The 72089-nt window shown below is 37.9% G+C and overlaps 2 long non-coding RNA genes across 2 annotated transcripts; both read left to right on the top strand.

The window, feature by feature from the left end:
* The first annotated feature begins 20103 nt into the window (after positions 1–20103).
* On the top strand, positions 20104–42326 carry LOC105495159 (uncharacterized). Its single transcript, XR_011609260.1, has 4 exons — positions 20104–20129; positions 26589–26658; positions 37868–38019; positions 42018–42326. It is a non-coding gene; the product is annotated as an uncharacterized lncRNA (long non-coding RNA).
* A 152-nt stretch (positions 42327–42478) lies between these two features.
* Positions 42479–50580, top strand: LOC105495158 (uncharacterized). The gene is made up of 4 exons (XR_011609259.1): positions 42479–43536; positions 47742–47864; positions 48031–48212; positions 50300–50580. It is a non-coding gene; the product is annotated as an uncharacterized lncRNA (long non-coding RNA).
* The last annotated feature ends 21509 nt before the right edge of the window (positions 50581–72089 follow it).

Here is a 72089-nt window from a genome sequence, read left to right as displayed (position 1 = left end):
CATTCATCATCTCATTTAGAACTCAACTATCCCATCGACCAGTTTTGTCCCTTGTTTCCTCATCTCTATACTTTATTCTATAGATCAGCTCCAAGCTGTTATCTTCCTGGCTACAGCATTAGCTCTTCTCTACAAATAATTTCTGACTTTCTACCAGCAATGCTGCTAGATTTTGCCATATCTGATAATTCCAAGTCTTCAATATGGCCTCAGGGATCCTTCTTCCTGGTACTGCCTTTTTAGACAATCTTTTAATCATCTACATTATATTCGTGGTTGGGACTCAACACTTTGACTCAAAACTACAGAAATCAAGAGTAAAGATTCCTTTCATATTCAAATCAAATGAGAGCCAGAGAATGAAACAACATTCTAGTTTCACTAATGTGGGAAGGTGAAAGCATTTTGGAGGCCTTGCCCAAGTGTACAAGTAAAAATAATATTATATTTGTTAACAATTAGAGTTCAGTTGCAGATAACAGAGACCACTCCATTTTAAACAGAAAGTTATTCAATTCTTAAAAGTAGGAGCTTAAGACATTGTTGAAAAGGAATGATTCTCCAAAATTACTATAAAATTGGCCTTCCATGAGAACTGTTACCTCTTCCATTATCAGGAAGTTGGAACATGAGGAATGCACTAGGCCAACTACTGGTACCAAGATCTCACTACATTATCCTTCATGCAGGATCTGAGAGCTTCCATAGCAACGTTAACACTAAACACACATCACTTAAGCTGTAATTTGGTGATAAGGGAGATGCTGCCAGAACTTCTGGCTCCTAAGTCACACTGTACTTCCATACCTTGGAACACATGGAAATATTGTTTTACATCTCTAAGCCTCCATTTCTCAATTTGTAAATATGTAGATGATAATAATTCATAGATTTGTTGTGAAAATGAATGAGCTCCTGAGCACAGCATGTGATATATAATTGACACACCAAAAATACTAGTGACTTTTCTAAATTTGGCTATGCCTTTAGCTTGTTCTGTGACCCTGAGTGAATTAGTCTACATGTGCACATATTAACTGCCTCATCCACAAAATGTATTTGATATTTTCTTACTTTTTCCACTGAATTATTGTGAGAATCTGGTGAGATGCTATATAGAAAAAGTACAAAGAACTAGGGAGTGTTAGGTAATATTATTTTTTATAGGCTGTTGTAATGAAATTGACCAACCAGGTCAGTCAGGATATAGTAATATCCTTTATAAAATAATTTCCTATATTTTCTCTCATTGATATTATAAAAAATATAAAGCCAGTCAAAAAATATAAAGTCAGTCAAAATTGTTAATGAATTTATTATATATGTGGGTTTGCACCTAGAAAAACAGATGACAAAATAGTAAGAAAATCATATCTGTGAAGAAAGCTTAAAGAAATGAGAATTATTTATCCTGTAAAGATGATTTACAGTAAGTTTTCAAGCACAGAAACAGGGATTTGCTTTCAGAATACCCAATATATGAAAACTGATGTTTACAAACCCAAATGAAGGGATAATCAATCACTCCACAAGAAGATTCCTCACCCCTCAAACAGATTCTCTTTTATGCAGAGAAGATTCCAAATAGAAATCAATTAAATTTATAAAATTTAATTTGTCCAAAACGTTTCAGAAAAAGGAGATCCATCTGTCTAAATGTCTCTTACACTATGGATGATCACCATCTGCTTTCTAATCCCCACAGGGCAGCAAAGAAGAAATTGAATTCTAAAATGTGAGACTTAAATTGATCAAAGGAAGAATTTCATATCTATGTAGGCTTTTTAATCATAAGCATCCATTAATAAAGGCAAGTTACGTACTTTACCATATGTCTTCAAAACAAGATGACCTCAGTTTTGTCCAGGATGGTGGATTAAGAGTGTGCCTATCTGAAGATTGAGGTGGATGAGATGACCTTTAAGGCTTTGCAAGCCCTAAGAGGCCATGACTTTTTGGAGTGCAGATAATATTCGGAGCTGTTTGTGAAAAGCATTAGGAGAGATCTTGCCATATGGAATAGATTCACAATTTGAATTGCATGTAGAAGACAGAGTAAATATAGAGGCAGCTGAAGGGCTAGAAGACATCTCTTCAGCAATATGCTTTCTGAAATCCAGAACACCTGTTTTGCCAAGTTGGGTCAGAAACCTGGAAAGAATATACTTTCCTGTGAAGATTTTCCTGGAGATTTTCATGACTTCTTGTGTTGATGTTTAGCGCAGCCTAACAAGCATACAAAGGTAGAGAGCCACAAGGGCAGAAATGAAAAGTCTAAAGAACATTTTATGAGGGTCTCAAGTGAATAGTTCAACTAAAATTTGATTTGGTTTATTTGTTTGTTTGGTAATTTGGTTTAGCTTGATGGGAAGATATGTTTAAGACAATTGAGCTTTCCCTCCTGAAAAACATGCTCTTAGCACTATATTTATACTTCTAGTAGAATGCTGGTAAATATTTAGTGACTGACTCTCTGAAAGAAAACACACTCTTTAAAGCTCTGATTTGTAGCATTTGCCAATTTCTATGGTGTAAATTCTTCGACCATGGGCAGTTTCAGACTAGCAAAGATAGCAGTTAGGGCAAAGGTGTGAAGAGTTAGACATTATCAGTCTTCAAGATCTGACTCCAGGACACATATTCATCTTCCTTATGACATTTGCAACTCTCGTTGTTGGATTGTAGATTCATAAATCCCTTACCATGTCTGTTTCATTGTAAACATAGTCCCTGGTTCTTAGGTGCTTTGTTTGATTTCTCCAGTACTCCTACCACAATGCCTGGCACTTGTCTAGTGCTTAACTAATGACTATGGAGAGAATGACTGACTGACTGAATGAGCTTTTAAATTCTTAATTAGACCGAAGTCTAATGACAAATAGTAAAATCTTATTTTATTAGCATTTTTTGAATTTCAGTTGTGTTGAACTATGGCTAAGGGGTCTTAGCCAATTCTTCTCTTCTTTCTTGTTATCCAAACCCCAATATGTTTTAGGAGTTGCGCAGCAGTATAACCCAGAAATGTCATTCCTCCCCAGGTCAATAGCTAATAACAATATTTTTGAGGGTTTTTTTTGTTTGTTTGCTTTTGTTTGTTTTTTTACAGAGGGCATGTGATCTAATTTTGTCGACAATATGCAAGGAAGAATCTGTTGGAAGGCTCCTGCACAGGTTCTCTTCCATAATATAAAGAGATGCACTACCAGAAAGCCTCTCGTCTTTTCATAGCACCATGTTGGCATGTGATGTTTGGATCTGAGCAGACTCATGGTATTCTTTAGTAAAATCTGAGAGTCACAGAGGACCTGACCCAGAACTTTGATGCTCTTGATCTGCTGAATTATCCAACCCCAGCTTCCTGCCCTCTGACTTCTTGTTATATAAGATAATAAATTCATATTGTTTAAGCCATTTTTGTTTGGTTATTCCACTACACACTATCTGAAAACCTCCTAACTAGTCCACTGTATTATAAATTCTGCAGTCTCCTCTAATGTTCTCATCATAAACAAGTTCTTCACTGGCTGATAATTACCCAGTATTGCTTCTCTCCACTTTGTCATACTCCAGACCACTTATGGTCCTTTAAATATGGATGCAGCTTCGTGTCTTTGCTCAAGCATTTTCTTATTTATGAACATACACCCTATCTTATATCAAACCTCTACTCCCCCAATTACACTTTGATTCCTCAGAAAATTCTGGTCACCTTTTTAAGACACATATTCTCAATCTACTTTATCAAAAAGACTTCCTTTATCTACATTAATTAGTTGCATCGTAATCTGTGTTCCATACTATACCCTATATGTACTGCGGTCATATTTAAGTTATTCTTTTTTTGTTTACTACTTTACTATTCTCTCTCTCTCTCTGTTTGTCTCTCTTTATCTCTCTCTCACTCACTCTGTGTGTGTGTATATATGTTTGCATGCTTATTTTCTTGACTTTATTAGTTTGGTGCCTGGCACATAGAAAATACCCTATCAATGTATTTAATAATATTAGGAATTTCAATATCAAACATCCTGAACCTTGACTTTAGGAACATTTATAAGGGCTTCATGTCATCTTTCATTCTGTGACACTTAAAAGGCCGTCTTTGCAATATATATAAAGAGGTTCTCCCAAATCTTGCCACCATTCACATGAAGCTGAGTAGTTATTAAACCTCACATTTTTGTTATTTTCTACCTTCCGTAGAAGCATCAGAAACACTCAGCAATGAGCCACCGCCATTCCTCCCAGCCTGATCCAGCAGGGTTTTGATTCCTGAAGAGGTAGCACTTTACCAGCCTTCAGCATTAAGACACTTTATTATTATTATTTTAACTAAAGCCTGGGATCTTGAGTTTAAAAACATGGTTGGTGCAAAGTGAGGAGGTGCACAATTTTGGAGTTCCAAAGGCCAAAGCTGTTGGATGAGGACAAGTTTAGTTTTGGGTTCTCCAGGAAGCAATGAACCAGGATTCTGCCTTACTCTCTCATGACACCCTGGGGAGGTGGTAGATCTCCAAAGGGAAATAGGCACTAGACTCCTTGGCATCTACCACCAGCCAAGAATCCCTAGGACCAACTTTGAGATGGGAACAACAGAGGTCCAAGAGTGGAAAGGACCATACTGTCTCAGGCAATTAGCGTTTCAAGGTGAATAGCGTGGACTAAAGACGAGGATGCTTGTCCTGAATATTCCAGATGGTGTCAGGCTCTCAAGGTTTGGGTATCACCTTGGGTAAGAAGAGACCTCCAATAATGAGTGTAATTGAGGCAGGATAAAGGACTAACATAGATTAAATGATTATATAGAAATTTACATTGTGGTATTTTTTTTTTTTTTTTTTTTTTTTTTTTTTTTTTTTTTTTTTTTTGAGACGGAGTCTCGCTCTGTCGCCCAGGCTGGAGTGCAGTGGCCGGATCTCAGCTCACTGCAAGCTCTGCCTCCCGGGTTCACGCCATTCTCCTGCCTCAGCCTCCCGAGTAGCTGGGACTACAGGCGCCCGCCACCGCGCCCGGCTAGTTTTTTGTATTTTTTAGTAGAGACGGGGTTTCACCGTGTTAGCCAGGATGGTCTCGATCTCCTGACCTCGTGATCCACCCGTCTCGGCCTCCCAAAGTGCTGGGATTACAGGCTTGAGCCACCGCGCCCGGCCCATTGTGGTATTTTTTATACCCCAAGTTGCCTAGTACACTGGTTGTGCAGGAGAAAAATCGAGTTGATTGCAATATATACAAGCTCATATTGTCTTTCTGCTGCAAGTTTGCTTCAACTTACTGGTTTAATTGTAGCCCTGAAGGAATATATCCAAGATGTCTTGATTCTCACCTTGAAGAGGTGAAGGATGAGTTCCCTTTTCCTGGAAAGTTTGTCATTCCTATTTGTATTTTCTGATCCATCAGAAAATGTAAGCACAAAAAATTGTTTAAAAGCATCAGTAAAATGTGAGTGGTGGGATAGAGAAAATTTGTATTTATGGTACACCAACTATATACCTGACACTTGAAATGCATTATCTTACTTAATTCTCAAAAAATTCTGCAATGTAGCTATTCATCATCACACCCACAGATGAAAAACCTGGGGCTAAGATTAAAGAGCTTGTCAAAGGTCATTCACCTAGAAGGTGGTAGCAACAAATTTCTATCAGAGGCTGATGGATATATTCTTCTTCCATTACAAAAAGAAAAATGGAAACGAAAACAAAAAGAAGAAAAAAACTCTCTTGTGTGTAGAGTCTGACATTCAGAGAAAGGGCTTAGCAGTATGTCCTTTGGAATGAAAGGAGGGAAGTTTGCGGTTTGTCAAACTTGACTCAATATACTAAATCTTACATCGTTCCTGGGATGTCATTTCTGATGGATTCACCATACACGGGTCATAGAATTCTCCAAATCTATTGTGTATTGATTCTTCAAAAAAGCTGTTACTAATTGCTTCTTCTGCAAATTGTGATGCATGCACTTCTCATGTGTAGTGTTAACAGAGAAGATAAAAATCAGTTTGTGGGTCAGGCACGGTGGCTCACGCCTGTAATCCTAGCACTTTGGGAGGCCGAGGCAGGTGGGATCATGAGGTCAGCAGCTTGAGACCAGCCTGTGCAACATGGTGAAACCCTGTCTCTACTAAAAATACAAAAATATATATATATATATATTAGCTGGGTGTGGTGGCAGGCACCTGTAATCTCAGCTACTCGGGAGGCTGAGGCAGGAGAATCACTTGAAACTGGAAGACGGAGGTTGCAGTGAGCCAAGATTGTGCCACTGCACTCCAGCCTGGGCAAGAAGAGCAAAACTCCATCTCAGAAAAAAAAAAAAATTCAGTATACCTCAAACATTTAATCCTAACTAACTCAGCCTAGGTGTAAACCAATTCAATTGAATTAAAACTAATTCAACAATCTGTCTAAAAGATGCCCTTAAAGACCCGATACAATAACCTACTTAAAAACAATTTGAAAAAATTAAGGAAATCTACATGTAGGATAGTAATAACCTTCCTTGCCAAGCCATTTCAATAATTTTTAAAAAGCAGACAGCTCTCAACTCAATAGGCCCATATATAAAATGGTGAACCCTTCCCAAGTGTCTAGCAAATGTACAAGTAAAAGAATTTTATGCAATTATGTTCAGGAAATATTAAACCTTAATTAATGTATTGGTGATTTCAATAATAAAATGCCCTCTGTTGTCTAAGAACAAATGGAAAGCATTAAACCAATGGCTAGATTTATGGCTGAATAAATTAAGCACATTGTCAAATTTGTCAGAGAAATCTTTCCACCTATACGTGCCCTTGGTTCTAGAGACCTCCCTCCCCGAACGCCAGACATTCTGTCAATGATGCTCTGCATTCATGCATCGTGATGATTGCAATACATTTAAATTATACATAGGGCATTTTCCGGTGAGATGTGCATCTGTAAAGTGACCAGAGGTACAGAATCCCCTAGTTTGCTTAATCTACTCACTTGTGTACATCTGTGCATGTGCTTCAGGGATATTAGACTGGAGATAGGGTGGGAATATGGATGCCAGGGATGCTGAGTTTAGTGGAGGAGAGAAGCAGCTGCATTGAAACATAGAAATAACAAAGAGCCAAAAAAAAAAAAAAAGATTTTTTTTCTTATGAATATATTTAACGTGTTAAACAGATTCTGGCAATTTCCTGATGGCTCCAAAAGAAGCCTGAGCTGAGATTTTCACAGACAGTGTTCCAGGCCCTGAATACTGTACCTCGTGTATTGAATCACATCTGCTACAGAGAGGAAGCAATGAATAATTAACTCGGCCTCCACATTACTGCCATAGATTACAGTCATCTTGACTGCTGGACTGCCTTGCACAACATAAACCATTTAGAAAACTCGGTTACTCTCTTTCCTTTTAAATTTGTCTTGCTAACACTTACTGTTTAAAAGGGTAAATCTTTCTCTAGTTTTAATTAAAGCATTTAAAATAATTTACATTGAAATCATATGTGCTCGGGTCTGTCAGAATTGATGCTTTAATAACATGCCATCCCTTTCTCCATTGCCCTGAAATCTGTTAAAATTACCACTAATCTAATTGGGAACAAAGTTGTCAAATGCATGCAGCTCTGACAGTTTGTCTTTCTGCAAACTGCCGACAGATTGCAAGTTACGCATGTGTTGAGCAGATGGGTAAGTTAAAAGGAACACCAAAAAAAAAAAAAAGCAATTTATTAAATCACCTGGAACCAGCAGCTTCGGTCCAAAAATAGTGAGAATGAAATATAGCAGGAGCCGGGAGTGCTGGCACTAGAATATACCAGAAGGTACCGGTTACAAAACAAGATAAACATTTGGAGATGCCTCAGCTGTGTTACAGAATAATGAGGAGTTATTTAACCCGATATAGATTACCAGCCAAAATTAATTTAGGGTGCAGCTTTTTTGGAAAATGGTTTGCAAAGTGATTGCTTTAACCCTTTCCTGTCTTCTTGTTATCACAGGAAGACAGGCATATTTTTCTCCTTCTTTCATTCTCAAATGCATCAATACATATTCACATACATATATGAACCCATACATTTGCACACAGAACACACTAGCATACACATGCACACATATTCATATTCATATACACATGAACACATGCACATCTGTGATACTAATATGTATGTGCACACATGTATGTAAATACACATTATCTCATATATATGTAAACAAACATAAGATATATATGTACATAAATATTCATATCTGTTTATCCATCTACCTATTTACCTATCTATGACTATATTCATGAGAGATTGTTTTGTTTTTCATCATCTGAAGCAAGGTTTTGAGTAAGCCATGCATGCATGGGCTATCCAGCCTATAGCTGCAGTTGTCATAATCGCTCTCTCGTGTTCCATTAGTAAACAGTCCAGGCAGGAGGTAGGCAAAAGCCAAGGTAAGCATGGGGTAGGAGGAGAGTGAGAAGAACAGGAGCTGAAGCCTGACAGCCTCTCTCATGGGTCTCCACTGCTACGCCATGTGATCAGAACTTTTTATTTTTGACACAAAATCTTTCTCTCTGTCACCCACACTGGAGTGCAGTGGCACGATCATAGCTCACAGCAACCTCTAACCCCTGGACTCAAGCTGATCGGAACTTTTGAGAGGTGTTCTTTAAAAACTTACTTGCAAGAAGTCAATAAACCTTAAGACCCAAGAAATAAGAACAAAGAAGACATGTTTTAACTACTATTTGTCTCACTTAGGTGACATGGGTCTGTAAGAAATCATCAGTTTAAGTTTTAAAGTGCAGTAAGTCTAAAATAAAGATATTTTCTGTCTCTACTAGGAGCCAGAGGCCCAGCAAATTAACTCTCTTTCCCTTCCTGGAACAGGCCAACACAATTACTTCAAGGAGAATCTCTTGCTGGAAATTTAGGTGATCAGCAATGAAGAGCCAAGAACTGAGTGTGTTCCCATGTCCCTGAGAGGAATGCAGTGGAATTCAGATATTAAATACTGGTGTTTTTGGCTCACTCCCCTTATCACTGTACTTGCATCTCCTGGGGATGTCATCCACTTTCATAGTTTTGGCTGCCTTATATTCTGATGGCTTGCAAATCTGTATCTCTTGCCTTGGATTTTCTTACTTGGAGTCAGAGTCCAATATCCAAATACCTGTGACAAATCACCACGTAAACATTCCTCAGGCCTCTCAAGTTCCATGGGTTCAAAACGGAATTCCTCAATTCTTTCATAAACTTGCTTCTATTCCTGTGTTCACCATGTTACTTGTTCATATTGTGTGGCACTTTATCATTCACACTAGAAAAATAATCTATGAAATCAGAGAATAAGCCTTAAATCACCTCTCTTATCCAGTAGCCATAGCCATTCACCAAATTCCACCAGTTTTGACATCCAAATGTTCCCATAAATCTGTTATTTCCACTCTTTCTCTAATAGAATATCACTGGCTTAGGCTTTCTTCATCTCTTGTGTGGCTATCAGGTTAGGTCTTCCTTTCCAGAGTTTTCTATCTCCTCTGATCAATTTCCACATAGCTGCAAGTGTGGCTTATATAAATTCAAATCAGACTATGTTCCTTTCCTGCTGGACTTTCTATGTTGCCCCAGCCTATCTGCTTTCTACCTTTCTCCTCTGTCACCCGAGGCTGAGAGATAAGTAATTTTATTTCTCCCATCCTGTCCTTGCCAGGCCACAAATGGACACTGACTGCATTTTTCTCCTGAAGGCCACAGCTCCTGTTGTGTTACTTTCTTCATCTATAGCTTTGGCTGGAGCTGTCTCCAGATTCTAGTAAGTTCTTTATCCCTTTGTCTTTTAAAGCCCAGGGAGGTATTATCTCTCCTTTGTTGCTCGCCCTAGGATGCTTTCCTAGGCCTTGTTAGTTTCCCTTTAGCCCTGCCCCTTCCTTTGTAAACAGTCCCTTCATTACAATTTCCTCAATTACATTTTTGTAGGTGCCATCTGTTTCCTCCCAAGGTCCCAACTGATGCATCCCCCCATTGCCAAAAGGATGAAAATTTTAAATTCATTACATGGAAAACTAGGCTCTTAAAAACCTAGCCCTTGCCAGCTTCTCCGGTCTCTTGGCCCTTGCCCTCACAGGCTCACGTATTTAGGCTCCCCACATACACCATTACTGTCTCACACCACTCTGGTTTTCCCTCTGCCCTTTGCATGAAATGTCTTCTCAGTCCCGGGTCCCTGCCCCACTCTCAGCTTCATACTCTCTCTGGCTCTTACATCTTTTCCTTTAATTAAAAATGCAACTTAGGCATCACTTTCTCCAGAAATTCTTGTATTCCCACCTTCATCCACAGACAAAGTGTTAATAGACTCACAATGAACATTACATATTCAAGGCTCTGGGAGGTTGCTTGGTAAGGTATCTGACCTCTTAATTTTCAGTTTCTTTCTTTCTTTCTTTCTTTCTTTCTTTCTTTCTTTCTTTCTTTCTTTCTCTTTCTTTCTTTCTTTCTTTTCTTTTCTTTTCTTTCTTTCTTTCTTTCTTTCTTTCTTTCTTTCTTTCTTTCTTTCTTCCTTCCTTCCTTCCTTCCTTCCTTCTTTCTTTCTTTTCTTTCTTTTTCTTTCTTTCTTTCTTCTTTCCTTCCTTCCTTCCTTTTTCTTTCTTTCTCTTTCTTTCTTCTTTCTCTTTCGTCTTTCTTTCTTTCTCTTTCTTCTCTTCTTTCTTGCTTTCTTTCCTTTTTCCTTCCTTCCTTCCTTCCTTCCTTCCTTCCTTCCTTCCTTCCTTCCTTCCTTCCTTCCTTCCTTCCTTCCTTCCTTCCTTCCTTCTTTCCTTCCTTCCTTCCTTCCTTCCTTTTCTCTTTCCTCCCATTCTTCTTTCCTTTCTTCCTTTCTGCCTCCCTACCTCACTCTCTTTCTTTCTTTGTTAAATTTACTGATTATCTAATTTAATCCTGACGGCAATCTTATAAGTTAAATCCTGTTATTACACTGTTTTTAAATTAAAGAAAGAAAAGCTTAAGAAATTCAAATGTCCTGTTGAATGGAAAGCAACTAGCAAGTTAAGGAGCCAAGACTTCAATGCAAAGTTTTACTCTAGAGTCTGTACCATTAATGATAATATTAAAAGCAAAATTTGGTTATGTCTGGGTGTTACTTGTACTTACAGCATATGTGTGAATAAGTATATATAATCCTTGCTTATAAATAGTAGGAACTATATAAGGCTTATCAAAGATAGAGAGCCAGCCAATATATGTTAATTTAATAGATAAATGTAGCATTCTGCTTGCAAGCTAGGGATAATTTTAGGAGCCCTTGGTGTAGTATTTAAGATACCACGAGTTAATAATATTTGCTCGATTGTTTCATTTTCAAGATGGCAGTTTCTCACACACAACTTGGGAGTAAAATAAATATGAAGGCCCCCAAAATAAGTATTAGAGAAAGATAGAAATAGTAACTACACATATTTTAACAAAATTCAAAATATTTTGAACAGTATGTTCCTAGCCAGGGAGTTTCAGTTGTCCACAGAGAGAGAGACAAATTCATAGGCAGAAATATGCAACTATTCTGAGACCTTTGTAGAACAAAGATCTCCCCTTACAGTGATGATTATCATCATCAACTAAGCAGACAGTTTTTGACAGAATGCACAACAGATAATGAGGAAAGAAGGGGGACCAACTTGGCAAGTCAGATTCATGGTTCAAATCCTCAACACTTTGATAGATGTCATGGACGTACATTATAATTTACTAATATTTTAACTACCAAATAAGAGGAGCAGTACAAAAGTGCTTATGTAAGCTGAAACGCAAAATGCAATTGGAAGGCTTCATTGTATTTGTCCATTAGGGTTATATGCAGTTAAAAGACTACATCAAAGCTGTATTATCACTCATGTATTCACTCACAAATGCAGTCTCCAGTGGTTCCTGAGCAAAGTATGCATCAGGATCATGAGAGAGACTTTTTAAAAACATATACATTTCTAACTCAAACCAGAAGATTCTGATTCAAGAGTTCTGAATGAACACTGGCTTTTATATACTGGAAAATCTCTCTAGATGAATCTAATATCTACCCATTTATTACATAGAGTAGGCCAGGTTATGCTGCAGTAACAAAAACAAACCCACCAAAATATCGATGACTTAACACAACACAAGTTTATTTTTCGCTCATGTCACATGGAAAATAAAGGTTAGTGGATAAACTAATCACTCTGGTCACACAGGGATTTTTCATCAAGTTACATCCTACTATGACCATAACAGCAGTGGGAAGAAGTTGGATCAAACACTGCACCGGATCTTATAGCTTCTGCCTGGAAGTGCCACTTCTCTCATTCCATTGGCCAAAGCAAGCTACATGGCACATTTAACTACAAAGTGGTAGGGAATTGTTAATTCCACCATCTGCCTGGAATGAGGGAGACCTGGAAATATCTGTGAACAACACTAATGGATGCTAAAATCTCTAATTAAGAACCATGAGTTATGATCAGTTTCTCAAAGTATTTCAACTAATTTAACCTACTTCTGCTGCCACACATTCTTCTCTTCTTTTTACCCTTTTGTCAGAAATTTTCAAAATACAAAAATGTCTTTCTTTAATAACAACTTAGGGTTTGTGATTTATTTGATGGTAGTTTTTAAAAAGATGTTTTTAACCCTACTTAGAAAGAGTCCACTTTCATGATTTATTACAATTTTCTTTCCCTGGTTAATTAAACTCGTTTCTTAGGAAATGACTCATGGCTAATCACACTAAGAATAAAATTAGTCACATTGCCCTCTTTGTTATAAGATGAGTGTAAATAATCTTTAAGGAAATTTTTCTTAAATCACAAAAGCATGTAATAGTTCCCAGTTCAGCAACATTATGTAAAATAGCAGACTCAGAGAGTAGTAAATCCAGATGCTGTCCTATTATTGCATGAAACAAGGCAGAAATTTATGTTCCTTTATTATTAAACCAAGCTCTATCCGTTGAATTTCTTTATGTAAATACTCTTTTGGAGGGTTAAAGTACCATTAAAAAATTCCTAGACTAAAACCTGTTGTATGGTTTCTTTGCCCACTGGAGAGATATAAAACCATTACATTTAAGTATCATAATAGCTAGCATATGCTATTTCTTAGAAATGACACCACCATCTGGATTAAGGTCTACTGATGATTTCATACAATACTCCAGATTTCTTCGGTTAGAGAGAGGCCAAACTGTTTTGACTTTAACTACCCTGTTGTTCTAATGAAAAATAATAAAAGGTTACACTTATGTCTGACCTACTGGCTGGAGATCACATACTGCTTTATTAATAAATAATGTAATTATTATAGTAGCTGAAAATGCAGAAGGCAAGCCAGATGCTTGTGTTAATAATCTGAGTTGGGGCCCAAATCCATCGTCCAATGTTATCCATTTCTAACCAAACAGATCATGTGATTTCCCTGGTTGCTAGAAGCACGTTCTGTAGTGAAAAGTCCACCTGCCTTGTGTTCAAATCTTGCCCCTCCTGTGTGCTAATTGTGGGACATTGAGCATGTTTCTGAATCTCTCTGAACCTCAATTTCCTCAGCTACAAAGTAAGAATAATTATATCTATGGTAAGTTTGTTAAGAAGCTTAAGGATGATGACTATAAAAATCTCTAGTAAATTACCTCTTTCCCAACATAACAGGTTATAAAAATCATAGTCATATTATTACTAAGTTTTTTTTATCCACATAGTCATCTTTATTTCCGTCAACCTGGGCAAAGAGAAGCAAGACAAGATTAAAAGCAAAAGTGCAGTCAGAATGTGAAAGAAGTCAAATTGAAAATATTATAAGCAAAGACCATATTACACATTATGTATCCATTCCTAGAATAGCTTTCTAACGTGGTGGAATCACTAGACAATAAAAATACACTCCTGTGTATAATGTGATAGCAGTATTTGTTCATTTGCATGTAAGTCACCCTCATGGCTGGCTATCTTTAAAGGTCATTTGGTGAACTCTCACTGAAAAAAAAAGTGTAATCTCTTTGACTCCAGTACTGAAGTCATGAAATACATGGGGGGTTGTGGTGAAAAACGTAGAATAGTGGAGGAAGGGGACCCTCTCACCTGACTGCCTCCTCACCGGCCCCTTGGCTACTGTCACGCACACAGCAAACCCTCTGGGCCAATCCATCTGACTGGCTGTGCAGGGAATGGGGCAGCCTGGATAATTGATGGGCTCAATCTGACCAGGCACAGGTGGCACAGAGACGGCGTACAGCAGCTTCTCGGGTTTGCCAGTGCCATCTGTTGCCATAAAAACATCTGTCGTCAAGGTCACCCTGTCACCCTCTGTTAAAGTTACAGGTTTGGTGAGTAGGATAATGTCACCTAAGAAGAAGGGATATGTATGTTGGGGGCTGGGAGAAAAAAGAGAGGGAGACCAAGATACACAAAGACAATAGGAAACCTTTCTTTTATTTTAATTTTGAAAGATAAATAATAATAATAGAATTACTGAGTTGAAAAAATAGAAAAAGTGCACATTCTTTTAAAGGAGAACCTTATAAAAGGCTTGCCAGATTATTGTCATTGTTCACCCTAGCCAAAACATTAGCTCATTTTAAAGAATAATGGCATTTTTAACAAAGACATGACACGTATTTGTAAAGGAAATATGATATTTACTTGTAAAGACAAGCACTTTCCTTCTGCTTGCTAACTTTAAAAACCATTTTTTGGAATGATCCTTTTGTATAAGTACATTTGACTAAGCATCTCTCTGTGTGTGTGTGTGTGTGTGTGTGTGTGTCTGTGTGTGTGTGCATTCATAGCATGTTCACGGAAGGGGGCATTGCATTTATCAAAGTATTTAACTGGCATTTGAGCTTTGCTCTGCTGCCAGAAAGAATGACCCATTTATTAATAAAGAACAATTAAGTTAATAGACTCAAATGATCTGGTGGACAAAGTACTGTAATGAAGCAAATGCAATATTGGATTTTTATACAGCGAGTATTACATGTGGCCGGACTTCCAGCAGCAATGGTTCATCTTTCCCCGTCTGTGTTTGTTGCTGACGCGTTTTAAAGCAATTTCACCTAGTGGCAAAGAGACATCATTCCCATCTGTTTAGGAAGTGCGGCTTTACTTATTGGACCAATATTGCTGGCACCATGGGCTTTCAGGGACTTACTGATTATCATTGAATGGTGAGATGAGAAGGGGAAGATAATCTGCTGGATTTTATAAAACACACTCACATCTGCCCCCAATCAAACCTAAATAATAAAACTTTAGGACAATACAGTTTCTCAGCAGAAGGGAGGGTCAGGGAAGGAGTAGACAAAACAGCAGATGAATGTGCTTTGTTTCATCTGTACCTGTAGCCTGGTCACTAAACACCATGCAGAACATTAAAGTAGAGCTCTTGGGGGAAAAAAAAGCGAAATATTTATGGCCAACTGCAATTTTAATGTTGTTAAATGTATGGAGGGTATATAGGATTTAGATTGTTCCCTGACTCAGTAGTTTAATGTTTTGGTAGTGGAAATATGATGATTATCTGGCAGCGATTTCCTCTAATTTGGGCCACTATGAGGATCACCTTTTCCTGAACCTCTGGTCCCAGTCTGACAAGACAAGTAATGTAAGTATAGACCAAAAACTTAATTCAAATAAAGGGTTATAAACATTGATTTCTATGCTCTGGATTTCAAATTACTTAGGGACATACATTTAAATCTATATTCCAAATAGAACAAAGGATTATTTCAATTGTTTAGTTTCAAATGGTTCCCAAAAATTAATTTTCCTCATAGTCATCTCTTTTGTATTCCAAGGCATATTAATATTATCACATTAATTTCAAGAGGACTTTCATAATAGTAATGCAATTGATAAACAACTGGACTTTGACTACTGAGTATATGGCCCTAAGAAAGTTACTTAATTTCTCAAAAATTCTGGCACAAACTTCTCATCCAATTCTAGATTCCTTAAGTACAACTTATTTACATGTGTCTTCTTCCTTCTAGTTCATAAAAGCAAGTCACTCTCCTAGTTTTCTCATTCAATTCCAATATCTTAGCTCATTCTCGTCTTGCCAGCTTTATGCACTAGTTCTGTACCCTATGTTTGACATTTGTCTCTGGTCCCTCCAGATTTGTCAGTCTTAGTAATTGAAAGACTCTACACCTTGTTAATATAGCTCATAGGGGAAACAATTAAACATCTTCTTTTGGGACATGGGCTTTGAAGTCACGGTGAGCAGTTGGCCACTTAACCTGAGTGACCTTAGGGAAGTTTATTTAACCTTCTCAAGCCTCAGATTGCTCATCTGTAAAACAGAATTTAAAATGGTAATTATCATATAGAATTCTTGAGGATTAAATGCCCAAAATATAGCAAGTGACATATCAATGATTTATATTAATATTGTCAATCATTAGCTTAAACTATTATCCAAAACTCAGTGCTGTTATTTCTTGAATATAAATATTTTCAACTCCTGGCTTAATCCAGGAAACTTCACCTCATGTGGTTCTTTACCCCAACTGAAAGACAGGCTAAGCTTGGGTCCCTAATACATTGTGAGTGATTTAAATAAATATCTCCTCTCATCTCTAAGCCTGGAAAATGTGGGGAGAATTTTCTATGGGTGTTTCTGGGCCTGTACTAGGGTGCCCAAAGGCCTTCACAGAAGGAACATGCTTCACTGTGAAAGGACAAGACTCCAAAACAGAAACACTTTTCCCACCAAAGCTGCCTTCTCTGAACTGCTTGGCTTCTGTGTAATAAATAGACGATTTGAAATATTGTTCTATAGCTAACACATTTGAAACCTGCTGGATATGATGGTCTCCAAGATCAGCATTAATACTGTAACTCTTAGACTATGATTACATATATTCACACTAATCTATCAGAGGAAGCAATAGAATTAAAACACAATTTATTATTTTCCTTGATGATTTCAGGAGTTCATTGTGAACACAGGAGTTTTGAAGTGCTATGAGAAGATAACTTTAGGTTACCCTGGGCTCTTTTTTTTTCCCCCATAGCAAACAACCTTAGACTGTTTATGTCTTTGAATGCTCATTTCATTCAGATGTGTGTTTCTTTTTTGCCAACTTCCTGGTCTCTTTTAATTTGCTGCTTCTAGTGTGCTGTTAGAAAGACACTAAATAATAAAACTTGTTAGTTCTATGTGAAAACTAAGAGTAATAGTACTATGAGCGAGAATATCAAGATCTATCCTTAGTAAGACACTTACATGGATGTTGTCAATTGGCTTCTCAGTGGCTTTGCTTAATGGTCTCATTTTCCGGATTTTGGCTTTGTTCTCTATAGGAAAGATGAGCTGATAAATGTTTAAAACCAGGGGAGTGGATGAGCCTCAAATTTGTAGCATTTGCTAATTTCCTTGGTGTAAATAATCTCACCAGGTCTGATTTCGCACTACCATTGTGGTGTCACTAAACACAGACTCTGTTAAACACAGAATTAGGAAGAGCTAAGCGTAAATGGCCTGCTCCAGCACACTACTGTATTGAAGATACTGTCGAGTAAGAGACTTACGTAAAGTAACCTGCTATCCTGGTAACATTAACATTCACCTGAATACTTAAAAATACTAGAAATGTGAGATCTCAGAAAGGGTCCACTGTAGAATGTTAACTGTTGGTTATTACTTGTACAGGGATTGAGTTCTTTGTTAATTTAACGTTTATTGATAGCTTATGTGTCCTACATACTGTGCTAAGCACTTGCGATTCAGCTCATCCAATCCCTGTAATAACTCCCTGAAACAAGAACTGGGATTAACTACATTTTTAAAATGATGAAACTGAAGCTTAGAATCATGAAGTAACTTACTCAAAGTCTCACAGTTTGTATGTATAGAATAGGAATATAATTTAGGAAGTCTTGTTGAAAACCCCACATTTTTAACCACTGTGAACCAACTTTGTAAATAATATAGCACATTTGACTTGTAAGTATATTCTAACAGATAAACATGTGTCTAGTTGATGATCATCCATTCGTTTCCTGACATGTTTTTAGCACATACCTTGTAATGATCCTGTTAGTATAGGCCATGAAAAAGGTTATATGTAAATTTGTTATTTAGCAAAGAAAAAAAAAGAGAGATACAAAAAAATCAAAACTTATGGGTTCTATTTTGATTATTTCATCTGTATCCTCTTTCCATATTTCTTTTTCAGTTTTTTATTAACTTTGAAATCTTAATTACTATGTAAGTTATATAGCATCTTAGCCTAAGCTAATGGCTATAAAAATAAAAATAAAAACAAAAGAGCAAATGAAAGTCTGATTTTTCCATCAATGACCATTAATTCATATTGAGTTTGCAAATAATATGCCAGTGACCATAACATAGCCACATAATTTAAGCAACTGTAAGTGCAATGTCACATTATAGAGGACTTCTAATTTAATTGAGTTTAAAGTAGGCCAAAGTCGGTCATTTATACTTCTCTGAATAGATTATACTTATAATTACTTCCCAGAAAAAAAAAACCAAAACATTCAGAAGGATGACCAATCTTTTCTAGAGATTAAAATATTTCCTTCAATGACCTATTTCAATGTGAATCCACTGGCATGAAAAAAACAGTGCAACTGACCATTATTTTTATAATCAGTAGTTATGGATGAATCTAAGTTAATATTGAATGAATCATCTCCCTTTAAAGGTGGCCCAGCAAAATGTTTAGCTTTTGCTTGATGCAACACTTCTCCCTGACAACGAATCTCAATAACCTAGTTTTCCTGTATGTCAAGGAAATAAGCAAAAACTGGATTAGATAGGATCTTATCCTAATGTACTATACCCATTTTCAAATAAATGAACCGTGTGTGTGTACTGACATCCACTTTGCCAAAATGGTATGCCAAAATGGTATAACCTCAGAAGCACACACCAGTTAGCAGGGTCTGCAAAAGTTCAGCTGGTGAGGGAACACACGTTTTCCTTCTTATCCCACATCCTTTCACTGCCAATTAAAAACAGGTAACCCTATAATCTGCTTCTGGTAGTACCAAGCTAATTAGACTTTGACAAGAATGTAGCAACACCCACTTGCAGAAAATTAACACGCATGTTTCTCTACAGGTACTTGGGGAAAAGGGAGAAATAAAGCCACATGCAAAATCCTTCCAAAATCTCAGCGAGACCTCATTTGTATCCACATACTTCATGTCACATTAACTCACCCAGCCTGATGCCCAGAACTACACCCTCCAGCTGACTGGCAAGGTTAGGCTTTAGTTTTTTAATAACCATCTTATACATATAGACCTATATATCTAGGATCTATAAAGCACACAGATGATTATTTAGGATTAATGGATCATTCAAAGTGCCAGTTGGCACATTTTGAGTAAAAAGTGTAACAAATGCAGCTGTTTACTAATAAATAAAGCCTCAGCTGTAAGAGAAATAAATTAGATGCGTTTAATTGGTAGGCTACAAACCTCCCCTTTATTACAATGCAGCTTCTTGTTATTTTATGATGTCAGGGTAGATGGCAGACTGACAGAGTGTTTATGAATCACAGTTTGCAGATGGCACTCTTGGTTTTCAGCAGCTATGAGCACAAGTAGCATGAGGCCTCAATAGTGGATTTTGCCAAAGACGACCCCCTGAGAATTAGCTGTCTCCATTTCTCTTGTGCCGATCTCTCCCTGGCAGAACCCTTACTTCACAAACCCACCTTTAATAAATTGTGGCTGCCTGGCAGGGAATCAAAGAGAGCTCACTCCCACAGAATGCCTTCATCTCGAGGTGATCTCTTTGTTATCGCTGAGGAGGCTGTGCAATGATCCTCAGAGCACGCTTCCTGCAACTTCATATGAAGATGACCAAAGATCAGTCAGGACAGAAACCCTCCCCCTTTCGACTCCTTGGCTTTCTTTGCCCACTCTCCTTGCAGCTGACAGAAGCGATTTCCTATCTCTAGAGCACTGCATAAGGTCCTTGCACTTGGAATTCAGAGCTCGCCTAACTAATGACAGTTTTGTCATCATACAACTGGGGAGGGGTCACCCCAGCCCATGGAGCTGAGGCTTCACAGCATTAGCACTCCTGCATTCCCCTGGTCACCATTCACTTCTATGACTGGGAAGAGCACACAGGAGACATACAGTCAAATTGTCAACAGGTTTGTACATTTTCATCACCAGTTATAATGGATTTTTATTCTAATGGGCTGTTTTTATTTTATTAGAAAAGTGGGAGGATCAAGCACCTTTTCAGGGAACAGAGATTAGTCCGAATATATAGTAATAGGAATTATAAGGTTAATGATAATAGTAGTAATAATATTAATATCAGAAGCTACCATTCGAGTACTTAGTATGGGATAAACTAGAATAACTTCCTATAGGATTATATAAGTTATCTTATACTAGTTTAAAACACATAAGCACCATTCCCTTTCTCTGCTTGCTTCCTTTTCCTACGTTGCTTTGGTTAGACACTTGAGTCCTGGTTATGTGTCCAGGAGAAACTGAGAGAAATTCTGAGAGTGCTTCCTCATTTTCTACTGTGTCTGCTGGAGGCCTGATGGAAGGAATCTATCTCTCCAGCTATCTTATGAAGTTGAAATTAAAATAGCTGCTGGTGGTCATGCTGGATTAGGTAGAGAAAACATACAAACAAAAATGAATTTTGTTGGTTGGTATTAAAAACAGTTCTGAAAACTTTAAATGGGAAAGGAACTAAACTCAGATTTTTTACTTTAGATGAGGAACCCTGTCTCATAATAATAAAATAGGTTTTTTAAATCCTTTTAATTAAATGTCATCTATGTTACGTAAAATATGTGTTCATTTTTCCAGAAATCAAGCAGAAGGCAAAGATGTCCACTCTCATTACTTTGACATAGTTCTAGAGTTTCTAGGCGGCATAATAAGGCAATACATGAATACATACAAACATAATACATAAACAAATATATAAAATTGAAGGCATCCAGATGAAAGGGAAGTCATAAAACTATCTACTTTTTCAAATGACTTAGTCTTGTAACCAAGAAGTCCTAAAGAATCTACAAAAAAAAAAAAATGAATTCAGCACAATCAGGATATAAGATCATAAACTCACAAAATTGTGTTTCTATATACTGGCAATAATGATCCAAAAATGAAATTAAAAACAATTTCATTCACAATGGTATCGCCAAAAACCAAGTACTGGAAATACAGTTTTAAGAAGTTGTGTCAGGCTTGTACAGTGTAAACTACAAAGCATTACTGAGAAAAATTAAAGAGCTCTATAAAATGAGAGATATTCCATGTTCATGGATTGACAGGCTCAATATTGTTAAGACAGTAATTCTCAAATTTATCTACAGACTCAGTGAAATTTCTAGAAAAATTCTGGCTTTTTTTTTTTTAACAGCAATTGACAAGCTGGTTCTAAAATTTATATAAAAATTGAAATGACTCAGAATAACAATAACAATAAACAAAGTTGAGGGACTCACATTTTGCAATTACAAAATACTACAAAGCTACAATAATTAAGAGAGTGTGATACCAAAGTATGATTAGACATACATATTGATGGAACACAATTTAGAGTTCAGAACTATACTCTTACATTTGAGGTTAATTAATATTTGACAAAGATGACAAGGTATTTTTATATTTTCAGCAAACAATGCTGAGATGTTTGGATTGCCACATGCAAAAAAGATGAATTTAGATGCTAACCTCATATCGTATAAAAACATTAATGCAAAGTAGATCATCAACACACCTTTAAGAATTAAACCATAAAACTTTTAGAAGTGGACATAGAAAAACAGTAGAATAACTTGGGAGGAATAGAGTTTTTCTGAGAAGGTGATATTGATCAGAAAACTGATTGAGCTGAACTCTGATTGATTGAAAGCAAAAATCTGTGGAAAAAATATTGCATAATTCAGGCAGATTGAATAGCAGTTGCAGTACCCAAAGCTGAGAGTAAGATAAGCAATTTTTCAAGAAGCACAAAGACCAGTATGGTTGGTTTCATTGTGACATTAGGCTAGACAAACATCTCTTAGACATAAAAATAATTATCTATTTAAAAAAAGAATAATAAGTTGGACTTAATAAAAACTTAAAGTTTTGATCTTAGAAAGCTATCATTAAGAAAATGAAATGTTGCATATCATTCTAAATTTTGTGAAAAAGGATTTTTTTTTTTTTTTTTTTTTTTTTTTTTTTTTTTTTTTGAGACGGAGTCTCGCTGTGTCACCCAGGCTGGAGTGCAGTGGCGCGATCTCGGCTCACTGCAAGCTCCGCCTCCCGGGTTTACGCCATTCTCCTGCCTCAGCCTCCGAGTAGCTGGGACTACAGGCGCCCGCCACCACGCCCGGCTAGTTTTTTGTATTTTTAGTAGAGACGGGGTTTCACCATGTTAGCCAGGATGGTCTCGATCTGCTGACTTCGTGATCCACCCGCCTCGGCCTCCCAAAGTACTGGGATTACAGGCTTGAGCCACCGCGCCCGGCCGAAAAAGGATTTTTTTAAAAAGAAAAAGGAATGTTAAGCTGCAGACCAGAAAAAATATTTACAAATCATATTGACAAGGACCTTGTATCAATAACAGAAAAAGATCTCCTACAAATTAATGATAAAAAGACAAATAGCTCAATTCAAAAATGGGCAGAAGGTCTAAACAGATACATTACAAAAGAAAATGGTGGCCAATGGAAACATGTAAGATGCTCAAGGTCATTAGTTATCAGGGAAATGTAAGTTAAATGCACAAGAAGATATCACTACATATTCACTAAAATGGCCAAAATTAAAAGGAATGACAAAAACTAAGTCTTGCCAAAAAGTGAGAGCATCTGGAATGTTCATGGATTTCCATTGAGAGTATAAAATACTTTATCCACTTTGGGAAAATGTCAGTAGTTTTTAAATAAATTTAACCATACACTACTGCTTGTCCCAGTAATTCTAGCACTAATTAGTTTCTAAACAGAAATCACAATATTTTGTGCATGAAATACTTGTACACAAATGTTCGTTGTAGTTTTGTACATAATAGCTCAAAATTGAAACTATCCCAAATACCATCACCAGGTGAATGGATAAAAATAATTGTGGTCTATTTATACATTGAGTTATTACTCCTTAATTAAATAGAACACACTACTGACTCATGCAACAGCATAAATGATTTTTCCAAAACAGAATGATTCTTCAAAACATGATTCTCTAAGATTTTATACTGATTAGAAGAATACAGAGAAAATACAGTGTGCTTCCATTTATATGAAATTTTAAAATAAGCAAAACTAACGGGCCAAAAAGCAAAATAGTGGTTATCTAGGGCTGAAAGTGAAGAAATTTACCAAAAAATAACTTGAAGACACTTTTTGGAATGGTGTAAATGTTATGTATCTTGATGGGCAAGTGGTTACATAGGGTTTTTTTTTTTTCATGTCATATCTTGTTAACCTGTAAACTTAAAATAATTATAATTTGTTGCATTTAAATTATACCTCTATAAAGCTGAAATAAAAGTAAAATTAAAAATTACCAACATTGGCATAAAAAGGGACAAACTTGAAATGACAAGAAATCTTAAAATAACCTTACTTCTAAGACAAACACTGTCTTAATTTTTTGGGGTTGCTATAACAAAATATCATAAATTGGGTAGTATATAATAAACAGAATTTTTTTCTCACACTCCTAGAAGCTAGGAAGTCCAAGATCAAACCTTTGGCAAGTTCAAGGTCTATTTAGGGCCTGTTTGCTTGTTCATGGATGGTGCCTTCTTACTGTGTCCTCACATGGTAGAAGAGAAGAATGAGCTCTCTGGTTCTCTTTTATAAAGACATTAATTCCATTTTTGAGGGCTCTTCCCTTGTGACCTAATCACCTCCACACCTCACCATCATCTTGGGGGTTAAGATTTCAACATATAAATTTTAGGGATCCACAAACATGCAGACTGTAGTATTTCACCTTGGCCCTCCAAAATTCATGTCCTTCTTACATGCAAAATGCATGTATTCCATCCCTATGACTCCAAAATCTTAATTCAGTTCATCATCATTTTATTAGTCTAATGTCCGGAGTCTCATCTAAATATCTAAATCAATATGAGTGAGTTTCACAGTACAATTCATTCTAAGGCAAATTGCTCTCCAACTGTGAACCTGTGAAATCAAACATGTTTTGTGCTTCCAAAATACTATAGTGCCATAGGTATAGGAATGACATTCCCATTTCAAAATGGAAATATAGAAATAAAAGGGATTATGAGTCTCAAGTAAGTCTAAAACTTTAAGGATGGGGAATAATTTGCTTTGATTTGATGCTCTGCCCTCCATGCTTACTGAGTTAAACATTCGGCCTCCTCAGCTTAGCTGATTAGGAATTGAGCCCCCAAGACTCCAGGCTAAAAGCTTCGAGGAAGCACCAGACAGCAAGCACCAATGTCTTGGCCTCCTTAGAAATCATTATTCCCCCAAGGTCCATGATGAAACAGAGAGAATTAAAGATTCTGAAATGCCTTCAGTATGATTTTTCCGTTATCTTGATGAATAAGCACCTTGCTGATCGACACCAATCTCCTTATCAAATGGTACACACCCTTGGTGTTCTCTCTCAAACACTTCTTATTTTTTATAACCCTGATGAGTTGAGCTGGGCACAATGGCTCACGCCTATAATCCCAGCACTTTGGGAGGCTGAGGCGGGCAGGTCACTTGAGGTCAGGAGTTTGAAATCAGCCTGGCCAACATGGTGAAACCCTGTCTCTACTAAAAATACAAAAATTACCCAGATGTGGTGGCGCATGCCTGTAGTCCCAGCTACTCAGGAGCCTGAGGCAGGAGAATCGCTCAAACCCAGGAGGCAAAGGTTGCAGTGAGCTGAGATCACACCATTGCACTCCAGCCTGGACGACAGAGCAAGACACCACCATAGATAGATAGATAGATAGATAGATAGATAGATAGATAGATAGATAGATAGAGCTGAGAATTTCCAAATTTTCAAGTTCTGTTTCCTTTTGATTAAAAATTCCATCTTCAAATTGTTTATCTCCTCTCACATTTTACTATAAGCATTCAGGAGAAGCCATTCAGCACCTTCAATACTTTGCTTAGGAATTTCTTCAGCTAAGTATTCTATTTCATCACTCAAAAGTTCTACATTCCGTAAAACACTAGGACACAAATACAATTCAATCACATTCTTTACCATTTTATAACAACGATGGCCTTTCCCCCAGTTTCCAATAATGTGTTCCTCATCTTCATCTGAGACCTCATCAGAATGTTCCTTTACCATTTATATTTCTCCCATGAAGAAATTGTTCATGTTCACTTGGATATTCTTTAAGAAGACTGAGGCTTTCTCTATAGATTTTCTCTACTTTTGAGCCCTTACCAGAAGAATTATCCCTTGTTCATAGCAACCTAGGTTTTTACTAGCATGCACATCAAAATTCTTCCAGTCTTTACTCATTAGCTAGTTCCAAAGTCGCTTGTACACTTTTAGGTAACATTACAGCCTATCCTTCTGCTCTTGCCTGGAACAGAATTATTGCTGGAAATGAAGAAATCATTTTTCAACCATGAAGTAATGACATGAGGATGAAACCTACACTAAGGATATTTGAGAAAAATGTTAGAAAACCTCTGTTCCTAATGTCAACAAGGGCCACATCAGCCCTGGACTGTAACTCTCAGCTTCCTCTTACATGAGAATGATAAACTTCTTATTTCATTAAACTACTATAGTTAGTTTTCTGTTACTAGGTTACATAAAGAAGAATGCAATTCCTAACCAATAAAATGCTTCAAAGCTGCTGCCATTAAAATACTGCACATCATCATATTAATGCTAAAATAGGCAAGTACATTAATGAATGGTCCAGAATTTATATTTGTATAAATATACGTATTATATTTATCTCTATGTACGTTAGGTTTTTTTAATAAAGTAAACATCTAAAATCATTACCATGTGTTCAGTAATTCATTTAAAGTAGCCAACAGATGAAGAAGCAAGACAGATCTAACCATCTTTGGAAGTCTTCCTATTCCAACAGCCGGCTCCTTTCTGTCTGCACAGCCCCATAGTGGTGTGCATTTTTGGATCATGGCTACTGTCTGTAGACTCTGCCTCTCATATCACAGAACATCCCCAGTTCATTGTCCTCCATTACTGAATCTGTTCCCCCTTCGTTTTCATCACTGTCTGCCCCATGTGAGTCTTCGTCCTGTCCTTCCTTAAGCTGGTGCCACATGATCCTTAACATTGAACCTTTCACAACTGGTAAATTCTTGCTGCTTGACTCTTTAATTCAAAAGTCAATTTTCTTGATAATATTCAGTACTCCATCCTCTGTACTCTTTTCTGCCATCCATTTATGTTGATTGATTAGGTCAGAAAGCCCAAGCTTTTCATTTAGTTCTTCTTAACACCCTTGTCATTTAAGTCCATTAGTATTTGAATAGTGGATTTTAAAATATTATATTAAATTTTATTGCTTTTTGACAAAGGCAGCTCAAGAATAATTTCTGAATACCTTATAGAAACCATAAAATGTCAGAGCTGCAAGGGCCCTTAGAGATCATCTGCTATTACTTTTTATTTTACAGATGGAGAAACTACAGCCCAGAGAGGGGAGTGATTTTCCCATTGTTGCACATCTCATTAGTGAAGATAAAGGTAAAACCCCAGAACTTTCTTGATTTTCATCTTAATCTCCACTTCTCCAGGTTTTCTTTCTTGCTATTGGAGGGGCCACCCTCCATTTTTTTTTACATGTTTTATAACGTAAATAATCTATTAGGGCAAAACATGCAATTCTAAACATGAACAAATAAACATATATGGGGAGTGAGTTCTTAAAAACATTTATTCACTAGAGTAAGTGATAAAACAAAAGTTTGGAGACCACAGACTTTGAATTTCAAATTCTTAGTGTGAAATATTAGTCTATTTATTATCAGAATTTTTTTTTTTTCGGGGACAGGGTCTCACTCTGTTGCCCAGGCTGGAGTGCAGTGACACAATCTCAGCTCACTGCAGCCTCAACCTCCCAGGTTCAGGTGATCCTCCCACCTTGGCCTCCCAAGTAGCTGAGACAACCAGCTCATGCCACCGCACCCAGGTAATCTTTTGTTTATTTTTTGTAGATACAAGGTCTCACTATGTTGCCCAGGCTGGTCTTGAGCTCCTGAGCTTAAGCAACGAGCCCACCTTGGCCTCCCAAAGTGCTGGGATTACAGGCGTGAGCCATTGCACCCAGTCCCAGTTATTCTTTTGGTCAGTATTTATTGAAGGCTATTCTGTGCCAGGCACAGTGAGAGGCAACAGACAGCATTATTGAACAGAAGCAGAGGCTTGATCCTCACAGAATGCACTTTCTAGCTGGGAATAGAGGAAGATACTGAGCTTGTCTGGAGGCTCAGGGAAAGCCTCCTTTCAACAGTGGTATTTGAGTTTTGAAGTATGAGGAGTTCCTTCTAGTCATAACAAAGTACTGGAAATTTCTGGAATTTCTCAAAGTTTCCCACTAAAAACTTGTAGGAGTTAGTCTTGCTGTCCTGAAAGTTCTCACTTCAGACCCCACGTCCACTATTTCATCAAATTTTTCATTTTCATCTTACATTCTGCTGGAGGCCTGTTCCTTTCTTTTTTCTTTTTTCTTGCTACCTTATATTGTAACACCGACATGTTATAATCTTCACTCTATTCACTGGCCTTTTATACTCCTCTGTTCCTTGCTCTTATTTCCTATTGACAGCACAATAATTGGAGCAGAATATGTTGAATTGAATAGAAGCTCTCTAATGGTCAGTCATATCACACTATTGTTTATGTTATTTATTTGCACAAATGATTCTCTGTTCCTAGAAAATTCTTATTTAGGTGTTTGGTCTGAGTTACCAAAACAAAATTTCACCCTCTTGGGGAGGCCTCTGTTGGGCCACATGAGATATTCTTTACCTTTCTCTAAACATTCTAGATCGCCAGAGTACTAGAACATTCCACAGAACAAGCAACGTGTGGAACTGTAATTGTATATTTAGTGGTTTGTCTCTACCACAAAATCATGAGCCAATTGACGTGAAGGACATTTCTTATTACCTTTAAATTCCAACATCCAATGCTGTATCTAGCGCATAGTATGTCCTCAAAATGACTGTTTGAATTAAAGAATAAAAGGTGATTGTCTGAATTAAAGAATAAAGGAACACACAATACTACTGAGTTCTATCTATGAGGAAGTAATAAGAGTATGATGGGAAGCATGTTCTCTGTGTATGCGTGTATATTTGTGCATGCATATGTAAACAGAGGTACCTTCATTTTAGCATAAGACTCAGGGTCTTAGGCAAAAGGGAGACTGACAACTAATGTATATAATCTGAAGTTATTTTTTTCTTGCTTATTTTCTTGTTTATTTTCTTGCTATATTTTCTTGCTTATTGTCTGTCTTCCATACTAGAATTTAAAGGTCTGTGAGACAGAGGCTTTGTCTTGTTTATTTCTGTGTCTTTAGCTCCCAAACATGCCTGGCCCATAGTAGGTGATAGGAAAAAATTTTCAAATCGATATAGAAATAATGCTTATTTAAGATTTAATATATGTAAAATAGTTTGTCAGGAATCCTGCATGTGCTTCCTCATTAAGACCTCAAGATCACCCGGTGTTAGAGATGAGTAGCAGACGCCAGGCAAGAGATGTGACAAGCCCAAGTCCCCTGGCTCTTAAGTGCTGAGGCAGCCATTCAAACTCAGGACTCTCTGGTCCCAAAGACTACACTCAAACTGAAGCTCAATAATTCTTACATGTAAAAAATGCCCTTGGGTACACTTCTTAATTAACCCCACCTCTGTTTTTAGAGGAAAGGAAGCTGTAAACCAGGAGTAAATTATATTGCCTTGCAAACTGTGAACTGTAAACCTGTAAACTGATGGTAAATGAATTGTGACCAGAACACAACCACAACCCAGCCGTGAATGGATGTCACAACAACTCAAAGGAAATGGAGGAGGAGAAACGTGTCCATTCCACACCCAATTTTTCGACACTTCATTTCTGAAGGACTGACAGCAAAACCGCCTTTCTCATGCAGCTGGTTAGGCTGGGATCTTGTCCAAATGCATGAAGGTGACTTTGATTCTGTGTTGTTCAGCTTCTACAGAGGGAGAGAAGGATACAGGCAAGAGCATGCTCCTTTGACATCTCACAACAGCACATGGTCCAGCTCTGTCTGACTTTGGCACTTTGTCCAAGAAACTTTTCCTTTCCAAACAGCACATCCTTCTTCTGACCTCACATCTAGAATCAGTTTTGTTCCAGAGCATAACAAGGTTCTCGATGCTCCCATGGCTGCCAACTTTGTAACTAAAGACAAATGGGAAAAGCAAATGGATCCTGGGCAACATGAGCCATTACTTTCCTGGCTGTAGACAGTGATGATGTAAGGTTTCATATGGTCTCCTTGCCAGCTTCTGAGCCTTATCTATAGTGATGAAGCTAGCAAAGGAGTAATTATGAACATTCACATAACAGTGCAGAGAGAGAACAGCTCTTGAAGCAACAGAATCAGCTCCAGTTTTATCCAGTTTTGGTTATTACATACATTTTCTGATTCTAATGCACTTCATATATTCATTTATTATGCTCCTACTATAGTGTATGCATATACATACAGGGAAGTATATATAGTTTCTGAGGACATGATGTTTAACAGAAGCCTTAATGGAGCCATTGTGAAAATTTAGGGACTGGTTATGAGATAGGGGCGAGGATAAAGGCTCTGATATGACAGCACTTCAGTGTGTTCTGAGAACAGTATGGAGTTCAATGTGGCAAGAGCAGAAGGGATGAAGGAGACAGTGGTAGGAGGTGAGGTTCAACAGGAAGCCAGAGGTTAGGGAATCACTATACCTACTTATTACAGGAAAAGCCATAGGAATATTCTGAGCAGGAGAGGGACATGGTTTGACTTTTGTGCTAAAAGGAGCACTCTAGTGGAGAGTGGAGAATAAACCTTGGGAAGGTGACAGCAGATGTAGGCAGGCAAGTAAGCATACCTCATAACATCACATTGCACCCCCTAAATGGATGTAATTATCATTTGCCAATTAAAAATAAAACTTTTAACAATTAATTTTTTTTAAAAAAGAGCCAACTGCTGCTATCCAGAAGAGAGAGGGAGACAGACTGGCTTATACCGAAGGTGGAAGTAGGGGTGAATGGTGAGAAGTGTTAGCATTCAAGATGCATTTTGAATGGGGAGCCTAAAAGATTTGCTAATACACTGGGTATGAAGTGTGAAAGAAAAAGAGAAGCTGATGATGACAAGGTTTTGGTTTGAACAACTGTATTAGTTCATTTTCATGCTGCTGATAAAGACATACCAGAGACTAGGAAGAAAAAGAGGTTTAATTGGACTTATAGTTCCACACAGCTGGGAACGCTTCAGAATCATGGCAGGAGGCGAAAGGCACGTTTTACATAGTGGTGGCAAAAGAAAATGAGAGAGATGCAAAAGTGGAAACTCCTGATAAAATCATCAGATCTCATGAGACTTGTTTACTACCACGAGAACAGTATGGGGGGCAGCTTTTGGCCTGTTACAGGGCTTTGGTGGAAACTAAATGTTTGACTATGGGTCATCAAGTCACCTGTGACTGAACTGCATATAATGAACTGGGTGCTTTCTGACCCATCTAGCCATAAAGTGGGTCATGCACAGCAGCATTCCCTCATCAAATGGAAGTGGTATATACGTGATCAGGCTCAAGCAGGTCCTGAAGGCACAAGTAATTTACATGAGGAAGTGGCTCAAATGCCCATGGTCTCCACTCCTGCCACCTTGCCTTCTCTTCCTAAGCCTACACAGATGGCCTCATGGGGAGTTCCCTTTTATCAGTTGACAGAGGAATAGAAGACTAGGGCCTGGTTCACAGGTGGTTCTGCACAATATGTAGGCACCACCAGGAGTGGACAGCTGCAGCACTACAGCTTCTTTCTAGAACATCCCTGAAAGACAACAGTGAGGGGAAATCTTCCCAGTGGGTAGAACTTAAAGTAGTGTATCTGATTGTATACTTTGCGTGAAAGGAGAAAGGGCCAGATGTGCAATTATATACTGATTCATGGGCTGTAGCCAGTGGTGTGGCTGGTCAGGGACTTGGAAGAAGCATGATTGGCAAATTGGTGACAAAGAAATTTGGGGAAGAGATACGTCGATGAACCTCTCTGAGTGGTCAAAAACTGTGAAGATATTTGTATCCCATGTGAGTGCTCACCAACGGGTGACCTCAGCAGAGGAGGATTTTAATAATCAAATGGATAGAATGGCCTGTTATGTGGACACCACTCAGCCTCTTTTCCCAGCCACCCTGTCATTGCCCAATGGGCCCATGAAAAAAGTGCTCATGGTGGCAGGGATGGAGGTTATGCATGGGCTCAGCAACATGGACTTCCACTCACCAAGGCTGGCCTGGCTATAGCCACTGCTGAGTGCCCAATTTGCCAGCAGCAGGGACCGACATTGAGCTCTTGATATGGCACCATTCTTTGGGGTGATCAGCCAGCTACCTAGTGGCAGTTTGATTATACTGGACCTCTTCCATCATGGAAAGGGAAGAGGTTTGTCCTCACTGGAATAGACACTTACTCAGGATATGGGTTTTCCTATCCTGCACACAATGCTTCTGCCAAGACTACCATCTGTGGACTCATGGAATGCCTTATCCACTGTCATGGTGTTCCACACAACATGGCCTCTGACCAAGGCACTCACTTTACAGCTAAAGAAGCGTGGCAGTGGGCTCATGCTCATGGAGTTTACTGGTGTTACCATGTTCCCCATCATCCTGAAGCAGCTGGATTGATAGAACGGTGGAATGGCCTTTTGAAGTCACAATTACAATGCCAACTTGGTGACAATACTTTGCAGGGCTGGGGCAAAGTTCTCCAGGAGGCCATGTATGCTCTTAATCAGCATCCAATATATGACACTGTTTCTCCCATAGCCAGGATTCACAGGTCCAGGAATCAAGGGATAGAAGTGGAAGTGGATCACCCCCAGTGATGCACTAGCAAAATGTTTGCTTTCTGTTCTTGGGACATTACATTCTGCCAGCCTAGAGGTCTTAGTTTCGGAGGGAGGAACACTGCCACTAGGAGACACAACAACTGTTCCATTAACCTGGAAGTTTAGATTGCCACCTGGACACTTTGGGCTCCTCCTGTCTTTAAGTCAACAGGCTAAGAAGGGAGTTACACTGTTGTCTGGGGTATTGACCCAGACTCTCAAGATGAAGTCAGTCTACTACTCCATAATGGAGGTAAAAAAGAGCATGCATGGAATACAGGAGACCCATTGTGGTGTCTCTTAGTATTACCATGTCCTGTGATTAAGGTCAATGGGAAACTACAGCAGCCCAATACGGGCAGGACTACAAATAACCCAGACCCTTCAGAAATGAAGGTTTGGGTCTCTCCACCAAGAAAAAAGCTATGACCTGCTAAGGTGTTTGCTGAGGCAAAGGGAATACAGAATGGGTAGTACAAGAAGATATTCATCAATACCAGCTATGGCCACGTGACCAGCTGCAGAAACGAGGACTGTAGTTGTCATGAGTATTTCCCCCTTTTGTTATACATGTTTGTGCATGTGTACACTTGTACTAAGAAAATATCTTCATTTTATTTCCTTTTTCTTTATCATGTGATATAAGATTTATTGACTTCACATCAGCATTTCAGCATTGTTAACTTTATGTAATAGTGTTTGGGTTGATGCGCTTCTGGTTGTATGAAGAAGAGTTGTATTATGTTAGGCATAATTATGACCTGATTATTGTCTTTACTTGAAGATTATGTATGATCTCAGGAGATGTGTATGAGTTCAAGTTGACAAGGGGTGGACTTGTGATGCTTAATACTGGGTGTCAACTTGATTGGATTGAAGAATACAAAGTATTGATCCTAGGTGTGTCTGTGAGGGTGTTGCCAAAGGAGATTAATATTTGAGTCAGTGGGCTGGGAAAGGCAGACCCACCTTTACATTGGGTGGGCACAATCTAATCAGCTGCCATCATGGCTAGAATATAAGCAGGCAAAAAAATGTAAAAAGAGAAACTGGCCTGGCTTCCCAGCCTGCATCTTTCTCCTGTGCTGGATGCTTCCTGCCCTTGAACATCGGACTCCAAGTTCTCCAGTTTTGGAACGTAGACTGGCTCTCCTTGCTCCTCATCCTGCAGATGCCCTTGTGATCATGTGAGACAGTACTTTAATAAACTCATATATATATATATATATATATATGTATATTCACATACATGTATATTCCATTAGTTCTGTACCTCTAGAGAACCTGACTAATACAACAACTGAGTATATTAAGGTGGGGAACAGGGTGGGAAGGGGGTAATTCTGGCTTAACGCAGAAAATCAAGAACTCTCTTTCAACATGTTAGGTTGGAGATGTCTATTAACCATCCCAGGGAGGCTTCAAGTAGGAAGTTAGGTATGTAAGTCCAGAATTCAGTTATGACTAGAGTCAAAAATTCAGTAGGTATCATGTGTTTAAAGTGATGAAACTTGATGAAACCTAGAAAGTTAATGCAGGTAGAGAAGAGAAATCCTGGAAAGATGGACTAATCCCTAGGAAATTTCAATAATTCATTAGCGAAGATGTTATTCAGCCCCAAATAATTAAACTTATCTTTTAGTGGGTCATTTTTTAGTAGCATAATAGGAATCTCAAAAGGTATAAGACAAAGGCCTTGCCCTCAAGGAAGAGAGATTGGTGTATTTTTAAGAACACTGCCAATGAACACTAGACCTAGCCTACCTCCTACTAGTGTGTGATCTTTAACAAATTACCTGATGGTTTTGAGTTTCAACATTTTTATTGTATAAGTGGCATACTAAGTACCTATATCATAGCAGTTTTAAGAGACAATTAAATTAGATACTCAGTATATGATATTGTAGAAATTCCAACTTCTTTCTCTTCAAAGAATGTTTATTGGGGGGAACTGTTCCCCCCCACATCTTCCATCCAGTCTAGACTGTAAGCTGCATGAGGGCAGAAAACACTTTTATCTTATATCTGTTATATAGAAAATAATGCCTAGCATTGTAGGTTCTCAACAATTAGATGTAGAATAAATTAAGTGGGAAACCAGTAGGTACATTTGGGTAGAATTTAGGTGCCTGGATACTTAGATGATTCAAAGTAAATGCTGACCCTTTACCTCACAGAGTTTACACACAACCTAGGCATTTCAATACAATGATAGAAAGAAAAGACAACCAAGATGGAAGACTTATTCCCCAATTAAAAACACAGAACTTCGTTTCCATCATTATACTTGTGTATAATTTAAATATGCTGTATTGCCTTTAGTTCATTTAAAGCAAAGTAATGCATATAAATGAAACATATCTTATTAAATAAATATTGTAGAAATTTATTGAAGTTTTCTTTAAAATTCAGTGGTGATGTGTATACCGTACACAACATGCAATGAAAGTTCTGAAAGATCTGCTTTACACGTCAGTGGTGCCCAAGTCTCAGAGTCCAAGGCAGTGCCTCATCATTTACTCTCCTCCTTGTGCTCTTCTCAAGCCTGACGCTCTCTTCTCTGGAAAGATGACATCCTGGCATCTCCATATCTTTTGTTTGTTCAAATGCATATTGATTTACTTTCTCTCAGTTTCATTGAGTGTCCTCCCCTCATATCACCCCTTCCCCACTCCAACTCTATTCCTCATTATGACTGGGGGCTTTCTTTCTTAGGAGTCAGAGTAGGAGAGGGCAGGGGTATTCCAAAAGCTTGGGAATTTTTTATCATTCTTATATGTTAAAAAATTGATCATAGCAAGAAACTCATGCTTGAGGGTCTGAATGAAACCTAGGACAGGGTGATGATCTCTGAGGAGAATTTAGCAGGGCAGAGGGTGTCTGAATGGCCTTCTCTTGCTGACTAGCCTTCTCACTCATGGTCTTCTCATGTTTGCTCTCATTTTCTCACCTGTATTCGTTTTCCAGAGTTGGTGTAACAAGATACCACAGACTGTGTGACTTCAACAACAAAAATGTATTTCCTTACAATTCTAGAGCTAGGTGTATGAGATCAATATGTCATCAGGGTAGGATTTTTCTGAGGCCTCCCTCCTCAGTTGCAAGGGGCTGTCTTCTCACTGTCTTCACATGGTCTTTTATCTGCACTAGCATCTTTGGTGTCTCTTTGTGTTCAAATTTCTCTTCCTATAAGGACACAAGTCAGATTGAATTAGGGCCCACCCATATGGCCTTATTTAACCTTAATTACATCTTTTAAGTCACTGCCTCCAGAAACAGTCACCCTCTGAAGTATTGAGGGTTAGGACTTCAACATATAAATTTGGGAAGAAGCACAATTAGGCTCAGAACACCTGTGTAGGAGACTTTTTCCACAACTGTCTCTTGCTCTTCCATCTTGGGACAATTTGAGAGGCCTCAAGGACACAGTGAGTACAGTGCAGAATCTGAATAGCCAGTTCATAATGTGACTACCAATTGGGCACTGTGGTGGAATGAGCATGGCCTCTGCCCTACACTGCTCTGAGATTGACTCTAAACTGAGACACTTACTAGCTGAATGAAGGACAAAATAGGCAAGTCACTTAATTTCTCTAATGGAAAATATCCATACATTTAAGATGAAGGTATCTTCTTTCATAGACATATTACGAGTATTAAATAAAATATTTTGTATATATATAATAGATGTATAATATCTATTATATCATATATATATATTTTACATTCCTGGAACCTAGTGAATATTAAATAAACATTACGGTCTTGCCTTCCATTTCTTATTTTAAATGGCAGCCTCTTGTGAGAAGAATAAGATAGTAACAAGTTCATAGGATAGTATTGGAATTGTTATTAGGTATATATAATTAGTGCTCAGTAAATGACAGCTTTTATCATTTTAAGTCACTCTCTGCAAGTGGGACACATTTCCCAGAATGTCCAACCAACATATTTTTTAAGGGAAGTTAGGCCTTTCTAGATATAAAGAGTATGACCAGGGCTGAGCATGGTGTTGAAGAAACCAGCTTGTTGCAGTAAACAGCCGGCACATATTGATGCATTACTGAGATATTGTTAATCTGTTTAAATTCTAATGCCGTTTAAACATTTTTCATAAATAGCCATAGTTGTTTTATGAGGTATGTTGGGCTTGTAAATCGCAATTTTATTGTTATTTTGAGGAAACAGAAGCACAAAATAAAAAAATGTAAAGTCTTATGGCTTGATGGTACAGAGCTTATTTGCCCTCTACTTTCTCTTTAGGACTCTTACAGTAACAACATTGGTAACAATGATGATTATAACAACAAAAATAATCAGATTATGTAACTTTTTAGTGATGACAAAATTTTCCCATCTGTAAATTGATCTGTTGGTCACAAAAACCACTGAGGTTAATCCTGGCAGGGATTATTAATTACACTGAGCTTGTAGATGAGGAAAACCAAACTTTAAGAGTCTAAATGGCCTCTCCAAGGTGAGATAGTTAATACATGTGCATAGTTGTAGTCCACTATAAATAAGATTGTTGAATAAATACAGGAGTGGACAAGTCACAGAAAACACAAGTCTTTACTCAGTTTTATTATTTCCCCTTGTGCTACAGCAGGGGCAGCTTCTTGTGGAAACCACTGGAGAAGACAAATCATAGCTTACTATTGAGGCAGGGACCATTCTCCTTCAACTTCCAACTTTGCCTTCAATTATTTTAACGAATCAATTTGCAGGTCAGCTTACCTTAGAAGCATCCTTAAGCATTTGACATATTTTTGTACCATCTATATTTGAAAGCACATGTATTTATTTCACTTGAAATTACTAAAGCATGGAAAAGAGCACACCCTCTGATGTCATTTATTATTGGGAATAAAACTGACTCTACCACTTATTAGCTCTTATTAGGCCTCAAATTTCCCAACTGTAAAGTAAGAGAACAATAGTCTCTACCTTACTGGGCAACTGTGAGAGTTAAATGAGATAGTCCCTGTGGGAAACTTAGTAAACTCTTCCGAATAATGTGCATTATTAGTAGTAATTATGTAATGTTTAACATAAGCAAAAGGCCGAGAAGTAAACTGTGATAAATGCCCCCATGAAAAGAGACTTGGTACATGCCAAGCCCTTCACAATGTGAATAATGATGATGATAGTGACAGTGGGGATTACCGTGGAGAGGATGATGAGGATGGTAATGATGATTTGTGCCTGTGATGGGCATGGTCAGGGCTTTGAAAAGAGCCTTAACTATACTTCTTATCAACTGTAAGCTGTGGAATGTATCCTTCTTATTTACAACAAATGAGTGAATGAATGGAGAAAAAAGAGCTTCTAAATCTCCTAGCACCTATTTCTGAAACAATTCTTTTTTATGCCTAGACATCAGGAATCTCTATTTCTTTCAAGAGACTGACAAAATGTCTTCTGTTGAATTGGTAAAGTCTCCAAATCAAGCAGCCAGGATTTTTTTTTTAAAAGTTCCTAGGAAGAATTTAGGTCAGCATAATCTAAAGCAATATTTTCAGGCTGACAAATTGGTGTCTTTGTGTTCTTTGGCTGTACTTAATGTCAAATTTAAGAACAGTGTCCAAATGAAGGTGGTAACAATCTGCCCATGTCAAGTTTGGTGCTTGGCTTGGTTCTGTATCATATTTAGAGTCACATTGGCCCAGGAAGAAATCCTCAAACATTTATTGACCAGAATAGGAAAGGACTGGAAACCAGAATCCATAAAGAATGGTGAGAGAAATTGAATTGTTTTACCTGTTAAAAAAAGGGAGAGGTTAAAAAAAGAGTAACTATCTCTTTTTACATTTTTAGAAGAGTGTCACATGGAGAAAGAAGGAAACTGAATCTCTGTGTCTCCAGAAGGCAGTTCTAGGACCAGTGCATGGGAATTTCAGGGAGCAGATATGATGGGTTCATAATAAGGAAAATCTTGCTAAGTGAGCTGTTCGACGCTGCTTTTAAAGGTAGGAAGAAGGCTATGCTTTATATTCAATGTGCTCTTCATAGTTTTTGCCTGTTCCAGCTTGTTTCTCTAAACAGTTACAATTAATGTTACAATCAGAGAAGAAAACCAATACATACTATAACATAAAGGGAAGAGAAAACTAACATTTATTGAAGATATATTATTTGCCCAGTGTTTGACATACATTAGTGGATAAACCAGTAATAAAGTTGGTTGGGTATACACACGAAATTTTTTTTTGTAATCACTACCACCAGATATGTCATAGTAAATCCTTTCATTATCATATTGTATTAACTTCTGAAGTGAGTGCTATGACTTCATAATTATTTTAAATTATTAAAAATTCAGTCTGGTACAGAGTTAACCCCCAAACTGACTAGTCACCCTCTTCCTTCTCCCAGTTCAAGCTTGACCCATGGCTCCAGAGAATTGCAGGTGTGTGTATGTGGGGGATGGTTCTTCTTCCTCTCCTTCTTGTTCTACCTCCTCAGGTGGAAAGGGTTATGGGAAATAGGGAAAAACATTTACATTTAACTGGGTCTGCAGTTGTATCTTCTCCTGGATGTTTCCGCTCCTCCTCAGGCTAACATAAATTATTCTGTGTGGCAGGTTTCTACACAAAGCTGCTTTTGTAGGGGTCATGTATGAGTTCTTGCACAGTTTCATAATTGGAATATTCCATTCTTACTCAATTTTGCCCCCACAAAATATACATACAGCAATACCATCAGCAATATGCTTCAGCCTCTTGCAGTCATGGTCCCCATGCCTGTGTGGAGTTGTTCTCTTGGGTGACACTGGCAAGGTAATTCAATCCAAGTCCCCTTTCCTGGGGGCTATTCATTCACAGGAAACTAACCCATTCTTACCACATCAAGTGGTGGATATGAACCTGTTTGAAATTTCCACTTTCTACTCCACTTTCTCCTTATAATCCTCTTTTATCTTGCTCAAAGAGACAGTGGGCAAATGAATCTTCTGCATTAGCAGTTGTCTCACTAGGGAATGAGATGCAAGTCTCTCCTTCTTGAAGGTGCTCCCATTCTTTAGCATTGATTCTCCTGGAGCCACTCATTGCCTCTGGAATGAGGAGGAAAAATGAGCAGCCCTCCCCACACTAGGTCAACTCATCATGACTTATCATGTTTGCTTTTCCACTTTATCATTTTCCTTCTTACATTCTGGGGGTGTGGGGGGTGGTAGCTAGTTGACCATCAGTGGTAGTAGAATTGTTTGCCTACTTCTTCCTCAGCTCTAAGAGAGGCTCAGTTGTGGGTAGCCCTTTGGTTTCTCTTGCTCTATAATGTTGGAAATTTAATGCTTATTTACTTCTGTTTGATGGCCACTTTCCAGTCTGTGGACAAGAAGAAAAATCCCACTTACTGTCCATGGTACATCCATGGTCCCATTTAATCCTCATGAAAAAATTATGAAGAAATATTGTTACTATTAGACAAGGATATTGAGACTCCAAAGGGCTAGGAAAGTACCTAATGCCACTGACACTAAGGGAAAAAGCAAGAGGTGAACCCAGGAGTAGCTGACTTCAAAGGTTATTCTTTATCCACCATACCGGAAGTGGCCACCTATGTAGCAGAGTTTGAAAACATGGCCTTGGTTAAAAGCCCAGTTTTCACCATGGCAAGTCATCTTCTTTGAGACTTAGGTTTCTCTTGTTCAAAATGGGGGATCAGTATGGTGTCTACCCTCAGAGGGCCTTGGGAGGATTAAATATGATAATAAATCTCAAGTGCTTAGCTTGAAGCCTACACTTTATAAGTGCTCAATTAATGTTAGTGATTCTGTCATGCAAAGGGGTCCTACATGCATACTCCCTTTGTATAAAACTAAAATGGGATTTATAGAGAATAAAACTTCCAAGTGGAAAGGAAGCACACACAGGCCTTGGGTTCTTTTTCCATAGAGAGTTGACTCAGGCAGACAGCACTATTGGGGACACCACAAAACGTGTTCCAATAGATAGGAACCCTGCCCCCATAAAACTGTTTCTGTACAGAGGGAGGAGGAAGAGGGGTCATCTCAATGACTTCCTGCTTATAAAGTGAGGACTTTCCAAGTTTAACCTCTGGTATCAGACTGTTTTTGTAGAGCTCAGGAATGTTGAGATGGTTCTTGCAAAGCTTGAGAATAAGGAAATGAGCTTCTGCAGCCATCCTAGATTTGTGTTTCCTTGGGGATTATTGCGATTGTTGCAGTTCTGTTTAAAATAGTAATGATCCATGTGGCAATGGCGATAATAATAAACACAAAGTATTATACTCAGAGCTACTCACAGATAATGAGCTCCCTGCCCCTGGAAAAGGTCTATCTCAAGGCTAGATGGCCATCTTTCAGCCATCTTAGAAAGGATTCCAGCACTGGGCTAAAGGTTGAAGAGATGACCTGTAGATTTCAATTCAAATTTGAATTTCTCTCAGTCTGTGAGTGACTTGAATTGGTTACATGGATCCAAGCTGCCCTTCTTGGCTTTGACTACTCCATACTATTCCAGCACTGGGTTAAAGGTTGAAGAGAAGAGCTATAGGTTTCAATTTAACTCTGAATTTCTCTCAGTCTATGAGGGACTTGAATTAGTTACATGGATCCAAGCCTTCCTTCTTGGCTTAAACTACTGTATGCTATTTCCGTTTTGAGCCAGCTAAGTACCCCTACCCACAAGGGTCTCCAGCCTACCTGCACCACTGAATGGTAATGTTGACAAAGAAGAAAACCCCAGCTCATTCTTTGAGCCAAACATACCACATTTGTTTTTCCCTTCCACAAATATGCAGACAGTTTATTTAGAGAGCCCATTGGCTTAGATCTTGTTATATATTATTCCTAGTGGATATGTTTGCTCACATCCATTTGACTTCACTGCTGAAGACCTGTGAGATTATTGCCTCCATTTTTCTGAATCATATTTAACATAGCTGCAAGCCAGGGTTTCGGTAGTGTGGTATAATCTCATCAGAATGATCAATCCCTTCTGTTCCAGAACCAATGGGCATTCAGCCTTGCCTAAGAGAAATGCTGGCTGGAAGCCTTTGGATTCCCATATCACTATTTGTTACCAAGAAAAGAAAAAATAAACACTGCTAGTCCAGACTCATACAGCCTTCATTTCCTTGGATGTACAAAGACTTTTCAGGTTGGTTTAGCATAAACTTCTGGATGAACCACTGCATCTGTGAAAGTTAATGTCCTTTACTTTAGCCCAGATGAATAAATCCATCTTTTTATTGGAACCATGAAGACTTTCCATTTTTTGAACATTTAAAGTTCCTTTTTTTATGTATTGGGAGAATTTTTCAGCCAAGACCGCCTGATTTTTGAAACAGAGTTTTTGGGTGTTCACAGTTAAATGGAAAAGACAAAAAGAAAAATTTAAAATAATCAAGAGAAACCAAAAAAAAAGAAAGAAAGAAAAAGGAAAAAGCCAATTAACCACACTAAAGAGCATTTAAATCTATTCCTTTATGCACTAAATTTCCTGACATATAGACAAAGCCAAGAAGTTGAAAGTTTGGTTTATTTTTTCTTTTTTAAATATTACTTTCTTTCCATTTATTTTTATATTGGTAGATGATGTGAGACTCATTACATTTTATAGGCCTGAACAAAATCTTACAATTTCTTGCTAATATTATGCAATGACATAATGCCATTTGTAGAGGTGTCGCATAAAGCAATTGACTTTTACTGGCTTCTTATGGCAGGGCTTGCCATTTTATATTCTGTTTTATGTAAGCGTTTTCCAAATTTATCGACCTCACAGGATTTCTCAAGTTGCTTAATTATGGTAGGAAGAAGATATCTCTGCGGCCTGACACAAGAGGCTATTAAAGTCCCCTTTAAAAAGGGAATCCAAGAAGTGGGGACGTAAATGCAGCTAACATTTAATGCATGCCTATTATGGGCTGGATGCTGGGAGGTAGGGATAAAAATACCTGGCACTGCCTTGAAAATATATTTATTTTTCTAATTTCACAGATGAGCAAACTGAGGGTCATTTGCTATGTCCAGCATCACAGTAGGTACTAAGTAAATGGAGGCACCAAGATATCCACGCAGGTTGGACTTCAAGTCCATGCTATAGAATCACAAAGGACAGCAATGCTCATATCACGATGGATCAGCCTCTCAGAGGAAAACTCTGAAAGTAGGTAAATTCTTTACCCAGTGGATGAAGGCTCAGGAGGACCTCACCAGTGGATTAAGAAATTGAGTCTGTCTTTTTCTTTTTACCTAGTGTTGCAGCCTTCATATCTGGATCAAGCACTAATTCTTTTACTTTTTTTTTTTTTTTTTTAAGACAGGGTCTGGCTCAGTAGCCCATGCTGGAGTGCAGTGGTGAGATCTTGGCTCACTGCAACCTCTGCCTCTCAGGCTCAAGACATCTTCCCACTTCAACCTCCCCAGTAGCTGGGACTATAGGCATGTGCCACCACACCTGGCTAATTTTTGTATTTTTAGTAGAGACAGCGTCTCACTTTATTGCCCAAGCTGTTCTCAAACTCTTGAGCTCAAGCGATCCCTCTGCCTTGGCCCCCCAAAGTGCTGGGATTACAGCTGTGAGCCGCCACGTCTGGTCCCAAGCAGTAATTCTTAAGTAAGAGAGAGAGGTGCACCAGGGATGCTGGTAGGAAAAGGAATTCAAGTTCTACTAATAATATAATATTAATGCTCTCACAGATCTAAGAGAGTTCCTAATCAACATTTTATTTTCATACTGGGGGTATTCGAGGCCCTGAAAGGGAAAATGAAAAGCTATTTGAAATCTTGGCCAATAAGTTTTCAACGATCCATTCTCATCAATCAGAACCAGTGCTTGGCCACTACAGAAAAAGTACATATAGTTACAAATTGATGGTCAAGTTGCCAACTGCCTTTTACGGGGAAGAACTAATATGGTACTTCTGTCTCTGAACTCACCATACTGGCTGCTGGCACCATTTAGCTCCTGAGTGTTATGGTTCTACCTGACTAGTTATTTCACTGTTTTCTGAGCATTTTCCCTCATCCTCCAGTCTCTCATGGAATAATTTTCCTTGCTTCCAGTCCAAAATGAAGCAAAAATTAAGCCTCAAAGGAACTGTTTACCTCCGTGAGACAGTGTAGTGAATTCTTATAATTTTCAGTTGCCTCAGCATCCATTTTGAATACAGGTTTAAGTTTCTCACACCAAGAGCAGCATTCAGTTACCCTTGATACAGTTTCAAGTTCCACATGACACACAAATGGCTCAAGCCAGTGGCCAGAGATAAAACTTAGTGGCATCCCTCCTTCCTAGCAGGCTAGACCCCTCTCTTTCTGCACCTCCTGTAAATAGACTTTTAGGCATTTGCCTGAGCACTCAAAGTGACCTACACCCTATTTGCTTATATATACTGCTGGTTGTCGTGTGTTATCTCTTTCTCTTCCTGAATTTTCATTTCTGCCTCCCATGACCCATGACCTGGGGACAGAAGACTGCCCTGCGAACTCACTGAGAACTCCCTGCCCAGAATCTGTAAGTAAAAATCTTTGAGCTTGTTTTCTATTGGTGGTGGTGGTACATTGAAGTTGTGTCTTCCACCTGAAGAACGAGGAATTGTCCTAGGCTAGATTTTACCCAAGATATTGGGGAGAACACAAGATCAGGCCCCCAGCACCACAGCGATGGTCAGGCAGGCATAAACTGGACACAGGTCAGACAAGAGCCACAAGGGCATCTGCCGACATAAACAAGTGTCCTGCGTGAGAGACCCCTGGATCACAGGTTGGACAACTAGGTATTAGGCCACCCACCAGGCAAAAGAAGTATCCTATGAAAGGAATGCTGTGAATACCCATGTGCAGCCTCCCTTTATTTCCCAGTAGGGTAGGGTTGCTAGCTAGCTGCTCCAGTACTAAAACCTCAGTGTAGCTGCGGGCTCTCAAAATAGAGAGGAAGATTCTAAAATTCTCAGATGCATACTTGTCACAATATAATCTCAGAGTCCTTGAGATTAGACCATTCTGAGATTGGGGGAAGGAAAAAGAAAAGATGGAAAAGTGATTTCAATAAGACAACGTAGGAGGGACTGGATAGGATTCCTTTAATTGGGAAGCAGAAAAAGCAACTTTCATTAGGAGCCAGGGAGCAAATGGTAGAAACACAGGACAAGCTACAACACAGAAAAAACACAGAACCAGCTTGAGTGTGGACACCAAATGAGATGAATAACCTGCCCATTGGCATTACTGGGCATGGTTAGCACCAGTCAACATGAATTGATGGGACAGAGAGAGGGATGTTGGTCACCTTGATGGAGAAAGGGTCATGAAGGAAAAACCTGGCAATGTGGAAGCAAACAACCGATTGCAATTCCCCTGAGAGTGGTGCATGAGTGACATACCAATACCATCCCATGTAAAATGGGATGCTTTCTTTTTCTCCTTCTTTTCTATTGTGAGTGGGAGAGCTGTGTCATCCCCTGTATATCTCCGGCCAGCCGTTAAAGCTTCTCATGTATAGCAGGCACTTGAAAAAATTTGTTCAATGACCAAGTCAATATATGAAGTAATTTGTCCAAATTAACACAGTGAGTTTAATAATCTGACTAGGACCAAAAGCCAGGGCCTCAATCTAAGTCCAATAGTTCTTCCAAATGTTTTCTGTCTTAACATAGCCACAGAAAAATGGATGAATAAAACAATTAAAGGACAGAACCTCTCTGATGGGAGGAGGGGTTACATAGAGTACAGTTTTAAATGCACATTTTTATTCCGAGTACTGATTCTGCCCAAGTAACAATGCCATTCCTCTCAGTCAGTAACTGTGGCTTCCAGGAAGTATAACTACTTGAGCACAGGACATTATTATTCAATTTACGTCGACCAAGCAGAGACTGCCTGATGACATTGAAGATAGACAGTATTTGTGGCTTTGAGACTAATGGTTTGAGTTTTTCTCCTAGTTTAGGATTGTATCCTTATGAGCATGTCAGAGCTGTGGTCAAATCTAAGTAGCTCCAATATCAGCCAGTAGAAGTAAGTTTTCCTTGAGTGTTACAACAATGCCAGCCGACCACTGTGTTTGATTCCTAAAAATGAAAGAAATATTGGATCCCATCTAGTCTAGCGGTTTTCAACTGAAGGTGATTTTTGTCTTCCAGAAGCCACTTGTCTATCTCTGGTGACATTTTTGATTGATAATTAGCTTGTCTTATTGTGAACTGGTACAACAAATTACCATAGACTGGATGGTTTAAACAATAAGAATGTATTTCTCACAGTTCTGGAGGCTTTAAAATCCAAGATCAGGCTGCCAGCATGGTTGGGTTCTGGGGAGGCCCTTCTTCCTAGTTTGCAGATTGCCATCTTCTTGCTGTGTCTTCACAAGGCAGAGAAAGAGAGAAAGGAAGCAAGGCACTAAACTCATTATGAGGGTTGTACCTCATGACCTAATCCTCTCCCAAAAGCCTCGTCTCCAAACACCATCACATTAGGGATTAGGGTTTCAACATATGAATTTAGGGGAACACAGACATTCAGTCTGTAACACAGAAAACTATGTGCTCCTGGCATATAGTGAGTAGTGACCAGGGCTGCTGCTAAGTATCCCCCCATACACAGAACATCCTCCTGCTATAGAGAATTATCTGTCCCAAAATGTCAATAGTATTGCTGTCAAAAAGAACCTCAAATTCAGTTCATGTTTTTCCCAAAGTAGAATTCGTCTGCAGTGACCTTGATATGGAATTTTCCAGCTTCTGGTTGAATATGTCCAGAGATTTAGTACTAGCTTACTCTTTTACTACTGAACAAATGCTAGCTTAGTTGCTTGTTTTTGGTGTCCCAGAATGCTGAATGCATATTGTCACATTGTTTCATAATTATTTGATTTTTGTGTCTCATCTATTACAGGATGAGCTCCTTGAAAAGCTAATCCTATTTCATACCCCTCTTTGCATTCTTAGCTTCTGCATAATGCTTCGTACCGAAAATGTTACTTAAAAACAATTCAGTGAATAAACAAGTGAAAGATGAGAAGTCTTACATTTTAAGTTACATCCTATCTTTGAACTGGAAATATCATGCTTAGGTTCTACCCAGTGAAAGTTTTCTCTTGGAATGGAGATGGAAGAGACAGAGCACGTGTTGCACAACTCTATCTTGCCCTTTGCCTCAAGGCTGTCCTTGTGAGTTTGGGAACTATACATATTCTTAGTTTGCACTTTTCTTTCATTGGAAGTAAAACTTTCCATAAAAGTGCCAACACTGGGGGCAAATGGAAAGTATTTTATCATCAACAAGTTTAATTTGCTGAGTGCTTTGCATTAAAATCATTGAAGTGAGTTGGGCTGGCCAATTCCCAAACTCTATTGCCAAACCGAGAGGCACTTTCTCATCCTTGCTTTAAATGGCCATGAGCCATTGGATCACTGAACTTGGACCAATATTGGAAGGAAGAAGAGAGCATGGAAACCAATTTTCCCATGGGGTTGAAAAGGCCAGAGTGACTGACCATACTTTTCCAACTCTAGTTTAAAGTCTGTAAATAATAATGTTAACTCACATTTGTAAAGATCTTACATAAGCCTTATATATCTGTCCCACCTTTTTTAAAGAAAATGTGGAAATAAACAATTTCTTCTATTAAAACACTAATATATTGTGGCACAGAATGCAACACTGATATGATATTTTAAGATAAAATTATCTTCAAAGAAACTCTGCATTCATGATGGGGTGCTTAGAACTATATTTCTGGACCATTTTCTCACTTACGTTTGTAAGTGAAGTTAATGGAAAATTTGACATGATCTAGCACACATTTTCTCTTTTAATTTCACAGTTCATCTTTTTCCTCTTCCTGGAATTGTCTTTTACCCTCTTTCATTCATTCTTCAAACACACTCTTATTCTCCAAAGCTCAACTTAAATGTTACTTTCTCTTTGAAGATTTCTTTGATTCCCCAAGCACTGACTCCTTTTTCCAGGTTTCACCTGCTTGTATTCAACCACTTCTCAAACTATGTTGTAATAGGCTGCTTAAATATCCTTCTTTCCTGATAGACAGGGATCTCCTAAAGGAAGGGGGTATATTTTATCTTCTATTTCCTTCATGGCATAATTTCCAGAGAAACAACCTGCAACAACTTAATTTTATAATTTGGCCATAGTGAGAAATTTCTTTCTAAATATTCCCAAGACACTCTGATCATATTTATTTCCTGATTTGTTCCTTTGATTAATTAATTTTTATTTGATCAATCTGTATTTACTGAGGTTCTAGTGTTAACTAGGCCCTGTGGATGGTTATACAAATAATAAAGTACTGAAATATATAAAGCACCTACCCTGTGCCAAATGCCATGCTAGCATTTAATAAATGTCTTCTTATTTAATTCCTACCACACCATGAGAAGTACTATTGTTACTAGTTTGCAGATAAGGAAACTAATGTCTATATATTTAAGTCACTTGCTCAGGTCACACAGATGATATTCATATTTTATGGAAGTTTTAATTTAACTGAGACAATATAACATGCACACACGCGACACACAAACACATACTTTTCTGGCAAAGAGTTATTTTTTATGTGCCAAAGCTGAAGCATAGTAATATGAACAGAAGTTTAGGGTGGTAACCCAATAGCTGCATGACTATCATGGTCTGTAACCTAAGAGCTGCATGACTAAATACTGGATAAAATCTGGTTTTCTTTCTACATCCATTCTCCATCAGAATACTTTCATCCCTGTGCCTCCCCATGGGTCCCGTGAGGCCGGTCTCCAAGCACTGCATCTCTCAGGCTATCCTGCTCTCTGTTTTCTGTTGGGTTTGGGGAATAGGAAGCGTCAGAGAAAGGTAAAGAATTCAAGGTATTCCTTCACCTTCCCCTAACTTCTTACAAACTACTGGGCCAGGCCTTAAGAGCCCTCTGCTCTTGGGAGCTGGGTGGGAGAGTGTGGCTCTCTTATAAGCATAACTTTTACCAAGTTCTCATAATAGCTTTCTCCCCTTGTCCTTTCAGGCATGAGGGTGTTAATGCTTCTTCTATAGAAACCTTCAGGAGCTTTCCTATCCCTGCTCACAACTCTACATAGAGTACCTTCATTCAACTGTCTTCACATAGCCCATTGAGTGTGCCATCTACGTTGAGACAGAGACTGACACACCCTTGTCTGAGCCTCAATAGTCTCATCTGTTAAATGGGTATAGTAACATGTAATTCAGAGAAATTTTGTGAAGATAAACAATATATGTTAAAAGTACTTCAAAAACTTTAAATTACCAACATTTGTAATCATAAACTTATTTTTCAGTTCTATAGAATTCATACTTTCATTTATCAAATATCTACTGAGGACCAATTATGAATAAGACCCTATGCTAAATGCTGAGGAACTCTGTTGAGCAGAGATTTAATTAGAGGGAAAGAGACTCATTTAGAGTAAGTGAGGGAGGAGGGAACTCAATCAAAATAAAGGTATAACCAGGTCCTTAAAGAATAGTATATTTTATAGGTGAAACTGGGGAAGGGGGGAAAAGCATACTAGGGCAAGGGAATTGTGTGAGGGGCTGTTCAGAGGTAGGGGAGAGAAAGGCATATTTGTCATGAGTGAGTAAACCATTTTCATGGACGATAAGGCTGGGAATGCAGTGATTTTCAAGGTCTTTGTAAAGAGTAATTGCATCCTCTAGGAAGAATAAAAGGAAAATGAATTCCAATATATCTTAATATCTTTTTCCCACTGTGGCATTTGTCCTGTGAAAAGCTCTGCATTGAAAAATAAGTGATCTGGTGGGATTTGGATGTCTTTACAGTATGGTTCAATTGATTGTACTAATGGATTTTGCAGCAGATTGGATATTAAAATGGTCAAGAAAGGATTTGATTGAAAATCACCAGTTTAGACCAACTGATACCTTTGTCAACAAACATTCATTGAACTTCTACTATGTAATATGCTCTTGGGCCCCAAGGAGGTTAAAAAATAAACAAACAAATAAACAAAACCCAAAACTAAAAAACAAACAAACAAAACAAAAAAACAAAAAAACAGAAAAACCAACAGTGCATCAAAGTTCATCAACATGGGGTCCTCCACATGCTCTTTCTTCTGCCATTCCCTGACACGTGCTGTTAGAATCAAGCACAGGGCATGAAACATATTTGGTAGATACATGATAGAAGTATTGTGTAGGCAAACAATAGAAACATATTTGGTCTACACACAATAGAAGTATGTAATTTTTCCCTTTTGATCTAATACATAAATGAATGTCTCACTTAAGATGTAATCTAGAGGTTACCCAGTAGAACTTTTCTGTGATAAAAAACGTTCCACTTAGGTGCTGTCCAACAAGGGAGTAACTGGCTACATAGGGCTACTGAGAAATTGAAAGAATGCAATTGAGGACTGAATTTTAAATTCTACTGAATATTTAAAACAAATTTAAATTTAAACAGCTGCATTTTATTAGTGGCTGCTGTATTGAACAGTACAAGTCTAGAGAGAAGTATTTTACCAATAGCAAATAAAATTCTTTCTCACTGTCTTCATAACACTCCACAGTTGCCGAAGTTCTTTTCCATCCAGCCTAATTGCTATGTTTGAGCTATAATTTGGAGCGAGGTTCTAGGACATCTCCAATCACTCCTATCATGTTGTTCCACATTTAAAGTTCTGTTTAATCCATCTTTACTTACCTCTGTCCTGAAATGGTGAAATGGGGGTAGCAAAAGATGATTTCCTAGCTGTAATCATTGTGATTTATTGCATGTATTTACACCTGCTGGGTCTTAAAATAGCACTGCCTTAATTTAGCAGCCCCTGTAGTCATTCTAACTAATCATGAAAAGGCTTGGTTAGCCTTTAGGTGTGCTCAGACATAGTTGCTGGGTGAGTAGGCAAATGAACAATCTACTAAGAACTTCTACTACTCAGCAGATAGGATGGGTAAGCACAAAGTACTTATTGTGACATTATTATTGAAAAATCATGTGCATATATGCAAGGCAGAAAATACAGACATTCAAAATATAAAATTTCTATATAAAATATTGGGTAAAAATAAGCCTTTTCAAAGTAAGCATCCTAACATTATGCAACCTCAAACTGCCCATTATTGACACATCTCAGGGTCAGAACCTATATTACATTGAAGCAAGCCTGGAGAAATCTAGGGAAAAGATATTATGTATCCAGTTTTTCTAGCCATATTAAACTATTTTGTGGTACTCTGCATATTCCACATTTTTCCATGTGACTACTTCTGTGCAATTTCTGCTTCTCTAGGCGGGGATACCCCTCGTCTCCTTGGTTGACTAGACTTCAGTTTGGGTTGTGCTTCAAGAACCAGCACAAATGGCACCTCCTTTATTCAGGTATTTACCTGAATTCCCACAGATAGAGTGAAATTTGCACATACCTGAATCAGAACAAATGGATTTCTGTAGATATTCCTTGGATTTGTTATGGATTTATGCTTGTGCATCATGAGCCTATTGAAGGTAGGGGCTGTGTTCTGTTAATCTTTTTATTCCCAGTACTTATCAAAGAGCTAAGTAATGATTCAGTCAAAGTTCATGGTCAGAATAGATTGCAAGTTAGTTGTTGTTTCTATGTATTTATACAGTAATGAGTGATTGAAGTAATCCAGAAGAGATAGTCCCCAAATGTTTGGGTCATACACTAGAATATATTTTATGATTTAAAAATTTTTGCCTTTTAAAATGTATTTTGTTGGATATAATATTAAAATTTCTTCATTGGCAAGTAATAATACCTTGAGTCTCAAAGCTTTGAGCTCCAACTAATTTGATTAACCAGAAATACAGCTTTATTACTTACCCTTCTACAACTACCTGCCATAGATCCTTACATTCAATTGTTCTGGCTAGGTATTGCAGAGGAGACACGATTTTCCATATAAAAAATCTACACTAAAATGTAAATTCCCTAAGAACAGATATTCTCTTTTTTGAGTTTTGATTGCTGACAAAAATCCATGGTCTAGAACAGTACTTCGTACCTTTAAATCACTCAAAACATAGCTTATATTAAAATTAATTAATAAATATAATCAAAGCTTTCTGTATCTTTAAAACCTTTCATTCCACCATCCTCTACAGTCACCTTACCGTTTTTGGAATGGAAAGCCAGCTCTTCCATTATCATGCTGCCACTAACAAATTGCTGCCTATGCCATGGTCTGGGCCCTTCCTGACCTCCTCTAGACAATGGCACCCCATCTCTCTCAGACCAGTGTTCATCCTATTGCTTACTTCTCCCCTGCATCTACCTCTGGGATTCCTTCACTGGGTCAGCTCTTTCCATTTGACAAGGCCAGCTCTTCCAGTGGGGGCTTCTAAAACAGAGCTGATGTGCCCCTGTGACACCGTTTTCCTCTTCAAGTGAGTCTTCTTCCCAGAATACACAGGTGACTCAAGTTAAGGGTGGTAAGGGAAGCTGTAGATGTGAGCATGCTCAAATGGAATCTGCTGGTGTAAGTGAAACCACAACTGTCTCCAACAGTCAGTCTCTTTCTGCCAGGCTACTTCTCTTAGTGTAATTTTTCTCTCAGGAAACTTAATTTATTCTCCATCAGTTCAGCTGTCTTCACAAAGCTCCAGTTTAGTGTACACTATGGGTCTGGATTTAGGCTGTCTTTCATGAGGCTCCGGGGCCACATGCAAATCAAAACATGTGTTCGGATATCTGTTTGTGTTCTTCCCGAGTTTGGCCTTCTCAGAGAATTCAGGTTATCCCAAGGGTGGCTCATGGAGTAGAAGCATGAAGAGAGGTGAAATTGAAAGCCTTTGTAGGTGCTTAGTAAGAAAACCCATTATGTGGGCTGAGTTCAGAATTGGAGTGGTATAGGACCCATTACATTCCCCATTATAGTTTGTCATGAACCAAAGACCAGAAATTAGAAGACACGGTTACTGGATAGAAGCTTTCTACGATAGTGATTCACAAATTTTGTGGGCTATTAGAGTCACTTCGGAGTCTTCAAAATACAAACACATTTCTGGGATGTACCCAGGGTCTCTTCATAGTTATGGAGTTTTATAGGTATCCTCCCGTCCCCTGTGCTTTGGGAGCCTGGTCACAGAATGCCTCTAGAGTGGTGCCTCTTAACTCATACATATGGAACACATAGAAAACAATAATGCTTAATGTTTACATAGCAGACTGGAATGAAGGAACACAGTAGGCCGCCCTGAAGCAACCACCTTCAGGAGTGGCCTTCAGTCACTCCAGAATCAATATGGCTTCCCAGCTTGCTGAGAGGTTTAGTCAAAAATGACACTGCATAGGCCCAGTAGGGAAACTTTGATTTAAGGAAAGTGTCACCTAACTCAACCCCCCAGCTATTAAATATCACATCTGAATAAGGCCGCATTAGCTTCTTAGATCTGTATTCCCTGAATATTTCCTTAAAGAGAATGGAAGACTGTTGGAAAATAATGGGTGGAAGGTCACTCCAAAGTAAAATGTTTTCCATGGATACATCCACAAAAAGATAATTTTCATGAAGATAAATATAATTGGAACTTATGTGATAACACCTTATTTTAATAAGTTTTACTCAAAAATCTTCAAGTTCAAACTCCTTACCTTGGTATTCAAAGTTCTCCATGTTGGTCACTATTTTTCTAAGTGTATCTCTTTCTTTTCCTTTTTAAATACCCTAAACTTCAGCTAAAAGAGCTTTCATGTATTTACCAATGGAATTTTTGTAGTTTTCAACATATGTTTTGTTTTATGCCCAAACTTATTTCACTTCCTACATTGCTTATCCTTCAAATCCATTGTTCTCATTGAGAATTTTCTGATCTCTCCAGCCAGAAATCATCTCTCTGTCTTTTGAACTATTATAATCTCTTTTCTGGGCCTTTATTCTACTTAGCACATACTATGTTATATTATAGTTATTTGTACATGATCTGATCAGTCAGAATCAAACAGGCTTAGGTTTAAATTTAGTATTTTCCACTTTTTAAATGGATGACCTTGTAAATTTCCTGAACTGTAATTTCTTACTCTTACATATATTAAGTCTAAAAATATCTGCCATGCTGTAAACCATTGGCGAAATGGCCTCAATTTTCAAACCTGTATCTTTGCCCTTTGCACTGTGACTTTGGAGCTCATTTATCAATAGAGGGAGTCTGTTTCCCTACTCCCTGAATTTAAGCTGGTCTTGAGACTTGCTTTAGCCAAGAGAATATGACAGATGTGAAAGTGTTCCAGTTCTGAACACAGGCCCCTAGAGCAAAGAGACCTTGTGGACTCCCATTTGCTCTCCTAGAATCCTGCTCAACTGTCATGTGAGCAAGCCAAGCCTACCTTCCTAAAGCGTGAGAAACCACATGGAGCAGAGATGAACTGTCTCAATTGAGGATATTGTAGATCAGCTGGATCCCAGCGAATTCACCAGCAGATGTATGAGGGAACATAGCTGAAATGAGGAGGATCATCCACTATATATATATGTATGTATGAATATACATATATATGTATATATATTCTTATGCAAGCTAAAGTTTGGGAACCACCAACTAAAACAACCATATGTATGTATGTATGTATATACATATACCTAGATGCATACATACAAAGTCCAATACATATATTGGACTTACAAAGTATGCAAACTTGCATACATACTACAAAGTCCAATATATATATTGGACTTTCAGTCCTCTCTCTCTATACACACACACACACACCCCACACAGACAAACACATATGTAAATACTTACATACATATGGTTTTTTTAAATTGGTGGTTTCCAAACTTTAGCTTGCATCAGAATCACTTTGGGTGTTTGATACAATAGACCAGTGAGCTCCTAGAGTGTCTGATTTATAGGTCTTGCATGGAAGTTCCTAAATTTGCACTTCCAATAAGTTCCCACATGATGCTGATGCAGGTGGTTTGGGTACCACATTTTGAGAATGACTGTTTTAAGCTGCTAGGTTTTGAAGTAGTTTGTTAATACAGCAAAAGCTACCTGATAAATAGGGATATTGTGAAGCTTAGTAATTACAAATTTAAATTTGTAATTTAGTAGACACTCAATAAGTCTCATTATTGTTATCTGTTTTATCTCCTCAAGTAGCCTATAAGTTCCTCGCAGAAAGGACTATTATACAGGTGAGTGCATCCTACTCTTATTATCAGTTTGCAGTACTTTGCATGTTGCACACATAGCTTTCAGTCCGTTATATACCATAAACAGCAAGCAGGTGTCATGTGCAATTGCTGTGTTCTTTATCACTGTTATGTCCGCACTCATAATTTGGAGACATTTCCTAAAGATAATTTAAAACTATTTGATCAATTGCAAAATGCTTTCTTGCATCTATGTGTTTATGAACTTCTGTTAAAAAGAAGTCACAGAGGGTCAACGTTTTATAAAGCAGCGGTTGAAGATGTGTAGTGCTACAGTAGCTTAAGGAGTTGAGGATTCGGGCAAGAAAGTAGCCAAGTAATCACCTAGGAAAAGAAATATAACTAAGGAGAGAATTAATAAACTGAGAAGAAATGGAAAGATTAATGAATTGGCAGTCTCTATAAGGTCTAACGACAGTTGTAGTGGTTATAAAAGTGTAAGAAAATATAAAAGGAGTGAGGTATTGTCAGAATGTAAACTGAGAATTTAAAATTTTGAGGGTGAACTTATTGAATGATGCCTAGGAATACGTGTTTTTAAAAGATTAAATGATTCTGCTGTGCAACAAGTTTGGTAATGAATATCCGGCAATATTATGCTCTTTACTGTCGTCAGAATTCATGAAGACAAGCAGATGATATCTACTTCTGCAAGGGCTGAAGAACTTATGCTGAGAACTTTACCCATTACATCATTCAATGTTTCTTACAAAATCTCATGTAAAGAGCTTCTTCCCAATGTAGTGACAGAAAAAAAGGACATATTGGTCTTTCCTGAAGAATTGCTATATTTTTTTTTCTTTGTGATATTGAAGTTTATAAAATTCACCATTGTTACCTCTTCCTCCTGGCTGCCAAGAAGCCAAGAGCTAATCCTGAAGCTAAGCCATTTCTAGATTGCGTTAAGTGCTCTCAAAGTCCCTTGTGAATACCTCTATATTACCATTTACATATTATATTTAAGTTATTCATTTAATGTATTTTTCATCATTTTACTGTAAGTTCCTAAAAGCAGAAACCATATCTTTTATATCAGTTCATCTACAGTAACTATCCTGGTGCCTTGTATGCTGTAGGTTCTAGGAAAATTTTTGCTAAATTATAAACCAAATGGTGGCAATGATAAACCTGATGGTCACTAGGTTTTCTGTTCCCTTCTTTCGTGAGTTTTAATTTTATATTTTCATTTATTGATCTTATTGTACATGAGTCAATGTTAGGTATTAGAAGAAAATTCTCTTCTCTCCATTCTTTGTTATTTTCTTTCAGGTGGAGATAGCCCAGTTAGTCTTATACTTCTGGCTTCTCTCTGTCCATTTACTCAGTATATCCCAAGGGAGAGTGAGTGACTTATTTGATTGGTATATCTGAGAATAAACCAGACATGCTCAGCCCAAATCCTCCATTTTTCTATTTTCACCTTTTAGGTCAGTTAGCTCTGGGTTTCTTTGATGAATTCCCTTTTATTCTTCTATTCACATAGATCTAGTTTGGCCTCAGAAACCTCAACGCCCTTTGTAAATACATGTCTCACTTTTTCATTTCCCAGTGTTTTAGTTTATCCACTGTTATTTCCATAACAAGAAGATGTTTGCTGAATCCTCCGTTTTCTCTTCACCTACAAAACATCCTTCAATTACCTAATCTGCTGCTATAGCTCTTGCACTGTTTTTGAGCCAGCCTATTTCCCAATAATTAAACATCACAAATATGCTTCTTCTATGAATTTTTTGTTTTGGATTTGTGGTAATTTTTCCTGCTTTCTCCACACAAGCAGAACTTGCATCTCTAAATTGATAGTAGCTCATATTTCTTCTAAATTGCTCATTAATTTATTGTTGAAATATAATAAAATCTATTTTATTTCAAAGGAAGAAGCTGCACTGCACTGGATCTGCAATATTCATAAGCATAATTGGCAGGTGTTACAATGTAAAGCCTCAAAGATAATGTAAAATTAGACAAGACATGCAACTCCAGACTAGCCTTGGCTTGGTTCCAAGTGAAGGTCAATATTTATTATCTGAAGGCCTAAAATATCTTAGAATGGTATGCAAACCTAGTTTACAAACATGTTACATAGTATGAAACTAATCATTCTTCCAATGTTTGAATGTAGTGTGCAAAAGACCTATTAAATAAAAGGCAGCAAGAAAAATAAGTGAAAATAGTCTGAATCAAAGATATCATGATCCCAGACTCAACCCAGTGGTCTTTTGGGAGTTCTCTAAACAGTATTTTCCTTTATATTAATAGCTCAAGTTCTTAAACAATTAGTCAGCAGATAGGGGCTAAAACGTATTGGCTCCTTTCTTTACTTTAATAAGACTAAGTTAGAGGATCTAGTTTATACATGGAACAGTAAACCTCCAATATTGATCCAGATCACACAGATTAACCCACCTAGTTACAGTCATAGCCAAAAGTCTACAGATCTTCCCTAATGGGGCAGTCTCCCATTAAAATATGGCATATCAGAGCAGGGCAGAATGTAGGCCTTCTGGAAGTTACATGCCCCAAGAAGAAAAATGGAGGAGCTGCACTGAGCATGACTAGTTCATGCTTCCAAATTTACTTGGTATAAATGCATATATGTCACTCTGTTTTCCCTGCACTGGAGTTTGTAGAAAGAGAGAAAGAGTTCAAAAGCAGTAGAGGAATTGAGTCCACATTACTGAGGTCACTCAATAAGCTTAATACAATAAATTTGAATGAATAAAAAGAAGAAAAAAATAATTGAGAAGATTCCACTGGAAAAATGTATATTCAGGTAGAAAAATTGTTGTAGAATTGCTAGGTATCACTCTTAAAATATTGTTTTAAGCACCAAAATTTTAAAAAAGTATTATCTTTAGGGGTTGTGGCTAAATTTACTTTTTAACACCTCTACTAAGGTTAGGCTATTGCCTGAGAGTAGCTGAACAGTAGCAGTATGGTCAATATGCACCCACACCAAGTAGTGCTCACACGATTATAAATTTAGAATTGTACAGTGAAGTATCACGGTATTACAAGAATAATGACAATAGGAGTTCACATTTAAGAGCCCCCTTCCTGTGTGCCACAAATGTGCTAAGTGATTACATATTACCATATTTGATCGTCAAAATATTTCTGTGAGTTAGATATCAATATTCCTATCTAAAGTTAGGGTAAACAAGGCTAAGCAACATACCACAGCTCATAAAGCTGAAAGTAGCAAAAGTCAGTATTTGACCCCAGATTGACTGACTATGAACCCTGTGTTCTTTTGCATATGCCAAAGTAAACACATCTGTAAATATTATGGGACTGGATTACGAGAACTCTAGGACCTTCTGACTTTCTATGTTTCTATGACCCGACAGTGTGAAAAGCTCCTGCTAGTTAAGCGCTACCCCAGATCATCGTTTTTCTTCTTTCCTCTTTGCATTCTTTTCTGTTTCTCTTCTATTTGAGAGTTCCAATGGGCTAATTGGAAAGATCTTGCATAAATACAGTAAAAGTCATTAGAAGGTTATCCAAAGGACAAAATGGGGAGGGAAGGTATGGTACAAGTGGAAAATTGTTGTAAGTTTGAATTACAACGTGGTTGGATCTGCTCAGGGCTTAGCAGAGGAAGACGTTATATTGCCAGGACATTGCTAGGTTTTACTTTAAATTTACTTTAAATTCTAAGATACAAAGAAGGCTTTAACTTAAAAATGGAAGATAAATATTTCACAAATATGTTCTTATATCTCATAATTTGAAAGATAAATCTCTGAAGAAACTATGGAGAATATTGATCATCATCATCCTAAGAAATATTCCTGGCAATTCTTAAAACACATTTGTATTTCCCCAGTTTAAGTAGTGTTATGCTGGAAAGAGGAGCTGGATTTTCAAGTTAAATATTTGGATTTTGCTGTGTGAAATAGGATACATTGGTTGGTCTCTCTGAGCACCAATTTCTTCATCTGTACAAAAGTCCAAAATCAAATTCCATTTTATTTATTAAATAATTTATTAAATAATAATGCAGATTTAAGTGCCTAGCTCAAGGATGGACCTCTAACAGATTTTAACGAATGATGGATTATATTTAAATCAATAGAGGTATATTATTACATTTTCTTCAAAATCCCAGATAACTTTCTTGACAATTGTCATAATCTTGTAAAAGACTGAAGGTAATTTCTATTTATTCAATTATGCATTTACCAACTGTTTTTGGGTGCCTACAGTTTGCCAGGTGCTGTGTTAGGCTTTGCAGAGGTAGAGATTAAAGGAATGTTTTCACGTTGCTTATGATCAAGTAGGGAAGAGACAAGAAAATAGATAATTACAAATATCATCATGAAACATTGTAGGGTAGAGGAAATGTCCCATAAAGAACTCCTAACTGTAAAATAAAAATAATCCTATATCTAACCAGATTGGTCCGTGGAGTTCCTTGGCAACTCGTTAACCTTCTACTTTTCAACAAATCACCTTGCTCTGATATGTGGCTCTAATTCTTATAAATTGAAGATATTTGCAGTATTGAATGGCACACTGGACTTTGGAACAAAATAACTAAATTTCAGACCTGGGTTTGTCATTTAGCCATTGCCTGATTGGGCAAGTCAAGATGCATACATGAACGTTAGTTCTCCCCTCTGTGTGTGTGTGTATCCCTGTGTGTATACGAATTAAACAACAGGATTTTTCATTTATGTAACATTTTTAAAATCACTAATTGAATGGTTTAACAATAGTAAAAAGGGCAAGAAAAATCTAGATTTTTCCACACATAGCAACTAAACTAAATATTCACTGAAGGTCACAAGTTGAATATATGTCGCATTACTTAACGCCAAATGAGGGCCTGCTTCTGCCTCCTGGATCCAAAGGTTTCAGGCAGGGAGGGCTAATACGAGGTATGTATATTGACACCCCTACAGTTTGCATAGCTCTCTGGCCATACGCCTCTCCCCTAATTAGTTCAAATAAAGTTTCAAAATCATTTTCTCAAGCTTTTGCTCTAAGTAGTCACTACCAATCTATCAGAGTTCGCTCTTGAGTTGAAACTTACTTGTCATTCCAGATTCATAATCAGAGTCTGACAAAGAGTCTCTCTGGCATGGCTTCTGATGCCTTTTTAAAATTAATTAATGCTTGGAATGTTGAAGTCAGCTAGAGGAAATATCAAGAAACAGGAAGATTTCACACATTCATTCCAAAAACTTTCAGAAATTCGTATAATTAAACGCATACTATGACCAAAGCACTTGGTGTCTACAGGTGTCCTTATAGCTACTGAACTGCATCTACAATCTTCCTGAGTTCTCTGTGAGTTTTCATGATAACTCCCCGCTATCTATAGCCATCTACATCTGTCCTTCTAATATATAGGGGGAAAAGTCAGACTTTTTATTTTATTTATTTATTTATTTATTTATTTATTTATTTATTTATTTTTGAGATGGAGTCTCACTCTGTCGCCCAGGCTGGAGTGCAGTGGCCCGATCTCAGCTCACTGCAAGCTCCGCCTCCCGGGTTCACGCCATTCTCCTGCCTCAGCCTCCCAAGTAGCTGGGACTACAGACGCCCACCACCACGCCCGGCTAATATTTGTATTTTTAGTAGAGACAGGGTTTCACCATGTTAGCCAGGATGGTCTCGATCTCCTGACCTCGTGATCCGCCCGCCTCAGCCTTCCAAAGTGCTGGGATTACAGGCGTGAGCTACCGCGCCCGGCCAAAAGTCATTCTTAATAGTTTAGTCTTTGAGACTAAATTTTGTATATTGTAAATTTTGTATATTGACTTTGTATGATTATCTATAGGTATGTTGCATATGTTTAGGCATGCTACATTTATTTTATCATGTTGTTGATGTTATTGTAATTGTATCGTTGTTATTTTAATTTCCATTATTTGTGGCTAGTGCATTAGTCAGTTTGGGGTATTATAATAAGATACCACATACTAGGTGGCTTAAATAATGGAAATTTATTTACTCACAGTTCTGGAAAGTAGAAGTCCAAACTCAAGGTGCTAGCAGGATTAGTGTCTGGCGAGGCTTTTTTCCCTTTTTTTCCTGGCTTAAAAATGGCCACCTTCTCACTGTGTCCTCATGTGGCCTTTCCTCTGTGTACTCATGAGGGGGAGGGGAAGAGATAGCCCTCTGGTATCTCTTCCTTTTCTTGTAAGGACACCTGTTCTATTGGAGTGAGGCCCAACATTATGACCTCACTTAACCTTTATTACCCCGAGCACCCCTTTCTCCAAATACAGCCATATTGAAGGCCAGGGTGTCAACATATGAGTTTTATGGGGACACAATTCAATCCACAAGAGCTGGTATACAAAAATACAATTAATTCTTATATGCGGTAGTCCTCCTTTCCCTGCAGGTTTGTTTTCCTCAGTTTCATTGAGCTGTGGTCAACCTCGGTCTGAAAAATAGGTGCCTATAGTAACAACAGGATATTTAGAGAGAGAGAGAGGGTCACATTCACATGACTGTTATTACAGTATATTAAAATATATTGGCATAATTGTTCTATTTTATTATTAATTATTGTTGCTAATCTTTTACTCTGCACAATTCAGTAAATTTCATCACATGTATGTTTAGCAAAATATATTAGGCTGGTCGCAGTAGCTCACGCCTGTGATTCCAGCACTTTAGGAGACTGAGATGGGTGGATCACCTGAGGTCAGGAGTTCAAGACCACCGTGGCAAACATGGCGAAACCACATCTCTACTAAAAATACAAAAATTATCTGGGCATGGTCGTGGGCGCCTGTATTCCCAGCTACTCAGGAGGCTGAGGCTGGAGAATCACTTCAGTCTGGGAGACAGAGATTGCAGTAAGCCAAGATCACACCATTGCACTTCAGCCTAGGAGAAAGAGCGAGACTTCGTCTCAAACAAACAAACAAAAAAGTTGTATATTTAGGGTTTGCTACTATTCATGATTGTAGGGGGTTTTGAAACTTATCCCTGCAAATAAGAGGAAACTACTGTTTTTACTTGATATCATGAAGACTTGCTAAACATGCATGTTAGTTTTAACAGCATTTTTGTAAATTTCTTAAAATTTTTTACTTAGACAACCAGGCTGTCTGCAAATAGAATTTTGCTTCTTTCTCTTCAGTCTGAATGGGTTTTATTTCTGGTCCGACTTTCTTGCATTGGCTAGTACCTTCATAGGATGTTGAAGTGGTGAGAGTGGACAGCCTTACGCTTGAGCTTAAGAAGAAAGACTTTAGTTTTTCCCCACCAAGTGTGATGTTAGCAGTAGGTTTTTCAAGATGCCCTTAATCAGGTTGAAGTTGAGGAAAATCTTGTTGATTATCAGTATGCCAGGAATTTTTAATAAGCTCCTTGAAGACGCTTTGTCTCTTTGTCTTCATAATAATTGCACCAAGCGATGCCTTGCTCATATATTATGAATTATATTGAGAGGAAATAAATGAAATTGAATATTCATTTGAAGAATCTAAAAGGGAAATATATTTTTGAAAAAACAAAGTCTGGACACATGACTCAACACATAGTCATTTATTGCCTGATGATGAAAAGAATGCTTTATTTCTGTAATTTTTATTTGGCACAGAACTAGATATATAAGATTTGTGTGTGTGTCTGTGTGTGTGTGCACGCGCAAGCGTGTGTGTGTGTGTGTGAGAGAGAGATTGTCTTGTGAATGTAATTGCACTAAGTAAATTGCATAAAGACTACTGCATTCTAGAAATGCAAAATAATATCAACAGACTGAATGAAACAATGGTGTCGAAGACCACAATATATAACTTACCTATTTATAATCCAGTCCTTCACATAATAATAACATACATATAACCATCCGAATTTAATCTGATCCTCTTAAAATTTTGAAATGCTCTCTAGAATTGCCTGTTTTTCTACTTCAATGAGAAATGTGTGTGATTTGTTCAGCTGCTATCTCTCTACCATCCCCACCCCCAGCACTGTGCAACACGGCCCCTTCTCTCAGCTGGCAAGCACAGGCCCCAGATGCCAAGCTGTGGAAGATATTTATCTGCTGCATCTGGTTCCTTAGCAGATTCGACAGGCCTCTGTGCTGGCAGCTTCAGAAATGCCTTTGGGCTTGTCACATGTTGAAAACTCCCAACTGGCTGTCTGAATTGGCAACCATGCTTTGGCTCACTGGAGAGAAGAGAGAAATGGTGCTTTTTGTCCATCTACTGATAACCTCTCGTGTAAGTGATCGTTGGCTCCTGATCTGAAGAAGTACGCTCCCAAAGCGCAGTGCAGACTTTGGGGCTTAATTTCATCCTCCTGATACAAACTCACAAGTAGTATATGACTGAGTTTTATTTCCTTGGCCAGAGAGGAAATCTCTAGCAATTTGGACCTCAGCATGTCTATCCTGAAATTAAATTCAGAAAGCGTCAGCATTTTAGAATTGGCATTTTAAAATTAAGAGTCAGCTAATCCATCCCTTTTATTTATCTGATGAAGAAACTCAGACTTTGAAAGGGGAAGGGATTTGGCCAAGGTACACAGCAAGCAGGACAAAGGACGAGATTCACCCTGGGTGAATACTGGGGGTGGGGAAATACGAAAGCAAAAAGGAGCAGGTATTTCCCTTTGGAAAAGCTGTGGAGAAGGAACACTTTGGAGACTGCATGTCAGGCTGTAGCAGAGCAGGGAGCCTGCAGACAGGGACACTCATGCCCTGAGGCTGATGCTGTCACATCCAGGCTAAGTGACCCTACGCAAGGCCTGAGTTCCAACACCTGAAAACAAGAAGGGGTTAATCATAGTTCCTAATTTATTTGATTGTCCTGAGGATGAAATGAGATCACGCGTAATGTACCTTACAAGGCTATGTTCATTTTCTTTCAGTAAATGTTTATTGAGAGCTTACCAGGTGGTGGACATTATGCAAAAGACTTGATAAATAATGATTCTCAATCATTTGGGACATTAAATCAGTAAATGAGGGCAGGCCTGTAAAACCAGGCCAAGAGAGTGAACTTCCTGAGTGGTTTCCTATCGAGAGGCACGCAGACAGCGGGTGTGTTCTTACACATACACACAATGCATCTATGGCCACAGCATTTTTTCTAGTTTCCTGAGTTGCAGTGAGCTCTGGTTTCCAGCAGGGGACATCCATAGCCCAGGCAAGGGAAACTGGGGCCAGCTCAGCCTTAGAGGTGATGAATGAAAATGATAAATCACTCAGACATGAGCCTGAGACTGGCCTGTTCTGATACTCATTCCATAAAGACAAAAGTTCTGGAAGGGATTACCCTCACAGGCTTCGTTAGCTCTGAGTTTGTAGAATGTCAATGAATTTCAACTTCTCTTAATCCTTAATTTGCAAGCTGAGGTCCCGTGGAGTTTTGTCCATGGTAAAGGGACATAATTCCCTTCTCCCCGGGGCAGATCAAAGGAACAGGGTTTTGATGACTCACAGCTCACACAAGGTCATCCTGGGAAAACAGATCCTGAGAAGTACTGCAGAGCTTGTGAAGTACTGCACTGGCTGGTGTCTGGATTCTAGAGTTTATGATCTGCTCAGAAGCCAGAGAGGTGATGACTAGAAGGTAGATATGAATTGGGGCAGTGGTGTGCTGATAAATATTTAACAACCAGCTCCCTGAGGGGAAAATATGTGCATATGTACATGTACATAAGTTTATTAAACATTTTACTGATATACAGGACAAGTAGCACACAATTTACATGTTACATATATAAAAATATAATAACCTTTATTATAAATTCCATATAGCTAATTGATTCTCATAGAATACGTTAGTTAATTTTTGTTGAACTCTTGTATTCATGGCCAAGCTATTCTTGCAATCCAATCATGATTTGACAATATCAGCCTGAAAATAAATGTTTAAATACTGTCTGATTCAGCAAAAATGTAACTTACCTCATTGATCAACAAGTGTGATTGTGATATGAATGTTGCTTGATATTTTCATTTATGTTATCAGGGAGCAAAAAAGTGAATGGACAGAGGCAGCTTCACTTGTTTGTTAATGGTATCAGTCAAATCTTTGTTAAATTCACTAGTAGTGTTAAATCCACTAATACTGAAAAATATTTCCTGTTATTTTTGTTGTTTGTGACTCAATAGTCACAGACAGAATACAGCATTTTTAACCTATCAAGTCTAGAGAAATCATCAAAACAGTAAATCAAACCCTGACTTACAGCATTTGGCAATTTTCATGGTATAAGTATTTCCACCATGGTTGATTTCAAAACCAAGGTAATGTCTTTGAACATGAAATTGAAAAGAGATTCACAGTAGTATATCATTACATAATGTTTCTACCATATGCTTAAAATAGACATAAATAACCTCAAAAACTTAATAAAATATAGTAAATTAATTATGAAGTTATGGATTTTAAAATGCTTTCATTGTTACATATTTGCATATACTTATGGGGTACATGTGTAGAAAGTGATGGATTTTAAATATTTACTTTCTTATTCACAAAACCTAGAGAATAATGTCTATCACATATAATCTTATTTTAAAAATATCTACCTACATAGTATTTAAAACACAGTAACATTTGTCATATAATAATTATAATTATAAAGGAGAGGAAAAAACAAGAGCCAGGTGAGCATTTAAAAACACAACTTTATCCAAAATGTTAAAAAAATTATTGAGCAATTATCATATATAAGTCACTGTGCTAAAACCTTTACATAAATTAAATCATATAATCATCACATTGATTATAAGGGGCCTATATTATGTCCCCCAGATGAGAGTCTCTATCTAACATATTAGAATATAAGTCTCAGCAAAGTAAAGTGACTTGCTCAAGTACATCCAGCTAGCAAATAGTAAGGCCAGGATAAGAAAACAATCTGACTTTATAGATTGTGCAGCAAACAAGACATCAGCAGTTAACAAAATGTTAGCCTGGAAAAATAAAATAAAATAGTAATTGGTCTGGGAAGAAGCCTGAACTTGAAAGTGACATCTACCCTTGGTTCTGCTGTATGAATTTGAACATATCGTATCACTTATTTAAACTTTCTACATAAAGAGGGCTGGATTTTTGTGAGTCTATGAAATGCATCCCATTTCATTTTAAAGCTGTGATGCTAGGGGCAGAATGGATTGCTAAAGAAGATGGTGTGATCTGACTGCTAGTAATATCGCAAATAACAATAGCTCATATGATGGAATGGTATTTGGAATTAACCAGTGTGTTCAAATCTTATTTACCCTATCTCCTTTGGTAGGGTAAATAAGAATTACCATTCTTTCTGTATTCCTCATCCCAAAGCAAGTTTTTAGATCAGAACCAGAGTACCATATGAGAAATTCTTTGTTGTTCAATTTAAAGTTCTATGGTCAAGGTGTTAAGAGCAAGAGATCTGGTCCTTCCCTTGACTATCTGAAGGTTCCACAGTAAAGCAGATAGTCAGAGATGAAGTCTACAAGAGGAGAATGCTGACTCATTGGGAGCAGCACAAAGCCATGGTAGGGCTTTCTGGGATGGCACCCTTTTCTGTTTGAGAAAGCACTGTGCATCGCTTGGAAAATTAGCTGACCCTTCTCACTGTAGCCTGATGAGGATAACCTGCTGACAATATCTAGATCATTGCCCATTGACCAGCAACATGTCAGTTCCCTGTCTGTCCATCCCATGGAGACCTTTTCCACCCATTTTCAATGGTCCAGAGCACTCTTAAGCCTCTGGAATCTGGTGTAGGGCCCTGGACATAGAAGGATGAGTCTTGCTAGGGCAAAGGGGAACTGGACCAGAGAAACTGAAGCTCTATTAGGACTTCAGACACCGGTGGGACACATCTCCCACCCTCCTCTTATCTAGCACTCTGTGCACTCATATTATATGTATCCTTTGAGATGTATTTGATCCCATGTGGACTCTGGACATACCTCTATCACAGCACTTTTTACTTTGTGTGCTTTCTTCCCATAGAATGTGGGCTACTTCAGAGAACTATTTGTGTCTTACTTCATGTTTTGTCTGTAGAACTCAGTATAGTCAGTAGAATAAAGAAGGTGCTGAAAGAAAATAACAAAACTATAGAATGAATGAATAAACTCTATGGGGAAGGAAGTATTAACAGGATACTCTGTTGAAAGATGAGGAAATTGAAGCCCAAAGAAGATGTGAATTGCCCCACAGTGGCTAATTTGAGTCAAAGAATGTCCAGAATCTAAAATATATGATTCCCTTTACAATACTCATTTTTTGACACACTGTTAACTCAGTAAATTGAGGTCAGTTAAATTGTTCTAATTTATACTCTTATTTTTATTTCACAAGTTTCTCAATTCTGAAGTATGGCAGAATTTGACAAGTTTTTTTTTAGTGATTAGGCTGAACCCCATAATTTTTAGACAAGAATTCTGGAAACCAGATGGAAAAAGCTATTCAACAAAGATGAATAAAAAGATTTAAATCGTTGGTTTTTGTTTTGTTTTGTTTGTTTTTTTGCCAGGAATGTGTGTAGGTGGCTTGAAGATGGGCACCAGTGAGTGTGGGCAGGCAAGGCTTGTGCACATGCACACGTGTGTGTGGTGTGTGTGTACCTTGGGTTATTAGAAAAAGAAAGTATGGGGTACGGTGGTTGGTACTTCTATTCTTCCAGGCCTGTGAAAAATCTTTTGATCAAGATAAAATGCTCCAGTTATTAGTCCTTGAATCTCAACAAATTGGCCTCTTCACTCTAATTTTAAATCACAACATGTCTGTTGTGAATCTAGGCTCATGTTCCTGTATCTGCACATGCACTTGAGAATTCATTTACCATGTCTTTATGTTTCTAAAAAGGTCGACATTTAAACTCTTCGGGAGAGAGGAGAAAAACTATTATGTTAAAGTACTTCCAAGGATGAGTCCATGGGAAAAAAAAATGGTGTCTACAAATTTCTTGCAGCTCAATATCTATAACCATGCCAGGCAATTCTCTTTTATTTGTTAAAATGCTAGCTGAAGGCCTGTATAGCAGAAAGTGACATGGAAGACAAATTGGAGTTTATCTGGTGTTTGAAGACAGTGCTGCACATCCCAGGTCGGTCATTTAGTTGGCTGTGTTATGACCTTGACCAGGATGTTTCCATTCTTTGAGCCAAAAAATTCATACTTGGATGAAAAAATAATAATAATACCTAACATTTACTGGGTGCCTTCTTGACCTAAACATTGTGCTAGCCTTTCTGCATTTTATTTAATCCGCATCCCAAGTCTATGAAGTCATTAAAATCCTCACCATTTTATATATGAAGAAAATGAAGAATTTAAGTCACTTACCCAAAGTCATATAGCAAGTTACAAGCCCAGGCCTTGCTCTAAGGTCTCTGTGGCTGCAGGATTCTAGAATTTATTCTTACCACATTTCAATACTAGTCTAGAATGTCAGACTGCAGACTCCAAGCAACTTGTTTAAGTGTGTTGAAGAAAATGTCCACATACCTGTGAAAACAGGAAAACTGTGATTTACTGTCTGTGTGGTTTTAAAAATTAGATAAATTATTTGGGTGCTTAATTCCTTATGTGCGTAACATTTAATAATATCTATCTCACAAAGCTGAAGGATTAAATGAGAAAATAGGTAAATGTCTAATTTATAATGTTTCATAATATATAATTATTTTGCATATGCTAAGTTCCAAATATTGCATTTTGATGTATTTATTTTGGTTACCCTGTCACCAGAACTAGAGAATAAAAGTTGTCTGGGAACTAAGGCCACTGCTTCCAACCTCTTCTCTCCAGCCTTGTCCCCTCTCTGGTGCACATACAGAGTTCTCTGTGATTTACTTCCAGAGCCTTTACATATTCCATTTTCTTACCTGTGCATGCAGTTGCATACTTTCACCAAGGGGGAAGTGCTGTGGAAGAAATACATTTTGATTGTAAAAAACATATGCCCCAAGATGATGGTCTGGAAAGTAGAGTTATGAGGAAGAAACAAAATTGCCCTTGTTAATAAACTAAGAAAAATGTTGTGGTTTTCCAGGTTACAAAAGAAAGGAAAGAAAGAGAGAGAGAGAGAAAGGAAGGAAGGAAGGAAGGAAGGAAAGAAAGAAAGAAAGAAAGAAAGAAAGAAAGAAAGAAAGAAAGAAAGAAAGAGAAAGAAAGAAAGAAAGAAAGAAGAAAGAAAGAGAAAGAAAGAGAAAGAAGAGAGAGAGAAAGGAAGGAAGGAAGGAAGGAAGGAAGGAAGGAAGGAAGGAAGGAAGGAAGGAAGGAAGGAAGGAAGGAAGAAAGAAAGAGAAAGGAAAGAAAGAAAGAAAAAGAAAGAAAGAAGGAAAGAAAGAAAGAAAGAGAAAGAAAGAAAGAAGGAAAGAAAGAAAGAAAGAAAGAAAGAAAGAAAGAAAGAAAGAAAGAAAGAAAGAAAGAAAGAAAGAAAGAAAGAAAGAAAGGAAGAAAGAAAGAAAGAAAAAGAGAAAAATATGGAAGGGTTAAGTAAGTGCACATGAAAAAACATATTCTATAGAGATAGAGAAAGTAAAAATTTTTGAGCTAGAGGCTTAAGAGTGAAGTATAGTCAATGAGAAATCCTCATTGTTGGGAAGGCTTTAAAAATTGAGATATTTTATTTCAATTTAAGATGATGGCACAGACCAAACATTTCTTTTACTACTTATCCCACCTAGATTAAAAAGTATTAGTTTGCAAAGGAACAAACTCATTACAGCAAAGCAAAATGAAATAAGATATTTCAACAAATTTCTGAGTCAAAAAAATTAAGAGAATATTGCAAATGGAAATGCTGCTGCTTGCAATATAGTAGTATGGGAATACAAATGAAGTAGTATCTAAACTGGCCAGGTGATCGCCGAGCATATTTCTACTTCCTGGCATATCGGAATATTTTGTTTCTCTCTCGTTTTTGGTGAGATTGGCTGAGTTCTGGCCAAGAGAATGTGGGCGAAAGTGAGGTTTGCCATTTTCCAGGCTGGCCCTGAAGCACCCTGAGCAATTCTTCATGGGTTCTCTTTTTTGCCCACTTTCTAAGTGCAGAAAATCCTGGAGATCCTGGCGGTGCAGGAGCCACACAATGGAAGGAGTGTGGATCCAATCAGTCTTGGAGAAGAGTCACCAACTGGAATTGGACGGTGAGGTGAACAACTATTGACGTTTACTTTGTTAAGCCACCGAGGTTTTATAAACAGCTAGTGACATGATTTGGCTCTGTGTCCCCATCCAAATGTCATCTCAAATTGTAATCCTCACATGTCAAGGGAGGGAAGTGATTAGATTATAGGGGCATTTTTCCCATGCTATTCTCATGATACTGAGCAAATTCTCACAAGATCTGATGGTTTTATAAATAGTGGATTTTCCTGCACTAACCCACACTCTCTCTTGCCTGGCACCATGCGACACATGTCTGCTTCCCCTTCCGCCATGACTGTAGGGTTCCTGAGGCTTCCCAGTCATGCAGAACTGTGAGCTAATTAAACCTCTTTCCTTTATAAATTGCCTGCTCTTGGATAACATATTTATAGCAGTGTGAGAATGGACTAATACAGCTAGCATTGGATACCCTAACATAAAGCAGGAGCCATTCTGTCTATCAGCAGCCCCGAAGGTCTGGATCATAATTTAGAAGAGGATGGGAGAGGTGTGGCTGATAATATGGGTACTGTTAAGGTCTTTAAATGGCATCAGGGAGGAGGAATATGCAGTAATACAAACTGCTTCTTCTCCTCCTCCTCCTCCTCCTACTCCTCCTCTCCCTGGAAAGAGCATAGACAACTGCTTTTCTCACTTTCAAAATGCTAGACAGTACTTCTCTAAAGAAACAGAGCAAAACGTTACGAGAACGCTTTATGTGTTGATGTCTCAGTCCAGTGCTTTCCTCATTGAGGTGTTTGCTGTGGTTGGAAGGTAGAGGGGGTTCTGCAGGCCAAAGCCAGGTTCCACATCATCTGAGAGAGAAGCTGGCCATCTGGTAGCCCTGCACTGCCTGACAGAATGTCAGTCCAAAAATTCTGCTCGGCTGAGACTCCTAATCAGGCAGATATAGTTGTAAAATAGCAGAGGAAATGCATATGTGTTCCCTAGGCCTTCCAGTTTAAACCTCAGTGGACAATCAAAGACCAAAAGGTAAGAAGTACCAGCAAAATGAAAAAGGTCAGTCAGAATGAGTAATATGCTAATTAACATATTCAAGTAAATTTAAGAAGATTATACTTATTTGTCACTGATTTAACAAATATGTAATGAATACCTACTATGTGCCAAGTTCATCTAGATAGTGAGAATACGTTGGTGAAGGTAACTGTTTTAGTTTAATTTTCAATAGATTAAGTAAAAAAAAAAAAGACACACATACAAAATCATGATAATTTCCTGTAGAAGTAAATTTTCTGGAAAAAAATAAAACAGGATGACACAGTTTTGCTGAAAGGGGGCTACAGAAAATAAGGTTATTAGGGAAACTGTTTCTGGTTAGGTAATTGTTGAGATGAGAGTTTAATGATGAGGAGGAGCCAGACATGCAAAGATCATGGAACACAATATTTTGGGAGCGGCCAAAGACTGCAGAGTTCATAGAGCAAGAAAAAGTTTTATGCTCTTGTAGCTGAAGGAAACGATCACTCCAAGTAGAGCATGATAATGGAGCATAAGTTGGAAGAAGGGTATCATTTTCAGGCGTTCCTCAAAGACCCCAACAAAGTGCATCTATTCATATCAGAGCATACTAAATAAAATTAACAATTGTTCCCTTATTTCCTTTCAGAAAATCTTGGATCAAGAGTGGGAAGAGTCCTCAAGAAAATATCCAGTTTAACCTAACCAACTTACAGATTCAGAAACAGAGGCCCAGGAGGAGGTATGGAATTTCCTATGGTTGTCCAGCCTGTTAAGAGGCAGAACTTAAGGCCTTTGTATACAGTCTAGTGGTCCTCACAGGTCACACACATCCTCCTCCATCTGGCTGCTCCAAACTGTGTGAATGCAAACAGCACGAGAATATCTTGTGGTAGTAATTAAATCACTAATAGAAATTCTCCAGCTTGGGTTCCTAAACCTGGCTAACCATTATTTGAACTAGATAAACAACCAGATACACAAATCCCACTCTAGGAGATGATGATTTGGAAGCTTAGGCATGGGGTCTAGAAATCTCTACTTTAAAAAGAGCTCCAGGTGGTTTTTATGATCAGGTATGCTAAGATACCAAGACACAATGGAGAGAGCCCTGACTGTGAGTCAGATAATTTAGATTCTCATTCCAGCTCCCCAAATTACTAACCACATAACTTAATGTCTTTAAGTCTATGTTTCCTCATCTCAGTGATGGGGAAAACGCCAGCTCTGCCTGGCTCATAGTATTTGCAGGAAAATCATCATCCCCCATTATCACATAATTTTGATACACAGAAAGTTTAGTAAATAATAGTGATGATAACTATGATAAGCATTTATATACAGTATAAAAGTACCTTCTCTTTGATCCTCACTGCCTTTCCCATTATTCAGATGCACAAAGCTGACTCTGTTGCTAGTGTAAACACCAGTTCTTTACTCTGCATTCACTGTTTTCTTTCTATCACATTGTTCTGCCTCTCTTCATAAGACTTTATCAGCTATTATTTACTTTATTTGTAAATAAAACCTATTCTTCAGAAGTACTCATTTGTCAATGAAGAGACCAGTGGAGGAACTATGCAGACAGACAGATACAAAGTATGGTAAGTTATTACTTTACACTATATTAAAAGATTCAGAATAAAATCTCAGAGGATGCAGGCCCCATGTTTACAATTTGATGCTTTAAAAGGAAATTTGGTTCCTCTTAAAGGGAAATGATTTTAGATGAAGCTCCCTTCCCCTCCCAAGCCCTTTTTCATATTTCCCTCCAGGATGTATGAAATACTATTTAAGAACTAAACGTTTCCCCATTGCATCATAGATTCTAGCAAAACCCCAGGCTGGT

This window comes from Macaca nemestrina, chromosome 1 (genome assembly GCF_043159975.1).
Source record: "Macaca nemestrina isolate mMacNem1 chromosome 1, mMacNem.hap1, whole genome shotgun sequence".
Taxonomy (NCBI): Eukaryota; Metazoa; Chordata; class Mammalia; order Primates; family Cercopithecidae; genus Macaca; species Macaca nemestrina.
Note: the sequence above shows the minus strand (reverse complement) of the source record. Positions and strands in the feature narration are given on the sequence as shown.